Below are 72,089 nucleotides of genomic sequence, written 5' to 3'. Positions count from 1 at the left end.
AAAATCATGCGAACTGATGGGATGGATGAAACCCCTGTGACCCTGAGTGGTAGTCAAATCGAATACGTCCAGTCGTTCAAATACCTTGGCTCAATGGTAAACCCTGCTGGTGAATCTTAAGAAGAGATCTGGAGCCGCATATCGTCATCCTGGAGAGTCTTCTTTCAACTACGGATGGCTTTCTAGAAGTGGAGCGAAGCTTCAACAAGGACGAAGCTCTGAGTGTATGAAGCAATGTGGTCACTGAAAGCAGCCAAAGCCGTGGTCTTGAATACCTTCAACACAAATGCTTGCGTTATATCCTGAGTTTCCGCCTCTGAGATAGAATCTCGATCGACGAAGTCAGGAGAAGATGTAGGGATGGCCCATTTATCTCTGATATTGTTAAGCATAGGAGACTGAGGTGGTTTGGCCACACAATAAGCAGACCAGATGATCGAATAAGCAAAAAAGCCTCAAATGTCTACCATTACCGACGTGGAAGAAGAGAACAGGAGGCCCAAAAAAGACGTGGCTCGCGACAGTGAAATCTGATTTGGAGCCAATCAGAGGGTTCAGAAAATACGGCTACCGGTAGGTTCGTCAGTGGCTGGAGATTGTTGAGCCTACCACCCTAGAGCGAAACCTCTGGAAGAAGACATGTCGTCTGCTGGTTGCCACGATGATCTTGGATACGGCTTGGACGCGCAATGAGTACATCCCCCTCCCTCCGATAAAGACCCCAAGTATGAACCTTCAACTAATATACCTTAGCATATAGCAAAAATTAGACTTCCAAAACCTCTCTTGTTGAATAGAATGGAATTGAATTGATTTTTAACACATTGCAAATACAATGACAAACAGAAAAACAGAAAAAAAAATACTAAAAAAAGAGAAGAAAAAATACAGAAAATAGAGAAGGGAGAAAAACGGGAAAGTACAATAGAAAAAAGAGCGGAAAATGACAAATAAAGCAAAATCAGAATTTATAAAATAACACAAGCTAAATCATGACAAAAAAGAGCACCATGGGTGTCTATTGATTTGCTTATAATATACTTCAATGCATCTGCCGATGGTGCTATTACGATCTATAATATCGGCTACAGAATTGGCTACAGAATTTCTTGCTTAAGGTGGGTGGTAGAGGAGATATTTAGTATACCGGTAATAAATTCGCCAGAGTTGTTTTGTTTGAGTTGCCGAGAAGGTACGCCAAACAGGTACAGGCAAAGAAAATTTGGAAGTGCGCATGCGTCTTACGGTTTAGATAGTGGCCAGGCGATTAAAACCAAGTTTATTAGATAGTATTTTCCCGCAGGTGCTGGACGTCTAGTGCTGAAAACAACCAATGAAGAATTTTCTAGTTACTTTAAGAGTCACGGATTTTGAGGCCTAGATATTTCAGTTCCAGTTTAGGAGCAAATAACACCCAATCAAGACTAACTTTAAATCCTTCGTGAACTGGACCCCAGATGAATAATACGACGTTTAATTTTTTAGTAGAAAACTTGAGATTTACCTTCTAATAGTCTTTATTCAAAATAGAAAATTTTTCCTCAAACGCCAGTACCGCTGGGCTGACGTTGAAAACATCATCTGTAAGTGCAATAAGAAATACATCAATACATTGTAAAATAAAGTTGTTACACACGAATGGGGATGTAAGGACATCTTACCATACACCATGATGGACAGGTATAACTATTTCTGTAATATTTCCGTCTGGCAATTTGGTTATGACGGTTAAATACGATTAAACACGCACAAAGCACGAGTAACGCATGTACTGACCCCACATTTTAAAATTTCGTTGAGAATATGCGTGGGAATTATCGAATCAAAAGTACCTGGCATTCTGACTCCCTAGAGCAAGTGAATCTCCCGACTTATGAGCATCAACCAAAACTGATGACAGTTTAGTCAGTGCATAAGCGCACCCTATTGCTTTTGAAACCCACATTTGTGCGGCGGCATATAACATTTATCAACTAGTTCAGGCATTATCAATTACTCAAAAATTTTGAACATGTTTTAGCTACCGTTATTGGTTGAAACGGTGAACATTCGTCTAAGTGTTTAGTCTTCCTAGGGTTAGGAGTAAGGCGGTTAGTTGAAAACGAAGAAGGAACTATTTTCTTTGGGAATACTACTGGGAATAGTAGAGAAAGGTGGGGAAAACGTAATGGGGTTTCAAATAGGAGGTTTTTTGTGCAACTTTTATCTGCACCTCTCATGAGAGGCTGCTTGATTTTGCAGATTGTATCAAAGAGCACTGATAACTTATAAGAATGAGAACTGGCGCTAGTTTCGATAAAGACTCTCAATACCCTCTAGCGTTTGCTGACTCCTGGCTTTTTTTTCAGTGTAATATTAAGAATAAATAATGTAATTAGTGTAATTGCTAAAATCAAATATTAATGAATGTATGATCTCAGTTTCTAACAGAAAACGAAGCTTGAAAAAATGCCGCTGTGTAGCTGATTTCGTAACAGTTGAAGGAATACTTCGGAAAGTGAGTAAACTCTTCAATTTTCTGATCAAAATAAGTTCCTATCGGCATTATTTGGTAGTATCAAGGACATCTCTGCTTGGAAAATGCAGCTTGAAAGCACCTTATTTCCCACGTTTTTCAGCTTTGATACAACTGGCTACTAGACATTGTAAATTCTCTGTAGTTGGAGACTCGGAGATCCCTTTAACTGTTTCAATAAACGACGGAGTTTTTATTTTTACAACAGAACCCAGATTTTGGTTGGTAATTGCTAGTACTAATTTATCTGCAGTAGCCTTCTGCACAAAAGCCACCTGCCACCCATTTACTCCTTGTCAAACGTCACCCTTAGAAGCGTCAAGCGATTCACCAAATACAGATTCTATTAGCTCTTTTTGTTCGGATGGAGTTTTCAATGGTGGATGATTAGTAATTACTGCAGAGTAAGGTATAGTTGTCGGAGAGTTTGGTAGGGCGTGGAGAGTAAAGAAACGTCAACTTAATTAATTTATTGAATGGAGCCTTCAAAGCAACGACACATATCATGTACTTTAGTTGTCACGCAACTTCTTATCTCTTTTCATCATACTGGGGCCATAGGCCTTTTCATCATAGGTCTTAGCATGGGGCCATGGGCCTTAGCATGTTCAAAAACAACGAATGTTGGTAGTCGAAGGTTTTCTTTTGCCGATTTGGCTAAGAATTCCACAATCTCAAAACATTATTAGCGCTCAGTATCTAATATCTGGAGAAAAACTCTAATTCACGTTTAGTAATCAAGTTTTATTTTATTCCCGCTAGAACTGCTCTTGAAACAAAACTTAATACCCCACTGCCAGCCAATGTTTGCCGTGTCCATCTTTTATATTCATCTCGTCATGATTATAGATCCAGAAATCAGTCCAAAGGACGAGCCAATTTCATAACTAAGCGTTAATTTTTTCACCGACAAATACGATTATCTGTTTTCAATTGTCTCTTGTGAAAATAACATCTTTTGAATTCCATAGCTTTCTGTGGAGAACTTTCTAGAACTAGTGCCATTTTTCTTTCTAGGGCTTCCTGGTATCATCGTTTCCATTGTTGCTGCAGTAAATTTGGATCATTATCGTGACCCTCGAAGTGAATCTTGTCGTTTGTCCCCCTCCCATGTCGGCGTTTATTATGGCACCTTTATTGTCCCTGCGCTACTGATAATAGTTACCAACTGTGTTGTATTTTTGTTGGTAGTTCGAGTTATTTTCATACAAGGTAAACGCCAAGCGGCGGCAAACAGATTTGGAGCCACTGAAAAAGAAAGGTCCTTCAATGGAATAAGTATTGCCCAGGTAAAGTCATTTTATTTCTTCTTTAAAGCTTTTGAAACATGAGAATTTCATTATAAATTATGTCTGGTACTATATGAATTTTAAATAAATTCTACAGTCTTTCGGTATTGCTTTAAAATGTCCAAACTCTTGCATCAGACCCACAGTGAGGGTTTTGGCCTCTCTCGCGCCCTGTGCAAAATCTTGATTAGGGCCTCCTCTTCTGTCTCAAAATTCTTTGACCAAATTAAAAAAAAAAATTCCTTTTATTTAAGTCTAATTTTTCTTACTTCAGCCTCTACAAAATTACTGATGATTGCGTCCCAGATGATTCCATCTAGTTCTTTGTGTTCTATGCTTATTAACCCTAAATCATTTAATTGCCCCTTAGGTATAGTTTATTTGACCTTTCTTACTGATTGAAATAAATGTTGTAAGTTTGGGCATGGGGAAATAGGGATGCGCCTTTCTTCAAGATTATGTTTGGTATCAAACAGGGATGAGTCCTATCCCTATTCTAGTTTTTTATCTTTATGGACTATATTCTAATGCAATCTCCTGACTCTGGAGTGAAGCTTTGTTGCCGACAGATTTTTGACATTAACCTCGCACGTTGTTTTTCTCGAATAAGTGAAACAGCCACTGCAGCTGCTATTCGAAGCCATAGATGGGAAGGCCGTAAAAGTGGGGTTTATAGTGAAAGTCAGTAAGAATTCTGACTCTCTGGTGACACTGAAACGCAAAGATAAAGCGATTGAACAGGTCAATGAACTTAAGTTCCTTGGTAGTTGGATTGATTATAATGTTGAAATAATCAACGAAATCAAGGGGCAGATTGGAGAAGCTATGTCGGCTTTTAATAAGTTGAAACCAACATGGCATATTAGAAAATATGAGCTCTATTTGCTTCGATCTCCGCCTTATGAATAGCAACGTGATGTCCATTCTCCCCTTTGCATGTGAGTGCTGGAAAATAAATTTCCAACTGGAGAAACGCGTCTTAACCCTTTAAAATATGTGCCTTAGAAGAACACTGAACATATCGTGGCAAGAAGAGGTTGCGAACATAGGAGTGTGGCCAGAAAACCGGTCAAATATTAGTTACTGTCCTTTTGAAACGTAGGAGATGGACGCACCTTGGCCACGTCCTTCGTATACCAGAGGATCTATTCCCATGTACATTTTATGAGTGATCTTGTTAATTTAATTAAAAGATATTAAATTTGCCATATTAAAAGATATATATTTTCCAAACATACATGCGAGCCTAGTTAATTGCAAAATTAATGCTCTATGATTCCTGTTATTGTTATACAGGTCTATGATACCAAATTTGTTCAGGTCAACTCTTTTTCCCTGATATTTAAGGTGTTTTTGCTTCCTAAAATCTATCATTCCATGATTCGATTCTTTTGTTTTAAAACTTTCAAGAATAGAAATGAATACACCATCTACATCTTCAAATAGGACAGAAATGGAATCATTGAAGAATAAGAAGGTTGATATACAATGAATATTATTTCCTGAATGAAAAAGAAATCATTAAAAAAAAAAGACTTAGTGCTTTTTTATAACGATATTTTTTATAATGAAGAAAGCTTTGAAAGAAAGCTTTCAAGCTAAATTCTATTTTGTCTGTTGTTTTAACCCGTGCACATGTAAATTGAATCAACTGTGACGCAACAAAAACTGAAAAGTTATAATGCATTGAAAATATTTAATGGCTATATATTTGAACATTGGGGGAGGGGGTAAAGTATAGCAAGGCTGTCTTCAAAAGTGACAGAAGGAGTACCAGTCCCCCCTCCCACCCCCTTTTCCAAAATATGTCAGATCGAAATTTCAAGATAGCCATTTCGTTCAAACTTGACCAAAGGTCAAATAATTTTGCTTTCGGGATTAACACCTCCCCCGTCCCCCGGCGCAAGGGCTGTAAGCTATTCAAGTTGCCCATTATTAACATTTTAATAGAAGGAGTGGTCGTATAAACTTTGTTTTTTGGGGGGGGGGGGGCTCATTGGATTGGAAATCAAAAGTTATGATACCCTTTTTAAAGGTCAAAAAGGATCGGAGGGCAATTAGCCTCCCCCCTCCGCAAATGCCATTTTTTCCCAAATGTGTCCAATTTAAGTTTTGAAAAAGCCTCCGTTGTTGATATCCCCTTAGCATCTGGGGCAAGGGCTATAAGCTATGCAAGTTGTCAATTGTTGACACATAAGGATCTTTAATGGAAAAGAGGGCAGGCTTAATCATGGGTCCTTTAAAAAGGCTAAGGGTATTTAAGTGAAAATTCAAGGAAATTTTGAGAGGAATGCTGAACACTGACCAAGTACTGATCTTGCTGGTTGTGGAAAAGGAACGCCAGAAATATCTAAAAAACGACTGAGGGTATCAAGGTGAAACGTTCAAGGTATGTTGAGGAGATGTCTAAGCGGGAATGGAGGGCAACCACCGCCACCCTCTCCTTTCTCTTTTTAGGCTCCTCCTCTGCTCAACGCTGATCACAGTAGTCATTTTGTTCAAACTGATCAAAAGGTCTCTGAGCTATACTTCAAGGGATGCTATGCCCCCCATAGCCCCGGGGTAAGGATTGTAAATTACGCAATTTGCCAATTATTTGCATGTAGGATTTATCATTAGGAAAAGGAGAAATATTTGAGTGTGTGTAAATCCGAAAAGACTAACAGCATTAAGACGAAATTTTGAAGGATGTTGAGGGATATGTTGTACTAAATCAAAATGCAATATGCGCACTGAGTTTAAAAAAAGAAAGAAAATTTCTGCAATATCTTAAGAACAGCAGAGGGTATTGAGTTGAAACTCTCAGGACATGCTGAGGAGGATGTTGACAAGCGATTGAAGGGCTACAGCAGAGGGTATTAAGTTGAAACTCTCAGGACATGTTGAGGAGGATGTTGAAAAGCGATTGAAGGGCTGCCAGCACCCTCCCAGGCCCTTCAGAGCTGTCATCCCTCCAAAAAGATTTTATCAAAATTTTAAATTGACATCTTGTTGAAAATAGTCTAAAGCTCAAATACTATACCTATTGGAATGACATAAACCCCCGTAGATGCGGAGAGAGATTCCGAGCACAATAAAGCTGAACAGCCAGTTTATCAAAAAGGAGGATCCGTAATATTTTAAGAACGACTGATGGTATTAATTTGAAACTTTCAGGACCTGTTGAGGGACACATTGAAGAGTTACTGGGGGGAGCGGCCAGCCCCCTTGCCCTTTTTAGGTGCTCCCTTCTCTTATCACTAATCATAATTTTAAAATAAAGATTTTGGTCAAAGCAGTCAAAAGATCTAGAAGCTGTGCCTCTGAGACGCAATGCCCCCCCAACAACCCTGGGGCAAGGATTGTAAGTTATGTAATTTGCCTATTTTTTACTCGCAGGATTTATCATTAAGGAAAGGGGGGATAATTGGTTCTAGGGTGTTCAAAAATTCTAAAGGTATTAAGGTGAATTTTTGGGGAATACTGAAAGCGAGTTAAACTAAATCAAAAGATACTATGTACATCCAGTTGACCAAAAAAGTGTATTTGTCTTATCTCAAGAACGACCGAGAGTATTAAGTCTAAACTTTCAGGGCATGTTAAGGAAGATGCTTAATTGTGGTAAGAGGGCAACCAATCCCCCTCCTATTCTCTTTTTAGCTGCTCTCCCTCCAAAGATATTTAATTCGAATATTTCAACAGCCATCTTGTTCAAAATTGTTGAAAGTCAAATAACTATACTTTCGGGGGTGACGCAATTCCCCACAACCCCTGGGCAAGTGTTGTAAATTCTATAAGTTGCCCATTGCTTATATACAAGGTTGGTTATCGGAAAGAGGTGGCTTGTTTGATCCTGAATGTCCATAAAAGCCAATGATACTAAGCTAAAATTTTAAGAAAGTGTGAGAGGAATGTCAAACAAAATTAACACAAACTATCGGTCAACTTGTTGGCCAACGAGACTGATTGTCTACAATCAGTCAGAAAGCTGCTACAACTACTTGTGACTACTTTCAGGGAATCCAGGGGGTGATTGTTGAACTTTTAAATTTTAATCGTGAAAAACATCACTTGGATGTTTTGAAACTTTGATGTTGAAAAAAATATTTTTATGTTGAAAGGGGGATATTGAAAAACTTAAAATTTTGTTTATCAAAAACGAAACGAAATTAGTTTAGAAAACTTTCATTGAGCTAAACCAGCACTAACAATCAATAACAGCCCTATTTGTAAAAAGAAGCTATAAGATATTTCAAATACAACAAATACAATGAATAAATTCCAAAGACAGATAACTGTCGTCTACTTGCTATTACTTTGTCATAGAACCTTGCTTTAAGGTGGAACACTGAGTAAACCTGGTGCTATGACTACCGTAAATATTGAGATCTAAAACTGGAAGAAATAACACTTCTTAGATCCATCTGGAAATAGATGACTTGGACGCAGCAATATGAGGCTTACAGTATGTAAGAAAAAATGCGTTGTCTCGATTTTGATATGTTTGGTAAATGACGACTTATACTTATTGACGACATGACTGCCTGTCCATGGATTATTCTTTATGGTTGATTGTGTGTGGCTATGCTGTTTGACCTATGTGATTGTATGGATGAGTAGGGTTAAGGCCTCATTCAAGTGCTGGTCTATATTAATCACTAATTTAGGAAAACAGTCTTCCTTTTCTCCTTCTGTCTCCTTTTTTTTTTTTTTTTTTTTTTTTTTTTTTTTTTTTTTTTTTTTTTTGTGTTTGTGCTGTAGCATTGGTGATTTCTCTTTTCATGATATTATTCTAATATAAGTAGCAAGATGCGTCACCGGGAAAAAGGGGAGGCCGAAATTTAACCACTGAATTGTGGTTGCACGGTTTCGTTGTTTTTAACAGCACATAGATTTGAGAAACAAAAATTTCGTCGCCATTATGTATCATATTACTAAGTGACAAACTGGATTAAATCTGAACTGTTTCACAAGCTGATAAAATCAATGAAGCTGCTAGTTTTTGTGTTAGTGTCTCAGTTGAAGATTTTCGATATAAAATATATGTTAATCTAAAGAAATCAAATAAGCGTTTTGCGTCCCAAATACTAGTAAGCTTGGGAAGACTATGCCTTCTATGAAAGACACCTCTCTTGAGCTTCTTATGATTTGACTAATGCCTAACTGAAGGCTTGATTAAATTGCCGATCAAGCACTGCTTGCCGTATTAATGGACTAACACCTGAGTAAAGAAGCTCCGTAAGAAAGGACAAGGTCTCCGGCGGAGTTGAATCCAAGGGCTGAATCACGTTTCTTCGACAACAGTCCATCATTTTTTAATAAACCTTTTACTGGCACCTAGTTAAATCCCGCTATCCATCCAAGATAATACGGACTATGGAAGGAGAATATCCTTGGCGGTAAAAACCTTGCCAGAGACGGTGCAAGCCACTAGGCATAATGTCTTGGACAATGAATGGTACGGTTTCTGTGGGAGAGACAAAATGAAAATATCACCAGGTAGAAGTACCGGACTTCCTACTAATAGCCTTAATAGTAAGGGATATTAGAGTTATGTCTGGATTGATCAAAATACCAGTTGTCAGATCCGTTTCTACCTTCTTAAGGCTCTTCAGAAGTAAACTAAATGGGGAAATGTATAGAAGAAATGAGGCGTCCAGCTTGTTGCAACTCTATCTATGAAAAACATTCTGGATCTGGTTTCCAAGAAACAAATGGTTCAATCTGAAAGTTTTGACTAGTTGGAAACAAATCAATGGTTATCAACTGAGATACCAAAGAGTTCATAATTTTAAATAGTCAACCATCTTTTGCATTATCAAATTTTTGTGTTACTTCATCAGGGATTTAACCACTTCAGGCATACGTTCTGCAGATATCCACCCTTTGCCCTGCAAAACTAGCTGCCAGACCTTATTTTCGAAATAATTACAAAAGTCAGAATTTGATCCTCTCTTTGTATTTATGTAAGCTGCTGCGGTTGTATTGACTGAACACATCCAGGCATGCATGCCTTTGCTATCCTGAGCAAAGCTTTTTAATCCCAGATAAACAGTTTTGTCTCTAAAACGTTGATGTCAAATCTCTTTTCTTCTGAGAACCATTTACCTGTGGCCGGTTTCATGGAGTATTCATCCACAAATGCCTCAGCTAGTTTTGATGCATTATTACACAAATATTTGTCAACTGATCTAGGCTCAATTGCTTTAGAAGAATGATTGGCAATATCCAGCCACAATTGCAGTTCCGAACTTACATCGGATATTAACGTTAGCTTTGTCGCAAAATTGCCCTACGCGTTTTTTATTGCTTGAGCACTCAATGACTCCGCTTTCCGGTAAAATAAAGAATCTAATTTTTGCGATAGTTTGGACGGGGGGCCTCGTTCTTCCAGTGGCGATAATGGTAGGCCAGCTCCCCTTCACGGTTTTTGATCCTCCAAAAGATTTTTCCAAATCCATCACGGATTTGGATCCAAAAAGAAACTCTGTCACTTTGATTTCAGGAGCACATAAAGCTGGAATCACTTCGAGCATCATCGCATGACGTCTTTTTAGAATGAGATCATGATTAATGGAGCCAATTATGTGAGTGAGTATGTGGAGCCAAGTATGTGAGTAAGTGTGTGACTGTATCTTAGGCTCTTGACAGCTTTTTCTTTGATATCATGGTTTTCAAGCTCAGGAATCACATTTGCTACCTCTAAAACATAAAAGGTTGAGTGAAGAATAGTCCGCTACACTTGAAGTGCATTAGCATCCCTCTGTTTAGCCCGTGATGAGAGAGTAGCCCAAGTTTTATTGTTAACCTTGGGAACAATAATGTTATCGGTATTCGGAGGCCTAGTGTGGCCCTCAAAAAAATCATTCAGCTTCCCGATTTCCAGAGGCTCAGAGAAACCTCTGTTTGTAACTTTGGCAAGTTTTTTATGGGTCTGGGGACCTTCCTTGGCATCAGAGCCTTTTTCAGAAACCTTTTTAAAAAGAGCGTCATTTGACGTGCTTTCTTTTATTCTTTTTGCCTTTGTGCTTTTCCGGTTTAGCCTTCTACTTCCTGTCATTTCTTTGGTCATGGATTTCTCATGCGGCATTCAGTTCCATTTCTGGTGGTTCTAGAACCTATTTGTGGGCTCCTAGAGCTAGATCTTACGTTCCTAGAACTAATTTCAGGACTCTGAGAGCCATATCAAGCACGAGTTTGAAACTCTGGGCTCCTAGAGCAATGGTTTCTACTTCAATCACTATCCACTGCTGGGAAGGTTGAAACAAAAAAAAACCTAGAGTTTCAGCCAATTTTTAATCATAGTCGATTCTTAACTAAGAAGCATTGAAAACACATCCGAAATTTCCCTTTCCGGCAGGAAAATACGCATTGATCATGAATAACAGAAAACCTAAAAATTCTATTTGATAACTTGAAATAAGAACGGGCTTTCCCAGTTGAATCACAAATCTCAATTCTGATAGTAATTTCACTGTTTCATGAATGTTCTTTTGACATTCTGAAAATACTATTCCCAGAAAGGTTGAAACATTCAAGTAAACAAGACAAATATTCTTTTCGTCGAAGTAGGGAGAAAACGGGTTTCATGAGTTTTGTAAGAACCCTTGGGGCTCCTGACAACCAATTTGGCATACACGGGTAAACCTAGCAATAGTTCGCTTCAAACAAAGCCACATTTGATCATCACGACAAACAAGATATGAATAATAAAAATCGACAAGGTCAACAGAGGTCATGTAATAATTTTTGTCATTAAGAGAACCGCAGACTAACACTTTTCCATTTTAAAATGGCAGCATTTAACGTTTTTGTTTAACTCTTTAAGATTCGGAATAAATCGAGAAGAACCATTTTTCCTTTGGGACAGTAAAAGGGGAGAAATACAAAGTATTTCGTTTGTTCTGAACTCTGAACTTCAACAATAACACATTTATGCAATAAAATATCAACTCATTTTCTTATATTCTGTAGTTCTTCAAAAGTAAAACTAATAATAAATAAATAAAAAAATAAATAGATAACAAATAAAGAAACATTAAAAACAAATTAAGTGGTGAAAAGATTTGTCATACAGTGCCTTCGTTTGAGCTTGTTCTTGTGGCATGTGTTTATGTTGACTGCAGCAGTGGGGGTAGGGGCAGACTTGATGGAAACTTTTTAGACTTTTTTTTTATTAGGATTCGGTCAAAAATGTGCCTCCTCTCATCGTAAAGTCTAGTAATGACTTACATAGCAATTTCGATTTACGGTCTATTATTCTTTATTACGCTCTATTTTAAATGACCGTGATTTTCACCGTGGCAAAAGCGTCTCAATTAGAAGTCATGTATCAGGCTTGATGCGAACCGTCGCCTTAATATTAGCTCTTTCTGCAAGTGTGTTTGAACTTAACCGCCTTGCATAGCAAATTGAATCCAGCTCGAATCAAATAATGGCGCGAGCTGGAATATAACAAAAGAATTTGGTTTCAAAATCTGCCTTTTTTAACGGTTCTAGCGATTTTTAACGGTTCTGCCGAGTAGGGAAAGAAAAACACCTTTTGCAAGAAAAAATTGTTAGTATCTTGAATTAACATACAGGAAAACAACAATTTAGCAATGTAGGCTACAAGTCTCATTTTGAAAAAATTCCCTCCTTGGGAATTACCCTAACCGATTCGTCTACTTCCTTGCAAGTTCATTACATCTTTGTATTGATATTGGTGACAGGTTCATCACTTGGGTACCAAGCTCTGAACTATTATTTAATTTTGATGGAACACTTCAAAAAGTCTAAAATATTTTTCGACGATATTTGATATATTTGTATCTATTTCTGCATCTGTTATTGTTATTTTTTGTGCCATTCTAATTACTGCACTTATTATACTCTTTTTCCAAAAAGTAAGTTAAACTTTATGTGAATTTACATTTAAAATTATGCAATTGTTTTTATTTGTTAGATTTAATTATATGCTGGTGGTCAACAAGCTGTATCCAGAGCTGGTTCACCGGGTTAGATCCCCTTCTTACCACTGAAATCTTTCTCTGGTTCGTAAAAAAATGGCAAAACTGCATATAAAGCAATTTTTGATGTGTATTTAAAGTACTTTTTTTGTAATACCCCCCTAAAAAACAGCCCCCCTCGAACAGAAATCCTGAATAAGCCCTAGGTAGTCAATCTATTTGCCTGAAAGTAGGAGCTGCATTTCCTTTACATAAACGTCAATAATTCTTGTAAACTTCTGTTTAGTTTGTAATTTACCAACAACTAGCATTCTCTGCATCGAAAGGAATGTCTTTACCTGAGTAAAGGCATTCTAATAATTGTCACTATTGTCATCATGGAAAGTGTCAATCATTGTTCATCTTAAAGTGTCGTCATCTGAAAGTGTCATCCTTGACACTAGAAAGTGTCAATCGTTTGGTGCCTTTAAAATAACTGTAACAACGTTTTTGAACTCTAGATTATTCGATTTTCATTTTGTCTCTGTTCTTTTTTTTTAATGCCCCCGTAACGCCTCATCTCTCATTCTCCTTTATTTAGACTAAGCCGGAATAAGGGTGTTCCGGGGTGATACCTCCCTTCTTATTGCAGAAATATATTTCTGATATTTATTTTAAAGCTTCATTTAACTAAACTGTGCTTTATATTTCATAAAATTATACAAAACGATGTGTAAGTAAGCGTCGCCTATTATGAATGAGAGACGATTTGTCCTTTTTTAGGTGATGGGGGCTTTTTCTTTTGCCTCCTTTTTTCCTTTTTCTTTTGGTTTTCTTTTTCTCCCTGCTATTTTCTCCCTCTTGTAATTCTTTTATTACGCTGGTCTGTGATGCATCTTTACTAGCCCATCACATTATTCTTTAAACATATCTTGAAAATGAAGCCAAATAGCCCCCCCCCCTCTCATTCAAATCTGATCATTTCTCTCGTTTTCCTTTGTGAAAATGCAAGCCAGTAAAATGAACGACCCAAATCCTTTAACCAAGCGTTTTACGTTGCTTTACACAAGCCAGTAAAGGAACACATCAACACGTAAAATTCCACGTGATTATTTCGCCTTGTTTGACATAAAGGAGCACATCAACACGTAAAATTCCACGTGATTATTTCGCCCTGTTTGACATAAAGGAACACATCAACGCGTAAAATTCCACGTGATTATTTCGCCCTGTTTGACATAAAGGAACACATCAACACGTAAAATTCCACGTGATTATTTCGCCCTGTTTGACATAAAGGAACACATCAACACGTAAAATTCCACGTGATTATTTCGCCCTGTTTGACATAAAGGAACACATCAACACGTAAAATCCCACGTGATTATTTCGCCCTGTTTGACATAAAGGAACACATCAACGCGTAAAATTCCACGTGATTATTTCGCCCTGTTTGACATAAAGGAACACATCAACGCGTAAAATTCCACGTGATTATTTCGCCCTGTTTGACATAAAGGAACACATCAACACGTAAAATCCCACGTGATTATTTCGCCCTGTTTGACATAAAGGAACACATCAACGCGTAAAATTCCACGTGATTATTTCGCCCTATTTGACATTTTCAGCTAATAAAAAGGACGACGAGCTTTTGTGGCAGTGCTTCTCCTGTTTTTCTGTGATTTGTTTATCTAAAAATGACCGGAAATGTTTTTTTCTGTGTAGGATGGGGCTATAGCAATGGCAATTAGCAGTACTTAAATACCCACGATATTTTTCATACTAGTTTCTTATGAGAAATTCCTGACAAATATTCCCTTTGTGATTAGTATTTATCTTTTGCTGAATACTTTTATAGCATATAATGTTTAGGTGTATAAGGTATGGTGACAATGTACCGTCACCATGTTTTAATTAGATATTTTATGGTCATATATTTTGATAGTATATAATGATATATGTCAATATATTTTAATAATAATGCATCTATTATTATAATATTTAGGGATATAAGGTATGGGGACTCATGCAAGGCGACAAGTTTATACAATCAGCTGTAGAACGACGTAGGAATTGTAATATATATTCAATCTACCCAATAGAATTGAAAAGGGATAATTTGAAAAGGCTCAAATTATTGTTCCCATGCACTCACGTAATAGACATGTTAATTGGGTTATTTTGCAGTATTTTCGGGTAAATAATTCCAAATGTGTTATAGCAGCAATTACTTTGCATGTCTTGTGACTTTTCTTTAAAACTATCTGATGGGATAGTCCATGCATATACAGAGTGGTCCTCTTGTGGCGTAATTTTTTCAAAATCCCGGGGAGGGGAGTTGGAGCCAATTTTCCCAAATCAAGCAAAAATGGCAATGAAAAATAAACCATATAATACCATAAAGGCAAAGATATACTGAAGAAAACTGACCTGTTTCTGTTGATGCTTGACTTATGCAGGCTAATCTTAGTTTTGGCAAGATTTTTTGCAGTAACTAAGTTTTAGCTGGGGGGCAAACTGGGATCTGGGGGGACTGATGTCTGGAGTGGGGTAGTTTCCTATTGTTATTTTTTATCCCTCCACTCCTCTTATATTGCCTCGCCTAAAGCTTTTTTTTAATTGGGCTTCTCTAGCAATGCGTGCTAAGGGACTCGTTTGTATGTTCTGTTAATAGTACAATGTACTGTTAGTGTACTGTATTGTTAATAAACAATAGCACTGTGGATTCTCTAATATAGGGTGTCACTTTTTTGCATAGAATGATCTGAGGTGCAGGATTTGAAGTACCATCAGTTCTTCGTTAAGTAAAAGTTCTAAATAATTACCACCTGTCCGGATGGTTACCACATAGAACCAGGAATTGTGAGAATACATTTTAGGTATGTATTAGTAATTATAGCCATGCAGTAATTTACTGTAGAGGGTGGGCTCTTTAAAGACATGGAACATTGATTGCATGAAAAATCCAAGGAACCTTGGCGAAATATAAAAGAAATTGAGGTTTGGGGGAAGCGGCTAGTATAAATAACCTTCTTCTGCGTTAGTGCGCAAAAAAAAGTTAATTAAATAACCCACACCTACGCATACTTCCTACTCAAGGTGGTGTTAAGGGCTGGTATGTCAAGCCTACAAGTAACGAATTTAAAATTCCAAACACAATATTATTTATATATTTCTTTAAATATGTTCAATTATCTGGTTACCAACCATTATGGCAGTTGGAGTAACGATTTGATCTATTTATGTAAGATTTTTCTCCCACTAATAGTAGCGATAGGGGCGGATCCAAAGTGAATGTGATTTAGCTCCTCCTATTATTATTTTTTGTCTCTTTAGCCCCTATAATCGTCATAACCTTCGACCTTCGTGAGGGACATATGCCCCGAAATCTGCTCCCTGGACGTGCGTCTGAGTGTTGGTGGCTAAGAGGGTCGAGTCCTACCATAGGAACATAAGTAAGCACAAGACTAGCAATATTTTAACACGTTCTTTTATTGTTCCAGATCCGTGGTGGAATAACCGTGATGGCTCTGGTTGGTGCCACGTGGATTGCTGGACCTTTGGCAGTTGGTATCTTAAGACTTCCGATGCAGTATTTATTCTGCCTTACTAATTCCCTCCAGGGCTTCGTGATTTTCTTAGTGCGAGTTGTCCTCTTTCCTGATGCCCGTGGTGCATGGGTAGCCCTATTCAAGTTTGGACACATAAGCAAAAATAGACGTGACATTTCACATGGTTCTAATTCAAATTCACACTCTCAGCTGCGCAACACAAGGTCAACGTCTACAAATTTACTCCACAGCACTTCATCAAATGCTAGTAGTATTGTGAGACTACGTGCTGCTGATAGGGATGAGTTTTCGGGACTAACTCGAGATTCTTCAAGGAAGAAAGAAAAATTACTATCAATTAAAGCTTCAAAGGCCAACGACAAAAAAGGGCATGAAAAGTACTGCCCATGCGTAAACCCAACTATGAAAGTTTACCAGAGCAAAGGTAGTTCTTTCAAAGTTGCAAACTGTATATGTCATCTCCCTTCTTATGAAAGATCTCCAAAAATAACAAAAGGCCCAGAGTGTCATCAAAAAAGCCCAGACGTTATAATGACAGATACAAACAGTAAAGAATATGAAGAAATACCTAGGTTTGAGGCATCCAAGACTTTCCCCAGACCAAGAAATGACCTATGCCCTAATATTGATAGTGGAGAAAGCGCGGACGAAATGAGTCATGCTTTAACCCAAGGTTCGCTTATAGATGGTGTAGATATCAAATCCGACCTTGAGTCATCTGATGAATGTGCTGATACTTCTTGGATGTTTGTTAAAGCAGAGGCTGCTTTGCCAAGAATTCAGGAAAGTCCTCATAGTCTAGAACATATCAATGAACTAAGCGGCAGCTGGATGGATGAGCAGCATATTCCAAAGAGTTACTCTAATCAGTGTATTAATGATAATAGTTCTAGTCCTATGTTACGTGATTTTAGTAGTGAAAGACAGCTTCCCCGTGTCGTTGATATGGAGTTAAAACGCAACATTAATCAAAATGTGATTTATAAATTAACAGATCTCAATAACGGCAGGAGGCACGCGCCCTGCATTCGATTATCTGGGCAAAATGTAAAAATTGTTGAAGCTGTAACCCCCAAGATTCCTCTTTTAAGTCAAATTGCTACAGAGAGCCGTTAAAATGGCTCTATTTACTATATTTGTCTGTATATTCATATTTAATGGATATTTTGTTTAATTAAAAAGATAATATTTTGAAAATAGACTACTCAGTGGAGCTGGAGCTTCACCTGCCCCTGAATTTTTCTGTTTCCCCGAAATTTTCCGAAAGAAAATTTCGCTTTCCAAAATCTCAAAAAAAATATGTTCGTAATAATTTATTATTAATGTTAATTTCTGGGGAGATCTCGACGAACCCAATTTAATTTTGGTGAAATTTCGGTAAATCCCAAAAACTCTGCGATGAGATTGTATAAGAACTGAGCAGAGTATAGAAACAACTGCCACTTCAAAAAATGACGAAGACCACACTGCCGTTCCATCAAACAAAACAAGAAAAGATGAAGACGAAATTTGTGAATGAATAACTTTTTTGTCAGTTTTGGCTGAACCTATGCGGGGTGAGCAGACCAAGACTCTTTCAGAATTTATTTTATTATTTATTTATTATTTTTTATTTATTTATTATTATTTATTTATTTAATAAAGTTATTTATTATTATCTATTTATTTTATAAAGTTATTTATTTTATTCGTTTTGAGAGTTTAATTTATCGACGAGCTTCTTTGAGCAAGTTTGTTTTATTTTTATTTGTTTTAATTAATTTGTTATCTCGTTGATGACGGCTGTTACATATACAGTCGAAATAACCGCTTAATTTGTATTCACTGTCTTCACAAATTTCCTCAAAATCTTCTCTTGTTCTGAACTGTCTTTGCAGTGGCAGTGGTGGCATAATGCCACTGAGGCACTGAGCATATGAATATATTTCGAAAATAAGGACTGCAAAATGGAGTAGCGAGAGCCCTCTATACACCGAGAGCCCTCTAACTATAGAGCTCTCTATAGTTAATTACAATTCCCCAGCTACTAAGAGCGCAAAAATAAAACTACTTAGTTATTCCCTTTTATGTTGTGACATCATAATCGCTTGAAATAATCCAGTGTTAATCTTGTAATTTAGTCGCATGTAAGACAAAATTTAATGTGTTTTTACTATATTGTTGCTGTTGCGTTATAATGAAAAATTTATATTTAAAGCATGATTATTGTATTGAGTTATTTCCAATTGCGTTGTTTTGTTTTTGACTTAACGGCAATTGAATATGAAAATAAACTTTTTTTAATGTAAATTGATCTATCAGAAAATTCATTCCCATTTAAAAGAAAAATCTTTACAATGGAAGAACTGTGTCGATAAATGCACTGACGATGGGCGGGCTATGTGCGAGAAGAATAGTGGTGTGGTTATGAGAGTTCTTTGACAAAGTCCATGTGCTTTGTCGACACACTGTAGCCTGCATAGAGAAGAAATTGTTTCCAAAACATTGCCCAATGATTTCAAAGCATTACTTGATACAACTGTGAAATTTTTAAATCAAAATGGAGTGATTCACATTGAGGCTGACAAATAATTGGAATCAAGATCAGTTTTGCATCACTCACGGATTAATTTGAGTAAATCTTTCCATTTAATTCACCAATTCACACAGTTTTTTTTTTATAAAAAATAAAACACAATGTGACGACGAGTTGCATTGAAGCAGCGAAAATATATATATATATATATATATATATATATATATATATATATATATATATATATATATATATATATATATATATATATATATATATATAAAAATATATAAATATAATATATATACATATATATATAAAATATAGAATATATATATACAAATATAATAATAATATATACAAAATACAATAATATATATACAAAAATATTATATATATATATATATATATATATATATATATATATATATATATATATATATATATATATATATATATATATATATATACATGGAAAAAATAAAAGTAAATGATAAGGAAAAAACAGAAAAAAACTTTTCTCGAACCATTAAGATTACTAAACTCCTGAAAAAAACTGTTTAATACGATTCTTAAGTTGTGGCAAACTTTCTGTGAGATGAACAAAATCTGGAAACTAATGTTAAAACGATGAGTCTATGGGTCTGGTAACATGGTTTGTGTTTGTTGTGTTCCGTGGCATTAAGATAGCTGAAATCCTAGTCGAATGACATGATAGCATTTTTTAGAATTTCAGCATCATCGTCAATAAATAAAAAAAGTTTTATTCCTTATAATTAGTAATGTTCAGGAAGATTTTTACACTAAAATTGGTTCTTTTCTTATGATACTAATAAGAATTCAAATTAAGTTTGAAGTGATGATGGTAAAGAATAGAAGGGCCTAATATGGATTATTCCGCATAGCAACAATTAAAATTAGAATAAAACTGCGTGTCAAAAATACTTTCATTCAGTAGAAACATAGGATTCCCAAAATTGCATTAATTCGTTGCGAGACTCAGAAAATCTCCTTAAACTATTGAATAAGAAAACAACTTACTGTAAAATGTAAAGGATGGCTCAGACGGCGTTCATAAAGTTCGTAAAGTTGTTCGCAAAGTTCGTAAAGTTGCTTCGTTAACCTTCCGTAAACATTTACGTGAGTAAGTTAAAATTTAGTTAACTAATTACGTAAAGTACGTAAAGTTGACCGATAGGGAAAGAGTTCCAGAGCAAAACTTTTAAACAGATTTGGAAATGTGGAATCAGGAAACTGAAGATATGCTGATTTCTCTAGTCCAAGAACAATTCAAACCTTTTTAATTAGGCCACTCAAATATAAACTGTTTTCCTACCTTTTCAATTAATTGTAAATTTTTTAACGCTATTAACTAAAAATAGCAACGATTTTTTTGGTTTGAAACTTTGCTGCTGATAGTTCAAGATAGTCTATATTCCAGTCCAGGGTATATATTTGCACATTAAGTGGGGAGGATGAAATTCATGGCAAATTTGCATACAATTATAGGCCATATAATAGCTAGGATGAAAGTGAAAATGTCATTTGATGCTTTTTTTATGCTCTTGCATAATTCATATAAAATACCTTTGGGGCCCCTTTGAAGGCTGAAGATGCAAATAGCCCCTGAAGCAATTATTGAATTATGAAAGAGCATGAAAAAGGCATCAAATGACATTTTCACTTTCACCCTGAGGAAATGTTAAATATGAAATATGAAATGCTTCAGAAATTTGATTTATTTGCTGCTGAAAACGCACGTAAAGTACAAGGCTCATATGAGCGGTGAAAACTCTACGGAAGCACACTTTGCGAACGACTTTATGAACGCCGTCTGAGCCGTCCTTAGCAGTGACAATGCTGGCAGAACAAAATATTTTTTAGTACTGGCTACAACTGGCAACGTTTCGATGCGGTATCGACTTTTAACCAGATGGCAGGTCATAGTAGAAAGGTTTATTTTTTATAATACCCGCTTACCCCTAATTAGCTGAAATGTAGACAAATAGTTCTCAAAGGAATTAGAATATAGCTTAAAAAATGTATCATGCCAAAAATGAAAACAAAGCTAATAAAATATCCCAACGTCTTTTGGTAACATTAACAAGATTTAACTTAATTTTTTTTCACGACCACATTACCTTACTATGAAAAAAAATCAGAGTTTTAATAGGGATAAGTCTTTTTATTAGACACTGAAAAAAAACCACGATGAAGTGTTGTAATTGACATAACCTACATTTATTCACAAAAAATAACTTCTAGGTCACAGAATGCTACTGGTCCATCGGCTTTGAAGGTTCATTAACTGGGTTCATTCAAAGTCTTGAGTTCCTTAATCTCGCTTAAATTTAAGCAGAATTTTCAATAGAGTTGGAAAAATTTTCTTGTTTCTCTAATTGTAAACGAAATGTTCCTGAACTTATAATTCATTAATTTTCAATAAATTTGCGTTAAATTCTTAATGAAGTTAAAAAATTTTAAAACTATAAATTCACAAAAACATTTTGTTTATAGTTAGAGGAAGAAGAAGACTGTGCCAACTTTATTAAGAATTAAACGTTTGACCAGGCTAGACCAGGTTTCATGAATGAAGGATGGCAGATTGCCAAAAATTATCAATTTTGGAAGGCCATCTGGACCCAAACGATAAGTAGGTAGCCCTCCGAATGTGGTGGGAAGAAATTACAATGAAGGATTCAAAACGAATACAAACTTCATGGGAGGGTGAAGAGCGAAGTTTCGACTAGATCTGGTTAAAGGAAGAGTATGACTTATGTTGACCTCAAGTGACGTGGTATTGCTGGAGATATTGTATTTCATCGGTAATTTTTGGTAGTATTAGTAGTGGTAGAGCTTCCTCTGAACACTAATTCTGCTTGCGAACTAAAATTAGACTTTATTTTTCTTGTATAAAGATCTGCTGGTGAACAAAGCAGATTTTTTGCGATTGCAGGTGATCTTAAAAGAAGCAGCAAATAAGCATCTGAGAGAAATGTCAGATATATCGACTTATTTAATGCTGGATTGCTCCTGAGGGGATCTGTCAGACATGGATTGTCCATTTATTAGGCCATATGATGAAATTTACAAATTTTTTATGTTAAATCTTCAAGGATTTTTTTTCTTCCAATACTGCTAATATTATAAGCTAAGCATCGAAATAACTGATCAATGTTATATGTGTAATGTGCATCCACTACAACAGAAACAAGGTAGACACAAGGTGGAAAACTCCAAACAGTGTGACCAGCTAACACATATCAAGAGCTTAACAGCAAGTGCAGAGCCAATAACAGCAAATGCATAACTGAAGATTCTCAATCTTATATTTTTATTAATACCTAGGGACAAAAAGACTATCTCAAGATATCCAGAGTTTTAGCCAAATAGCATACCAGTACTTCACTGCAGCAAGTTTTTAATGCGCCAAAAAGCCAGTAACCCAAAGCTGAAGAAAAAGAACAAGTGTGAGTTTTTTTTCATGTTAATGGAAACCAAAAAGCACTAAGTTTATGCTTACTGAGAGTGGGTTATCAACAATAAGTGACAGATGAAGATTTCTCTTGATGAATTATCTTACAAAAATTGAAGCTAATAGCTCTCATACCCTGCATGACTGTTTAAGAAATCCATCCATGTATAGAGGCATTGCAAATAAATATGCCAACACCCAGAAGAAATTCTCAGTGCTAGTAAAGTCTATTGCGCCCACTTTCCTTCGCCCCCCATGGAGCTGGTCAATCCCCAGAATAAATACTAATTTCTCAAAGCGGACTAAAAACTCACCCCCATTGCTTTTATACACAAAAAAAAATGCTGAGCTTAATACAATTCCATATAAAAACTATTTCCAAATTTTAGTTGATGGGTCCAAAATGAATGAGAAGGTGGTAAGTGGGGCTCTTCTCCCAACCCTTAACATTGCAATGGGTGAGAGAAAGTATGATGATGTGTCTATAATGTCTGCAGAGTTAAAAACCATAATCATTGCATTAGAGCACCTCATGAATAATCGACCTGTGATTGCTAATTTACAAAAATATTGCAGTTTATTCTGACTCTTTGTCAAGTCTAAAGCTGCTCTCTTCAGCTTTTCAGTATAAGATGGATATATTGTCTTAGCATTATTGATAATCTTGCTTCAAGAGGAATAAGAACTTAACTCCAGTATGTTCTAAGCCACTCAGGTACGACTGGTAACCATCAGGCGGATGAAATTGCAAAAAAATACTTTAAATATTGACCGGCCAAGTGGGAGGTCAATCCCCATTAGAAACACATACCGCTGCAGATTATCAGATAGTCTTAGTTTCTGTTTGGTTCTTCCAAACCAAACCTTGTGTTTGGTTTCCATTAAGTCTAACGGATGAGCATAGGATAGAAAAGGTTCAGAGAAGGGCCACTAGATTGGTCCCATACCTTAAATAATTTCTTAGACCACACTGCTTTTCCATTTACGAAACAAATAATTGAAGAAAAAACGGGTTTAATTTTTTTAAATAAAGCAGTGACAACAAAATAAAATAAAAACTACACTTTAACTAACAAAAATAAAAATACTCCGAATATTTCGGCCCCACCTCCGGGAGCCTTTCTGAACGGGAAAAATAAAACAAAAAGGGAGAAAATTACAACAATTTAAGACTACTTTTAAGACATTTTAAAAATGCCACGACAACTAAACCAAACTAAAAATATAAACAATCAAATATAAAAGAAACAAGAACTCACATTTTTAAAACAAACACTCCCGCACTTGACTGTAACTTTAGAAAAAAACTGCAATAATTGTTTCTATTGGCACTTTCCTCTGCCACAATCGCTGTATAAATGGGGATCTATCAAAAATGAAAAATATAAATACTTGTAACAATACGAAAAAGAGGTCACCCAACCCCCAAATCGAATCAAAATCTTACAGGTTAATGAAACACAATTATGAATTATAAATTGAATGGATTTTTTCATTTGCTATTTTAGCTGCCGTCCGTTGACTTCTTACAGCATTGACCATGCTTTGACCTCCGTTCGCAAGGTTATTACTTGTTTCAGGACAATTATGCAAACCAATACTCATTGAAGTTTTTGACTGGTCTTTAATTAAACTATTATAAATTGAATTTATTTTAAATTCCCCCTCATCTCTATTGATACTAATACCCCCATAGATAATCTTTTTTATTTCTATAATTTCTCTGAAACTTTGTAAAAGTCCTACAGACTTATCAATAATTTTTGTCTGATCAAATAAAATACTATGATGAGGAAAATTATACACGTGACCAGCTATAGCGGATTCAAAAGTATCAGGTTTTTTATTTTGTCTTAGCGAGCAATCTATCGCATATTTGTGTTGCTGTAGCCTATTTTTTAAATTCTGCTGTGTTCTACCTACATAAAATTTACCACAAGAGCATGGAATTTTGTATACCCCCTGTTGTATATTTCTTGGAACTTTATCTTTTCCGTTATTTAGCCATGAGCTTATATTTTGTCCTGATTTAAAAGCTGTTTTTATATTATGTTTTTTTAATTCTTTCCTTAATTTCTGTGACAACCTTGGGATATAAGGCAAAGTTATGTAATTTGGTTTTTGATTTGATTCATTTTCTTCTAATTTTACAGGTTCCAGTAACTTTTTTTTTTTTTTGAACCTGTAAAATTAGAAGAAAATGAATCAAATCAAAAACCAAATTACATAACTTTGCCTTATATCCCAAGGTTGTCACAGAAATTAAGGAAAGAATTAAAAAAACATAATATAAAAACAGCTTTTAAATCAGGACAAAATATAAGCTCATGGCTAAATAACGGAAAAGATAAAGTTCCAAGAAATATACAACAGGGGGTATACAAAATTCCATGCTCTTGTGGTAAATTTTATGTAGGTAGAACACAGCAGAATTTAAAAAATAGGCTACAGCAACACAAATATGCGATAGATTGCTCGCTAAGACAAAATAAAAAACCTGATACTTTTGAATCCGCTATAGCTGGTCACGTGTATAATTTTCCTCATCATAGTATTTTATTTGATCAGACAAAAATTATTGATAAGTCTGTAGGACTTTTACAAAGTTTCAGAGAAATTATAGAAATAAAAAAGATTATCTATGGGGGTATTAGTATCAATAGAGATGAGGGGGAATTTAAAATAAATTCAATTTATAATAGTTTAATTAAAGACCAGTCAAAAACTTCAATGAGTATTGGTTTGCATAATTGTCCTGAAACAAGTAATAACCTTGCGAACGGAGGTCAAAGCATGGTCAATGCTGTAAGAAGTCAACGGACGGCAGCTAAAATAGCAAATGAAAAAATCCATTCAATTTATAATTCATAATTGTGTTTCATTAACCTGTAAGATTTTGATTGGATTTGGGGGTTGGGTGACCTCTTTTTCGTATTGTTACAAGTATTTATATTTTTCATTTTTGATAGATCCCCATTTATACAGCGATTGTGGCAGAGGAAAGTGCCAATAGAAACAATTATTGCAGTTTTTTTCTAAAGTTACAGTCAAGTGCGGGAGTGTTTGTTTTAAAAATGTGAGTTCTTGTTTCTTTTATATTTGATTGTTTATATTTTTAGTTTGGTTTAGTTGTCGTGGCATTTTTAAAATGTCTTAAAAGTAGTCTTAAATTGTTGTAATTTTCTCCCTTTTTGTTTTTTTTTCCCGTTGAGAAAGGCTCCCGGAGGTGGGGCCGAAATATTCGGTGTATTTTTATTTTTTGTTAGTTAAAGTGTAGTTTTTATTTTATTTTGTTGTCACTGCTTTATTTAAAAAAATTAAACCCGTTTTTTCTTCAATTATTTGGTCCCATACCTTCAGCGCCTTTCTTGTCCGCAGAGACTTTCTAGGCTTCAACTCCCGTCGTTGAAGTTTCGTAGACGTCGCAATGACCTTGTAAATGTGTTTCGTATAATTAAAGGAGCGGATGATGCTGATCCAAATTTATTTTTTAAATTTAGCCATTATCACTCTACTCGTCAGCATGATTATAAATTATATCCCCCAAAAACACTGAAAAAAATTGGTCAATTATCTTTTGTTAGTAGAGTTGCCGGACCATGGAATGGTTTGCCTTTGGAGGTTGTCGAGGCAGAGAGTGTTCGAAATTTTAAGAGTGCATTAGTAAATACGCCTTTCTATTTAGACGCTTTTGTTGTGTAGTGTCGTTTTATTTAGAAGTTTTTGCTGTTTAATTTGTCGTTGCCAATTTACTTTACTTTAGATTAGTATTATGATTTTGTGTTTTTGCGACAAGCATTAATGCTTACCGCTATTCGTAATAATAAATAAATAAATAAATAAATAGTCATTTTTAAATAAAAATAATCCAATTATATCGCGTTTCCCCAATAAGCACCTTTCTGGAATTTATCATAGAATTCGGTCTGGCGCAAATGGGCTTGATTTTCATGATTGTTCATATCAGTTCCCTAATTCAAGTGGCTCCATTCCCTCCCCCCCCCTTTGCAGGTATTGTAATTTAAAAAATAAAACAATTGACCATAGCCTATTTGAATATAATGTGCTGACATCCGCACAGTATATCTTATATTGTAAACATTTAAAGTGCTTCAAACACCACAAAATTTCTTTATCAGCTAAGAGTCTATCTAACTATGCTTGCACACTGAGATCAAAAATCAGTGTTTATCTTCTTATATTTCAATTTCTAGAATCAAAAGATCTACTGAAAGAAAACTGAGCAGATTTTAGATGAATAAGAAGCAACCAAATCAGTAACACTGTTCACATCATGCCTCTCACTCAATTTGACTATCTGTCTAGGCTTTTTCTACAATTAGCTATCACTTGATGCCCACAACTATTCGATTTTAATTCAAAATTTGGTCCAATAAGAGAGGCACACTTATTCCCGCCGTTTACCCGTTCCATTTAACCAAACACTTGGAAACCCATAGGCTTTATTACTTTCTTAGCTCTATGAATATCTATCTTAGTTCTACTGCCTTAGGAATGACACATGGATGGATAATAGATAGACATATCTATTAACAAATTAACTAACATCATTTTATACAATCGTAATAAGGGGGGGGGGGGTTCTCACTCAATTGGACTACCTGTCTTGGCTTTTTCTACAATTAGCCATTTTATTCTTCTTATGTTTATTTTTATCAAGCCATGACTTGATGTCCACGACTATTCAAATTTAATTCAAAAGGAAAAGGGCTGAATAGTCTTCACTGAAAAACCGTCGTTTGCTGAAAAAGAAGAAGAAACTAGTATAGATGCTAGATGACAGGACTATCTATTCTTGATTAGACGTGTGAATCTATTGAGATTGTCTTTTATTCTCTTGAAGAAGTAGCATATACTCTTCTTTATTCCTCTCTCAATGGAATGGAACTTCGATATGGAAGTTGAAAAATCTTAGAAATTGGTTGATAAACTAAGATTAAAATGTAAGTGTCCACTGTGTTTAAAGTTCATCAAAGACTAATTATGGCATAGCCTACCAGAAGAGATTAGAGCTTATAAATAGAAGAGGTTATCCACTTTAGAAGGATATTTTGGCTAGCCTATCACCCCCCCCCCTTATATCAGCTTAAGATGAATAACTACTTTGTATGATCTTCAAAATAAAAATTAAGGGTAATGATTGGGATAAAAGAATCTATAGTTTAAAGGCTTCTTACTATCTCAGTAATCTATCTCAAAAACTAGGCATCAATTCCCCCTCATTGCCATCATTACCATCTCCCACTTATGCTACATCTCTCACGTCACTCCACAATGCCAAACTGGAGTCAAGCTGTTGAGGGTCTCCCCAGCTAGGCATGCTGGGTTCTTCCATTATAGGCTAGGCTTAATTGAAATTTGATAGTTGGAAATATATTGGATAGTACATCAGGAGAGTGACAAATATATTGGAAACAAACAAACAAAAAATACGAGTAGGCCTATGTGCATGCTCATCCTCTACTCCAAATAATCATCTTTATATTCTCATATGAAGTGCCTACTTACATAGGAAAATATAGTTATTCTAAAAAACATCTCTTACCACTCTATGATAAGTGGTTAAATTATGTCTTACAACTCTATTCAAAGTTGTCCTTTTTCATTTGACCTTAGTTGGGCTATGTAAAATGCATGATTTTTGGCCTCTTATTATTCTTTATCCATAAAACATGATCTTATCTGAAGCTTTCAGTCATTATAGTACTAGTGAATAACATTGACTGAATTGTTCTTTTTACACACTATGTGATGACAAAGACCTAACTGTATGAGACACTAAGATGAACAAGAAATAGGTTTTGATCTTACTTTCAAGGGCTATAACATGAGAAAGGTAAATGTTGTTAGACCATGTTTTATGGATGAAGGGTAATAGATTACCAAAGACTGTGCTTTTGCCCATCTGCTTAGGGCCAAACAGGAAGCAGTTTGTCCCCCCCCCCAATGAGGTTGGATGATGTCATAAGGAAGGATTTAAGGAAATTTAGGAACCTAATAGGGGTGGTCAAGAAGTGAGGCTTTGAGTAGATTAGGGTGTGAAGCAGTGTGCATACAGTAACCAAGATTTTTAGTTAACTCAAATTACAGCTTGGATGAATCTAATGGTTTGTCTTTGTGGAGCTCCAGAATTTATGTTTGAAGTTGTTTTCATTGTTGTTTAGTGAACAGCTGCAGTTGGATGATCAGTTGCTTCTCAGTCAAGTTTATACTCCTCCAAGAACTACTGAGCATCCAGCTTTTGTTTAAAAATGTCAACAGATTCAGCCGTAACTGTGTCTTCAGAGAGTTTGTTCCAATAATTGACTATTCTTGAGGTAAATAAGTGAGTGTAGACTCAATTGTCAGGGTAGACTACTTGACAAGTTTTAGTTGGTGACCTCTGGCTCTTAAATTATGCATCAATGATTTATATAATATAAAATTGCAACACAGAATGTTTATAATATTGAAAGAATACCAAGATGTAGGTAGTGCTGATATGAACCAATCAGACTGTTTGTAGTATTTTCTGATTGGCTAAATAGGGCAACTCATTAATCTGTGCTGTAACTAAGGGGAACCAATTCTCTGAAAAATTTTGACTTAAGGCCCCTGCTTGGCATAAAGAGCATAGCAACTTTTCTCCTCCATGTGGACCAATCTGCTGCTATGAAGGGGGAGGGGAGGAGGCTTATCAACAGCAATGTCAGCTATGTTGAAAAACTTCAGTAGGCTGCCCGTCTACCTGATCTGAGGTCTTCCCTGAAGGCTTGATCAACCATGGGATCTGGAGTCAAAACTGTATATAATTCTAGTAGGGGCTATTAGTGTGCAAGGGGATGCCTAAACCATCCGAGAGTTTGTGGGGAGGTTTGAGTTGGGAATGGCACTTGATGAGTAAAGGCAAGAAGCCTTTTGCTACTCACTAAATTCTCTCATATGAGCCCCTTAATCTGCCAGAGTTGTTTTGTCTGTCAGGCATCTATTGTGCTCAAGATGGTGGATTTGAGGGGCTCATTTGGATGGTAAAGAATACCTATTAAATGAGGATCTTGTAGATATTAAATTGTTTTGTTAAGAGTTTGAAGAGAATTAGTCAGTCTGGACAAGTTGCAGTTGAAGATAGGAATAGAAAATACATAGAAAAAACAAATGGTTCCTTGATAAGCCTAGTGATAACAAGAGTGCTAATGAGAGATAGGCAGAGCATTTTGAGTATGTGCTAAATCATTATAAAATTATAGGAAATTACCTTAAAATTAAATTGCAGCTTGGAGCAATATAAGGATTTTTCCTTGTAGAAACTCCAGAGTTAATAACACATGACACATAGTTGAATACATACACTTGACAAGTGGTTTGATGTTGCTGATTCAAGTGCTTCCCAGCTATACTTCCATTCTTTTTTCGACCATTTGTTGTCAAGATGGTTCTTATAGCTATCTGTGGTTTGGGCAGCAATGGTATCTGGCAGTAATTTGTTCCAGAGGTTGGCAACATGGTTGGTAAGAAAATGGTTGCATTGCCGCTTTGAGGAGAAATGCCTGGATAACTTCAAGTTATGTCCCCTTGTACAAGAATCCTGAGACGCCAGAGGAAGAAGACCAGGAACTGCCTTTGAATTAATAAGTTTATGAACCAGAATGGCATCACCCCATCTTCTTCTATAAACCAGAGTTGGGAGTTTCAGCTTGCATAGCCTTGTAGGGTAAGGGAGCTCATGCAGTCTACTCACCATCGTAGTAGCTCTTCTCTGGACATCTTCAAGAATTTTAGCTTCTTTTTTGAAAAAAGGGGATGCAAGGACCATGCCTGTCTCAAGCCTCAGCTGAACAAGTCCTTTATACAAAAGGCTCAGAATTTTAGGAGAACGGGAGGAAATTGTTCTTTTTATGAGCCCTAGTGATGAGCTAGCTGATGCTGCTGCCTTCTTTGCATGAGTGCTAAATTTAAGATCATTGTCAACAATTACTCCTAGGTCACGTTCTTCCAACACTGGAGAAAGGAGCTGACCGTAAAGAGAGTAAGTTGTATTGATATTCTTGTGCCCAAAGTGTAAAACATGACATTTTGACACATTGAAAGTGAGTAGCCAAGATTTCACCCACACTCTAAGGAGATCAAGGTCATTTTGAAGTTGGGAAGTATCTTCAAGAGTGCTAGCTGGACCAATTACCTTGGAATCATCAGCATATAAGGTCATCCTGCTTTTAAGTGCTTGAGGAGCATCATTTATGAAAATATTGAACATGGTGGGGCCAAGAACACTACCCTGTGGGACCCCACTGATAACATTCTGAAAGGAGGATAGAATAGGATTGCCATCTGCATCAAACAGTCTTACATGCTGAACACGATTCCTCAAGAAATCCAGAATCCATTTAAGAATTTTTTCCTCCAAACCAATAGATTGTAGCTCAAGCTCAAGTCTCCTATCACAAACTTTGTTGAATGCTTTTGAAAAATCAAGGAGGATCATGTCAACAGGGATTCCCAACTCCAGTAGTTTTGTAATATAGTCATATGACTCAAGTAGATTAGTGTCAACTGATCTGTTGCATCGGAAACCATGTTGAGAGCTGTTAAGAAGATGATTCCAATCAAGATGCTCAATAACTGCTTTGTTGCCAACACGTTCAAGAAGCTTAACAACAACAGAGGTAACACTAATAGGCTGGTAATTTTCCACAGAATCTTTCCTTCCCTTTTTGTGAATGGGGGTAATATATGCCACTTTCCACTCAGCAGGAAACTTTGAGCTATCAAGAGATAGTCTAATGAGCTTTGAGAGTGGGTATATTATTTCTGTTCTGCACTCATGCAAGAGACAGGGTTGGAGGCCATCTGGCCCTGCAGATTTATTTACATCCAACAAAGCTAGCTGTTTCATAACAGACTCCTCAGTCAGCTCAAGAGGGGGCATTGGTTGAGTAACAATATATCAGGGGGTAGCCGGGAGCTTACTAGCAGTTTCTGATGTAAAAGCTGATGCAAATTGGTTATTTAGGATCTTGGCTTTAATAGCTGGGTCTGAAACTGTCTGACCATGATGAGTCAAATTAGGGACAGAGTGCTATTTCAACATTTAACAGAAGCATACTGCCAAAACAGCTTGGGATTATGGTTGAAATATAATCAATATTAATTCAGTGACATGGCACTTATCACAAATAAAGTAATTGTCTAATTAAAAACAGAATAAGACAAAAATGGTATTATTTTGTTAAGCGTTTTTTTCTACATCCATTAGTATATAACACATTGGGAAAGAAACACTCTGTCTATAGGAAATGTTGGATAAATTTAAACTAGGTCACAGCACATCAATAGAGTTTGTATCACCATCATCAACATGATGGTACAGGAAATGAGTTATATTTTAATTTTTAACTCATTTGGATAATTCAGAAGTTCAGGAAAATGTATCTAATCAGGAAAAGTTAAAAATAGAATAACAAGAGTTGAAAATCATAATGCTTCATGTACTCATTATCTTATAAATGACTTTTAAAGTGTGCAAAGCTGGTGATAAGGTGTTGAAAATTGAAAATACTTTTATATATATATATATATATATATATATATATATATATATATATATATATATATATATATATATATATATATATATATATATATATATATATATATATATATATATATATATATATATATATATATATATATATATATATATATATATATATATATATATATATATATATATATATATATATAGATTAGTATAATGAAAAATTATGATGTAGTTGAAAATTACAAATTATGTTAGTGTTGAAAATTATGTTAGTAATTACGTTAGTAAGAAAATTATGTCAGTGTTGAAAATTACAAATTATTTTTTTTATATATATAAAGGGCATGTACCTTGTGAGTTTGGGAAAGTAGCTTTAATTGAACTGTTTTTAAAGACCAGTGATAAGAATTAGTGTAGTAATTATAGATGTATTACCTTGATTTTGTAGAAAATTAATAATTGAAAATCATAAGAATTATCAGACCTTTTTAGTTCCAAACTTTGGAATTGCAATTAAGTGTCAGATTCAGCTAATATAAAAGTTTCAGTGAAGATCCCATCTATGCATGGTATACATGGAAGATTCCATGGTATGGTATCTTATTATATGGTATATATCTTTGCAAATGGAATATCAGGTTAGTACCAAATATTATATGCTGAATATTAAATTGATAAGTGGTAATGGGGAGGAATAAGCCCTTTAGACTATGTTGCTTAATTCATATATAAATGGTGAAGGAAAGGCTAGGTACTGAGAAAATTTACAGAGTGAACACCATCACTCACCTTGGGAGGATCATTATTCTGGATTGTAGATACAGTGCAGGTATAAAAAAAAATATAATTGAAGGAATTTTGAAAGTTTTAAAGAATAGTTGTATAACTAAGATAAAGGGATTTGATACTGCAGCAAGCATTGAACTTTAAATCGTCTGTAGCAAGAAAATAGTATAAGTACCATTGGGCTGTGGAAACTTTTACAATTGCAAATTTAACAGTCTGTTTTACCTTCTGTGTGACATTTCTTGCCCTTATACTCTAACCATTTTCTTTGTTTTGGAGGCAAGAGGAGTCTGTTTAACAATTTTTTCCTGAGTACTCCCCCTCTCTGTGAATGTCTAGCTGTCAAAAATACCCTCCTGTTTCCAAAAATAGTCGTATGCCTTCTTTTCTGACATTTGCAAGTTGTTTGGTGTTCTGGAAGGTCTTTTGTATTTATCATGCAACAAACTGGGTTTTGTTTGTATACCAACAAGAAGCAGTACAAACATACAACCACAGCTTGATTTTGCTGAGTGGGAGAACACCCAAACACCAAAAGACTGGGCAACAGATTTCATTTAAGTTTCTAGGAATTTTGCTCAAGTGTCAGGTGATAATATTTCATGAAGAGACCATAAAAATCTGGTTGACCATTGTTTCAAGTGCTTGAAATTGAATAATGGACTTGGTTGAATTGTACCTTTGGATGATATATTTGAAATTTAAAAAGACAGAAAAATGTTCATTTGATTTTTCTTTTATTCAGAAATGTAAATTACTTTATAAACATTCTTGGGGAAGCAGGGCAGAATGTTCTCTCCTGTTTTTAGGGCAGAACCCGCTCTATTTAATTTGAGAACTGTATATAGAAGTTTGCTAAGTATTTTGGTTTGGTGGATTGCAGCTCAACTCTATTAAAATAAACTCTATTGAGTGACTATTTATATGTAAGAACGCTGGTACCACTATTATATCTGGGACCAACACTGGCACCACTATTTGTTCTCCAACACTACATTAGTAATGCTGGCTGTTTTGTTCGAGGATGGTAACGTGATCAAAGAATTGTAAAGGCCAGACTATGGACCAAGGGTGGCACTGCCTGTGATACCACTTATATCTTTAGCTATCTCTTTGGTGGATAAACAGACCCGCCTGTTGATATATTAATGACGGGATTTCTTGTGAACTCTATTCCTACCTTGCCTGGGCTTGGGAAAATAATCTTACATGATTGGAGAAAATAACTCATTTTGAATCCCAAAGGTCAACTCCAGTAAATATGTATCTACAAACTCTGAAAATAGACTAAAAACAAAATCACTAATAATTTAGTACAAAGAACTTAGTATAGGGGTGGATCCTAGATTGGCCCTGGCCAATTCTATAAATGAAAGCTTCAAAATCAAACACTTTCTGAATACCATTAACTATGAATGGCAAAGTCCAGACAGACAGAAATAGATCTTATCCCAAAAGTTCACTTATTTCAAGATTACTCAGCTCAGCAACAAGACTTTTAACTTGTAATTGAAAATTATATTATAGGCAAATCTAAGCAAAGGTAATTATAAAAAGGAAAACAGATCATTTACCTTAAAAAAGAAAGAAAAGGGACAGGGAGCCCCAACAGTGACGCATCCAGGATTTTGATAAAGAAGGGGGGGGGGTAAGTAAGATTGTGTTAGCTTTTTGCTTAAAAGGTTTGCATAAATTTGCATGACAAATGTGCCAACCTTCTGTGTAGCATTCCTTTTATATATTTAAAGGTAGGTAGCCTATCATAAAGTCACAAGCTTATAACCAGTATATTTCTATGCATCAGTGAAAGCATGATTGGGTGGTTCAGAGCATGGTTACCTTTTTGAGTACAGGTGCTGAACCCATGAAAATGGTTGAACTCATAGTTTTTTATGGTCTTATGAACTTAAGTTTTAATTTGTGGAAAATTATCTTTATGCTGATTATGCCCCGTAAAAAAATTATTTATAATGAGTTTAAATATTAAAGTTGCCGAATGATAGATATCTCATGAATTAAAATTGGGAGTGTTTTTTGTAGTTTTAATTAGCCTAGCAAAGAATGCAGAAGTACTTGATATTGTCATTTTTAGTTACGTACAGTTTTTCCATTTTGGTAACAATACAATGTAAATAATGCTGTTACATAAGTCCAGATTGAGTTATATTGAGGGTTAGAGTTGCATTGATTCAACTGAATATGGTTTAAGTTGCATAGATTGAATTGAATAAGGTTTGAATTGAATGGGATTAAGTTTTACTGTCACCATTTTTTCCTTTTAAAGCAAAAACTGGTTGAATTACCTTGAAAAAGAAAGAAATGAAACAAATATAATGGAAACCAAAATACACACGTTTTGTGTTCTTACCAAATCCCCCCCCCTCCCACCTCCTCTGTGTGGGTTGTAACCATGAGCACTCATGTATGCATATGCAAATATGTTATTTTCTTTTTTTAGAAACACTAGACTGGCCATAGTAACATTGAAGAATGAATAACCCCACTGGCAAAAATAAGAATTCTGCCAAAGTGTATCCTGGGACTGAAGCACTGGGACCCCAAACTTTAATGAATTTACCAGTTCCTATGCCACCAGTTGCTGACTTGGCAAGTTTCTTTGAGTGTCCAGTTTGTTTTGAGTTTGTTCTACCTCCTATTCTTCAGTGTCATTCTGGTCACTTGGTCTGCTCAAACTGTCGGCCGAAACTGACATGCTGTCCAACATGCAGAGGACCTCTTGGTTAGTTTCTTGTTTTTATGTATTGAGTGATACTAATTACAAATGTTATAAAAGGGGTCATCAGAGGTCAGTATCCTTTAGAGGAAAAAGAGGTGGAGCTAGGTACATAAAAAATCTTCCCAGAGGATCATTGAGGGTCTGGATTCATTTAAAACAAATTAATTATTGTTCATACAAAAACAGCAAAAAAATATCTGGTATATAGATTAACCAGTAGAGAAAAGAAAAGTCAAAGGTACACAAATATTTGACCTTTATACAGGGTTGGATTGTTGATGTTTAAGCCATAGGATAGATCTCTGGAATGAGATGCCTTTGAACATGTATAATATTCTCAAGAATCCTTCCTTTCTTCTAACCCCTTCCAATTTCAACAACCATATAAATCTAATTATACATTCTATTTTGTTTTTTATTGCTATTTGAATGGTTGTTTTTTCAAACTGTAAGTAAGGAGCAACCTGGCTCAATAGTAACCAAAACTCTGAAAAACAGAATTTTGATACCAATAGGTACATCAAATGAATCGGATTTATTCTGATTTCAAAATTGTGAAGGTTCATCAAGTTTTGTCTTACTCGTCCGAAGTTACAAGCCTGAGAATATTTGCCTTATTTTCGAAAAAGGGGAAAACACCCCCTAAAAGTCAGAGGATCTTAAATGAAAACCACACCATCAGATTCAGCCTATGAGAGAACCCTACTGTAGAGAACCCTCCTATCTGCAAAAATGTGGAATTTTGTATTTTTTGCCAGAAGAAAGATCACAGAGGTGTGTTCTTTTATTTTTTTTTCTTCCCAGGGGTAATTGATATCTCGAGAGGGCTCATTCGAACGGAAATAAGAATTTCTAGTGCCCTTTTTAGGTGATCGAAAATATTGGAGGGCAATGAGCTCTCACGCTCATTTTTTCCCGAAGTCACCTGCTCAAAATTTTGAGATAGCCATTTTGTTCAGTATAGTTGAAAAATCCAATAACTATGTCTTTAGGTTTAAAATGACCCCCCCCCCCACAGTCCCCAGAGGAAGGGCTGCAAGTTGTGAACTTTGCCCCCTGTTTATATATAGTATTTGTTATTGGGAAGTATACAGCCATTTTTTTGGGGGGGGGGTGTGTGCTTAGGATGGATTTCTATGGGGATAACCTTCCTTTGGGAGGAAAATTTCTGAGGAGTGAATATTCCAGAGGAAAGGTTACACTGGAGGTTACACTTACAGAATTAATATACGAAATTCCTTTTAATTGTTTTACATTCTCTTTGCTAGATTTTCTATGTGGAGATGTTCTAGGGGAATTACCCAGAGGCTTTTTTCGCATTTTTTGCTTTCTGGGAAATAGTTTCCATGGAAGGAAGCATTTCTGGAATGATTGAGAAATCGATCAGAGATCAAAGTCTTATTCAAATGAAAGAATTCTAAAGATAATTTTTCGAGGTTAATCGTTTGCAAGCAATTTTACAGGGAGGTAGGATTCTCAGGGAGGTAGGATTCTCAGTGAGGATGGAACATTCTGGAGGGAATTTGACGGGGGTTGTAATTTACGTTGGATGAAATTTCCCTGGAGGAGTTTTCTGTGAGAGGAAGGGGTATATTTTATAGAGGGTGTTCCAGATTTACCGGTATTATTTGGAAAATGAACAGAAATTATGCCATATATGAAGGTTTGCCCCCTCCTCAATACCTTACTTTTTACGCTAAAGTTCGACTTGTTATTAATATTGAAACATAGGGGTAATTTAATTAGAATAGAAAGCTTTTTTAAAAGTGCTAAAAGCTTTAGCGTAAAGAGCAAGGTAGTGAGGGGTGGGGGCAACCCTTCACATCCGGAATTAATCTGCTAAAACTAATATAGAATTTTTTTTTTTCATATACAATGAGCCAAATTCGAACCTGCTTTAGTTGAAAAACGTTCAGAAATTAAATAAAAACAAGTTTTTTTTTTAACTGAAAGTAAGGAGCGACATTAAAACTTAAAACGAACAGAAATTATTCTGTATATGAAAGGGGCTGTCGCTCTTTATGCTAATTTTTTTTTATTGTTTTGAAAAATAGAGTTGTGAGAAAGAGTCAAACTTTAGCGTAAAGAGCGAGGTGTTGAGGAGGAGACAGCTTCTTTCATTTACGGAATATTTTCTGAATTTTAAGCTTTAAAATTGCTCCTTACTTTCAGTTAAAAAAAACTTGTTTTTTTTTATTCAATGTTTATGACAGGCTTGTTTAACACCATAGTTGACACAAGACCATGGGCTTCAATTTACGAAAATGTAGAATGAGGGGAGGGGGAAAATGCATTCCTGAAAGCCTAGGAGGGGGCAATTTTGTTGTTTTTTGATTGTTTTAAGGAAAATACCAAAATAGGTATTTTTCAAAAGCATTGCCAAAAAAAATTCATTTTTTAAAGTTCTTAAAACTATCTAAGTCAGAATTAAGCAAAAATATTAGCCTAGACTCAAATTATTATCCTTGTACCTCATCTAACGAGTACCTCTATGTTTCATGGCTTCACTTTTAAACACACAAGATTATAAACGTTCAGCATCCTTTAGAGGGAGAAGAGGTGGATCTAGGTACTTTAAAGCATCTTCCCAGGGGACCATTGAGGCTCTGGGTTCATATCTGTTAGTTTCAATTATCTTCCTCAATTACTTTCAAAGATAGAAAAATGCCTCTCATTAAGTATTCTACGAAAATAAGAGTTTATTATTGGGCAGAAATCAGAAAGAAAGAAAAATTGAAAAAAAAATGAAAAAAACGACAAATTTGCTCTTCACCCCTAGATTTTGAAAAATATAAATGGGCAAATGTTTAGTTTCGTTCCAAGTGCTCTAAAGTGCGTATTACTGTATATAGCAAAATTCTGATGATCGCATATTGTTTTTTTTTTGTCTTTATTAGAGAAGCACATCCATTTTTTAGCTTTCTAAAATCCCCCTCCGACAGAACTAAAAATGCGTAAAGTGGGCTTGCTTACAGGTAACATTACCTATACAGCGAAGCGAATTAGTCCATGAGCCCCACGGGCAGTGGGGTGAGGTCTGTATTCTATATTTACTCAACAAAGAGTGATAAGACTAAAAAAAAAACGCAAAACGCAGGGCTCGTGGAATAATACGCTTCGCTCTAAAGGTAACGTTACCTGTAAGCAAGCCCACTTTACGCATTTTTAGTTTGCCCCATCGAGGAGGAGGGTCAACCAGCAATGGAGGCGCTTCTCTAATAATGAAAAAGAAACAATATGTTTTGTTTCTTGTCCGCCCACTTTTAATCTTTAAAAGTGAGTTATTTTCTCCAATCATGTAGTTTTATTGTTTATTTTTACAGTTTAGTTTGGTTAATAAAACTTCGAAAACATCATTTGGTAATATCTGAAACAATCTCTTTTGTTTGCTGAAGCCAAGTTGTTTATGGTAAACGGATAAATGATTCACCAATGGAGTCTCAATACATTTGAAAAGAATGAATTGAAAAGGAAAAAATATTTTAACGAAAATTTATTGAAGTTTAGAATGGCTCTGTGACGTTTTGTAGAAGAAGAATAAAAAATCCTGCTCCTCACTTCACTAGAAAATCACCAAAATTACCAACAAATTTCGCAAGAAGTTATCTGCAATCCATAGTTGTATTACCTTTTTGATAATCGATTTCGGGCCAAATTTTTTTTTATGGAGATGGACAAATGGTTCGCCAATGGAGTCTCAATACATTTGAAAAGAAAGAATTGAAAAGGAAAAAAATTAATGTAAATTTACTGAAGTTTAAAATGGCTAGGTGACGTTTTGCATAAGAAGAATAAAAAATCCTGCTTCCCACTTCCATAGAAAATCACCAAAATTACCAACTAATTCCGCAAAAAATTATCTGCAATCTATAGTTGGATTACCTTTTTGATAATCGAACTCAAGCCAAATCTTTTTATGGTAGATGGATAAATGATTCGCCAATGGAATATCAATACATTGGAAAAGAATGAACTGAAAAGGAAGAATGTTTAATAAAAATTTATGGATCCCTAGTTAGATTATCTTTTTGATAATCCAACTGGGGCCAAATGAAAAACAGATTCGGGTCCTTGATAATTTTTTTTTCACCTGATACCCAGAGAAACTGTGAGTTGCATATGGCCAAGTTGGGTTATCCTAACACTTTAATATTTTAATTAATTAATTAATTAAAGCTTAATTAATTAATCTTTCAAGATAATCTTATACCCTTGAGATTTATAAATTTTACTTTTTAAATTAATCTATATCGAGGAATATATTTTTCCGTAGAGATAAAAATTCTACACCTCGAATGTTTAATTGAGTTGGTGGAATCATACGCTACTCCCCTGCCTAGCTTGTGATTTTGGGATTATGCAAATGGATTCTGGATTTTTTTTTTATTATTGTTAGGTGGTATTTTTTGTCTCCCCTGTTCCTTCCTGGTCATGGAGCCTCACGGGGAAAAATATGTTGTAGATGATTTGTATTGTAAATTTATTGACATATAAGAACACAGATTACTAGTACAATGAGTAACTGATTCACTTGTGTATCTATACAATCACAAAAAGAGACTTAATTCACCGAGAAACTGAGTTTAGGTATAAAAAATGTTATGATCTAAAACTTTCTTTTCTTTCTACTGGCTTAGAACTTCCCACAGGAGAACCAGTCAGAAGAATCTAACATCCAGTTCTTTCTATTGGCTAAAAATTCCACATTTTTATAAAGACGAGATTAAGTGTCTCTGCAGAAATAAGGAATTTTATGATTGGCTTACAAAAATACGCCACAGATCTAAACAAATCAAGCTAACCGTAATTAATGCCATAGAATTATAGTTAGATAGCCAGTCTTGGCCCATCGAGGAGGAGGGTCAACCAGAAATGGAGTCGCTTCTCTAATAATGAAAAAGAAACAATATGCTATCATCAGAATCTTGCTATATGCAGTAATACGCACTTTAGAGCACTTGGAACGAAACTAAACATTTACCTATAATCGAATTAATTCCTTACACCTCACCCTTCCTGTGTTTATAAAAGAGGATAAAAGATTATTATGCAAGGGAAATGTTTTGTTTGGGCTGTTTTTTTTTTTTTTTATCAAAGATCGTCCTTTTCCGCCATCTATCTAGGTTCAAACGAAAAGTAGGTTGTCCCTAAATGGGGTGGAAGGAGGTCGTAAGAAAGGACTTAAAAGAAAATGGAATTTCCTAGAAGGGGTAAAGAAGGAAGATTTGAATAGATGGGGATAGAGGAGGAGTCTGGACAGCTGTGTTAATCTCAGGTGGGTTGGTGTTGCAGTGAGTTGTTAGTAGTAGTAATCATAAAAACAATAACTAATTTGTCTCGGAGGATGTAGTAAAAGAACGTTCATTATTACCCTTCACTGTGATTTCACAGAATCTCATTTAGCCCTTTCAGCCATAGGGTTCAGTGAACTGGATGCTAACAAAGTTAATAGGTAACAAAGTTGCATATTTTGGCAACTTTGTCAAAATGATTGATTCATTTATAGAGCGTGAATTTGAGTGGTAGCTAAGGTTGAGGTCCGATTAGTTTGTTCAAGCAGCCATTTTGCCGAAAAAATCAGTAGGCAAAGCGAATGCCATATTTTATATTATGTTTTATGCTGCAAGTTATTGCTTATACAAACATTTTTATAGAAAACATATGGAAATTGGCAATGGAAAGAATGGCAAGCACTGTGTTTTATATGGCTTAAGATTTGTGTTGTACGTTAAACCATTGCTTAAAAAACGTTTTTAGGAAATTGGCAACGGAAAGAATGGCAAGCACCGTGTTTTATATGGTGTAAGATTTGTTTTGTACGTCAAATCATTGTTTAAAAACATTTTTATAGGAATCATACAGAACTTAGCATCGGAAAGATTAGCAAGCACCTCACTGTTCAAATATTTGACGTTGCTTTTTACACGACAAACCATTGCTTAGGCAAACATTTTTATAGGGAACATACGGAACTTGGCAATGGAAAGAGTGGCAAGCACCGTGTTTTTCCCATGCAAGTATGCTAATTCAGGGTGTACAGCCAGTATGCTTCATACTGACAAAACAGAACATGAAGAAGTATGCGAGTTTCGACCTTATTCCTGTCCATGTCCTGGTGCTTCTTGTAAATGGCAAGGCTCTTTAGAAATGGTTATGCCTCATCTGTTACAACAACATAGATCAATCACAACTCTGCAAGGTAAGGGATAAATCAAGGATTTCATAGGCTTAGTGTATAAAAGCGCACACATAATATGTATGTAACAATATGTAGACAATATGTTCTGTATGTAAACTGTAACAATATGTTACAATAGTATCTTAAAGGATCTGTTGAAAATATGTGTTAAACTTTTTATTGCCATCTTTTGTCTTTTTACTTTAAATTTGTTTAATTTCATATTTTTTCGTAGACTGGAACAAGAATGAAAATTGGTCCCAGTTCCTGTTTTACTGTTTTGTTTACTGTTTAATAAAGTAGAATTGAGAGAAAGAGTCAAACTTTAGCGTATAGAGCGGGACGTTGAGAAGGGAACAGTCCCTTTCATACACGGAGTATTTTCTGTTCGTTTTAAGTTTTAATGTCGCTCCTTACTTTAAGTTTAAAAAAACTAGTTTTTTTTTATATTTAATCTTGAGAAGGCATGGGAGTTTTCACTTATCAGCCCTACTCATGTTAATTTTTGCTCGTTTTGAGTTTGACTCGGCTATTTATTGTAATTTCTGTTCATTTTGAGTTCCATTTATTTACTGACAGTCATTTGTGGTAGTTTTCCGCTTGGAAGATTATTTGACTGTATTTCTGCTCATTTTTGGCTTAATGGAGCTCTTCACTTTTCTTTGATAAACTTTTTTTGTGGAAAACGTTTTTACAATTGATTTCTTTCTCTTTTTTTACTTAGTCTTTTCATGGAAAAAATAACTTTATATCTCTTCAATTTTTTTTCTATTCGTTTGGCTTTCCTATTTGAATGTTGAAGAAACTTATTTAACAATTTTTAATTCTCACACAAATGGTATTGTTTAATTTAAGTTTATACCTCCTCAAGTTGACCTGAAAAATGAAACTTAATATCCTTCACAAAAAATTCTATCTGTGCTATTTAACAACTTGGATTCGCTTACACTCTTTTGATTTATTTTAATTGTAAGAGCACAAGTAAATAGTAGTAGGCCCGAAATTTTCAACCTAATACCCCCAGTCGTTCTCAAAATAATGCTGAGGTTTCTTATCTAAGGTTTCTTTTTGGCAGCCCTGCGCACAGTGCCTTTTAATTTAGTTTTAAAGCATAATTTGCCAATTACAGAATTTTGGGAGGTATACACACCCAAAATCCCTAGAGACGTAGTTCAAATCTATTCTTGGTATACGCTCTTTTGACAACGAGCATGCAAATGCTGTCTTTTGATTTGGCTCAAACTTAACGTTAATTGTGGTGGTAGCTGCAGTAGTAGTAATAATGTACAAATATTACCTTTTTGGTCAATTGATCACCTCTTTCATCATTTTCTGAAAGTTAAAAATTAATATGCTCAGTCATTTCTGAGTCATACCCTTTTGACGTCCTGTATACACATAACGTTTCTCGATGTAGTTCAACACTCCCCTAAAACTTCTCTGAAAGGTTCACCTGAATGTCCTTTGTCTTTTTGAATAGCAAAGGTCAAACAAGCATACCTTTTTCAATCACATTTACTATATATAAACAATGAACACATTGCCTAACTTACCGACCTTGTTCTGGGAGGTGTGAGGGTGTGGACGTCCCCAAAGGTATATTTCCAGGATCTTTCAACAATGCTGATAAATTAGGCGTCTCAAAATTTTGATTGGGTGTCTTTTTTGGAAAATGATGGTCGTGGGAGGAGGGGCGGACCGGTTGTCGTCAATTCACTTTTGAGTCATGAAAAGAACGTTATAGCTTCCAATTTCCATCAAATGAGCCCTATCCAATGTTAATACAATCACGCATTCCATACAGAAACCATATATGCCCTCAGGGTATAACTTAAAACCTTTTCCTTTAGGTTCTGAAGGTCTATTTCAAACCTGAAGGCCTTTTTATATAATCTTTGAAGTATTTTGAACAGAATGGCTATCCCTAAATTTCTATCGTATGTATTTGGGGAAAAGAAGACGTGAGGGGGGGCTGGCTGCCCTTCAGGCACTTTTGACTATTAAAAGGGCAATAGAACTTAAAATTTCCAGTCGAACGAGCACCTTTCGAAGTTTATACGACAACTCCTTCTATACGAAGTACCCTAGAAAAAAAAAACCTTGGTGCCAACATTTTTCTTTACTTAGGCAATTTTTAATTTTGACACAAACAGTATTGTTTAATTTAATTTTATAGCTTTTGAAGTTGACCTGAAAAACTAAACTTGGTATCATTCCCTAAAGATTCCATCTATGCTTTTTGACAACCTGGATACCCCCCGAGCCTAACTTACAACCCTTGCACCGAGGGCTGGGGGAGGGGGTCGTCATCCTCAAAGATATAATTTTCGGGCCTTCCAATTCCGTTGAACAAAATAGCTCTCTCAAAGTTTTTATTTGATGTGTTCTGGGAAATGGTGGGCATTGGAGGGGGTTTAGTTGCCCTCTGATCACTTTTGACTCTTAAAAAGGGCACTGGCTCTTTTAATTTCCATTCAAATGAGCTGGTTTCGAAGTTTCTTCGACAACAAATGACCATCTCAAAATTTATATCAGATGCATTTTGGGAAAATACGAGATGTCTGGGGGGGCATCCACCCTCTGATCGCTTTGAATCTTAAAAAGGGCATTAGAACTTCTGATTACCAATCCAATGAGCCCCCGCCAAAGTTTATACGATCACCCTTTCTATATATACTTTATATTCCTCCAGGGTGTAAAATACACCCCTTGCCCTGAGGGCTGTGGGGGGGTTGTCATCTTCAAAGATATAATTTCCGGGCTTTGCAATAAGTTGAACAAAATGGCTATCTCGAAATGTTGATTGGATGTGTTTGGGGAAGTGTAGGGCGTGGGAGGGGGGTTAGTTACCCGTAATCACTTTTGACTATTAGAAAGGGCACTAGCCTTTTCAATTTCCAATCGAATGAACTCCTTTTGAAGTTTCAAAGGCTCCAAAAGGCCATCTCAAAATTCTATCAGGTGCCGTTCGGGAAAATATGAGATGCGGGGAGTATCCACCCTCCGATCATTCTGAATCCTAAAAAGGGCACTAGAACTTCTGATTACCAATCCAATGATCCCCTTCCAAAGTTTATACGATCATCCTTTCTATATATACCTTATAAGCCCCCAAAGCATAACTTACAACCCTTGCCCTGAGGGCTGTAGGTGGGTTGTCATCCTCAAAGACATAATTTCCGGACCTTTCAACTGCGTTGAACAAAATGGCTATATCAAAATTCTGATTGGATGAGATTTGGGGAAATAATGGGGGTGGGAGGTTAAGTTGCCCTCCAATCAATTTCGAATATTAAACAGCGCACTAGTCCTTTCAATTTCCAATCGAATGAGCTTTGACGTGAAACTTTCTTTGACGTGAATTTGTAACTTCAACGTTGAGATCTATTTTAAACATTCTCCCCGCTTAAACACAGAACAAAGCATAGAAAAACATGTATATTTTTTCCGCCTACCGATTAGTGGACTAAAATAAAACTAAATAGTTAATATTTTTGTTTAATATTCCCCAATTTCTTTATAGACTTGTTAGGTGATTGTTTTGACCGCTTAGTATTGACTACTTAAATGTTTTCCGATTCTGCTCTTCTAATTTTTCTTGCAGCTGACAAAAAATTTATGAGATGCTATGGACTAGGTGATGAAACAACCCTGTCTTGGATATCATTTTGTGCTTGTTTTAAAAAAATGACAAGTTTCTAGATCTTTAATCAGAGGGGAGAGTAAATTTGAGAAAGATTTTTTTTTTTGCCAGAAAACTGTTAAATTTTTTCAAAATGTTGTTCTTTTTGCCTAGGCCGCATCCAGGAGGGGTAGTTTTTTTTAACCCCCTCCCCCTGAAATGTTTGTCCGACTCGTAACAAAAATCGTAACAAAAATGAATAGAAATGCATTTTTGTGCGCTTTGTAAAGTTTTCTTTTGTACACCCTCCCCCTGAAAAGAATCCTGGATATGGCTCTACCTATGTGTAACTGCACTTTATGCCCTGTTTGCTGGCAAGTGGTCCTCAGACCGGTCCAGCATTGTCCACTTTATCTTTATTCCATTTTTTTCAGGTGAAGACATAGTTTTTCTAGCAACTGACATAAATTTGCCTGGTGCTGTTGATTGGGTTATGATGCAATCCTGTTTTGGGCATCATTTCATGCTTGTGCTGGAAAAACAGGAGAAATTTGATGGACATCAGCAGTTTTTCGCAATCGTTCAACTTATAGGAACAAAAAAACAAGCCGAAGGATTTGCCTACAGGTATCACAGCCTTTTTAACTTTTTAAGCCTTTTTAAAGCCTTTTTAACTTTTTAACCTTTTAAGCCTTTTTACAGCCTTCTTAACAGGTATTCTTTCGCTATTATCTAATTTTTTTAAATGTCTGAAGATATAAGTGATTTAGTCCGAGGGAAGAATTGTCCTGTTATGAAAGAGGTATATTGTACATGGCAGTTATAAAATTAAAACACAGTTTATATGCAGGGACGGTGAGTTTTGAGTACGGGCCCTTGCAAATTTAAAGATCTTGGAAAAACTCACTTTAAGGTCTTTTGAAATCATGAAATTCTGTTGATCAAAGGTAGATAAATGAAGCTTCCAAGAGTGAAATCAGAACCTAATTAATCCCCTTAGAAGGTCTTTTGTTCCTTTCTCTACTCTTTCAGGATTCTTATTCTACTCTTTGTAGGATTTGCCTACAGATATTACAGCCTTTTATAAAGGAGAAAAAAGATTACTTCCTAAACTTCCGTGTGTAAAAAAAATCCTTTAATTCCATTTTTGTGACGCACGTCAAGTTCAAGTTCCTTTTATTACCAATATGCATACATTTATAAACAAAAAAATATCCCAAAGGGCTCAATGGCCCGTTATTTGGGAAAAAAAAACCAACAAAACAAAACATAAATAACTATTAATTACATTCACACTTAAAATATATTTAGAGTCTACTCACCCATCCTCACCCGAGTACAACCGTCAGATGGCGTATGTCCATTGACTTTGTGTCGATTATTTTTCTGACGTATTTTTGCAAGCCCATCACATTTCTGGAGAGATGATACCTTTTCAAAATGTAATTTTTTCAAAGCCTGACAGGCTCTTTTGTTAGAAATGGAAAGCCTTCGAAAAGAATGAAAAGTTTTTGAAACTTTGACTTAGTTCCTTCTATGCTGGCTGGCCCATAAGGCAACAGCGGTGTCTTGCCACAACCTCTGAAGATCTTACGGCCACAAACCGGTCAAAGTTGTTCCCACCAGTTTATCATCCTTCTCAAGGCATCAACCAAGGGTCGCTTTCCCCTGTTCACGTCTTATACCAGGGGGACCTAGCACCAAAAATCATGAGGGAGTCTACCATTGCCAGTACAGACTGTGTGGCCCAAATACCGCCATCTACTTCTCTGAATTTTCTAAACATTAAATGTTGTTTATTTTTGTCTTTTATGTAGGTGTTGTTTGTAATTCTGTCAGACCAGTGAAACGCTTTTAAGTTAGAAAAAATTACTTTTTTAATAATCTTGTTCTTTGTTTAACTGCAATTAAAGTAGTTGAACAAGTACTTATACTCATGTGTGAATAGATTCTTACCGTTTAGAAATTTTAGAAAATTAATGCATAAAATGCTCTTTTTGTTATTTAAGCTCTTTTTAAAGAAATCAGGATGTTCCTCCATTTTTTTGGGGTGGGAATGTATTTAAAAGAGAGGATAATCAATTTTCTTATATTTCCTTGAAGCACCGCCCACTTTTGAACGTGTAACCGATGACAGCAAGGGATCGTTCTGACGTCATTAAAATCGAACATTTAGACGGATAATTAAACTCCTAGGAATATCTCCAGAGATATGTCCCGAAGAGACCAAGAACATTTCGCTCTATGTCTTTTTTAAACATCACACATTTTGCCTTGGAAAAACTTCTCTTTATTATAGTCGTTGCTTTTGCTTTCACTATGGTCAGTTTTGTTAGGGCAGCCCATAAATGTCTCCTGAATCTGATTAAAATTTCACCAATGTATAAGCATAGTGGAAAAAGACTGGCTATCTAACTATAATTCTATGGCATTAATTACGGTTTAGCTTGATTTGTTTAGATCTGTGGCGTATTTTTGTATGCCAATCATAAAATACCTTATTTCTGCAGAGACACTTAATCTCGTCTTTATGAAAATGTGGAATTTTTAGCCAATAGAAAGAACTGGATGTTATTCTTCTGACTGGTTCTCCTGTGGGAAGTTCTAAGCCAGTAGAAAGAAAAGAAAGTTTTAAATCACAACACTTTTTTATACCTAAACTCTGTTTCTCGGTGAATTAAGCCTCTTTTTGTGATTGTATAGATACACAAGTGAATCAGTTACTCATTGTACTAGTAATCTGAGTTCTTATATGTCAATAAATTTACAATACAAGTCATCTACAACATAATTTCCTCCGTGAGGCTCCATGACCAGGAAGGAACAGGGGAGACAAAAAATACCACCTAACAATAATTAAAAAAAAAAAAATCCAGAATCCATTTGCATAATCCCCAAAATCACAAGCTAGGCAGGGGAGTAGCGTATGATTCCACCAACTCAATTAAACATTCGAGGTGTAGGATTTTTTATCTCTACGGAAAAATATGTTTCTCGATGTAGATTAATTTAAAAAGTAAAATTTATAAATCTCAAGGGTATAAGATTATCTTGAAAGATTAATTAATTAAGGTTTAATTAATTAATTAAAAAATATTAAAGAGTGTTAGGATAAGCCAACTTGGCCATAAGCAACTCACACTTTCTCTGGGTATCAGGTGAAAAAAAATTATGAAGGACCCGAATCTGTTTTTCATTCGGCCCCAGTTGGATTATCAAAAAGATAATCCAACTAGGGATCCATAAATTTTTATTAAACATTCTTCCTTTTCAGTTCATTCTTTTCTAATGTATTGATATTCCATTGGCGAATCATTTATTCATTTACCATAAAAAAATTTGGCTTGAGTTGGATTATCAAAAAGATAATCTAACTAGCCTACAGATTGCAGATAATTTCTTGTGGAATTTGCTGGTAATTTTGGTGATTTTCTTGGGAAGTGGGAAGCAGGATTTTTGATTCTTATTCTGCAAAACGTTACCTAGCCATTCTAAACTTAAATAAATTTACATTAATTTTTTTTCCTTTTCAATTCATTCTTTTCATATGTATTGAGACTCCATTGGCGATTCATTTGTCTATTTCCATAAAAAAAAATTCGGCCCGAGTTGGATTATCAAAAAGGTAATCCAACTATGGATTGCAGATAATTTCTTGCGGAATTTGTTGGTAATTTTGGTGATTTTCTAGGGAAGTGGGAAGCAGGATTTTTTATTCTTCTTATGCAAAACATCACCTAGCCATTCTAAACTTCAATAAACTTTCATGAAAACACATTTTTTGCTTTAATTCATTCTTTTCAAATGTATTGAGACTCCATTGGCGACTCATTTATCAATTTACCATAAAAAAAAAATTGGCCCGATTTGGATTGCAGATAATTTCTTGCGGAATTTGTTGGTAATTTTGGTGATTTTCCTGGGAAGTGGGCAGCAGGATTTTTGATTCTTATTCTGCAAAACGTCACCTAGCCATTTTAAACTTCAGTAAATTTACATTAATTTTTTTTTCCTTTTCAATTCATTCTTTTCAAATGTATTGAGACTCCATTGGCGAATCATTTATCCATCTCCATAAAAAAATTTGGCCCGAGTTGGATTATCAAAAAGGTAATCCAACTATGGATTGCAGATAATTTCTCGCGAAATTTGTTGGTAATTTTGGTGATTTTCTAGGGAAGTGAGAAGCAGGATTTTTTATTCTTCTTCTGCAAAACGTCACAGAGCCATTCTAAACTTCAATAAATTTTCTTTAAAATATTTTTTCCTTTTCAATTCATTCTTTTCAAATGTATTGAGACTCCATTGGCGAGTCATTTATCAATTTACCATAAAAAAAAAATTGGCCCGAGTTGGATTGCAGATAATTTCTTGCGGAATTTGTTGGTAATTTTGGTGATTTTCCTGGGAAGTGGGCAGCAGGATTTTTGATTCTTATTCTGCAAAACGTCACCTAGCCATTTTAAACTTCAGTAAATTTACATTAATTTTTTTTTCCTTTTCAATTCATTCTTTTCAAATGTATTGAGACTCCATTGGCGAATCATTTATCCATCTCCATAAAAAAATTGGCCCGAGTTGGATTATCAAAAAGGTAATCCAACTATGGATTGCAGATAATTTCTTGCGAAATTTGTTGGTAATTTAGTGATTTTCTAGGGAAGTGAGAAGCAGGATTTTTTATTCTTCTTCTGCAAAACGTCACAGAGCCATTCTAAACTTCAATAAATTTTCTTTAAAATATTTTTTCCTTTTCAATTCATTCTTTTCAAATGTATTGAGACTCCATTGGCGAATCATTTATCCGTTTACCATAAACAACTTGGCTTCAGCAAACAAAAGAGATTGTTTCAGAGATTACCAATTGATGTTTTCGAAGTTTTATTAACCAAACTAAACTGTAAAAATAAACAATAAAACTAAATTAATACTCACAAACCTATTTAATCTAGTTGTTAAGATTGACCTATTATATATCTTTATTTCTGCTTGTTTTAGGTTTTAATGTAGCTCTTTACTTCTCTGATTTTTTTACGGTTATTTTTGGATAGATTAAAAATTGATGACATCTTTCATCATATAGAAATGGCTTGCTGAATTGCACCAGTTTTTCTAAGTATTTTTTTTTTTTTTAATTCTGTGTTCTTTGGGCTTGAACAAATAAAATTGGCTCCTACATAGAGAAAATGAAGCGAATCTGATTTAAACTTGAATCAGTTACCTCCATGTAAAGTAAATTAGTAAACAAATTAAATCTGTATCTTTGTTCTCGCAATGTAGATCGTATATTGTAATCCTTGTCATTGCCATATTTTCTTTAAAGTAAATTCCTTGTTTTTTGTTCTTGTGCCACAAACCTCATACCGTAATCCTTGCCAGTAGCACAAATATTTTGTATAAGTAAACTCTGGTTCTCTTTTCTTAGACTGTAAACCATGTACTGTAATCCTTGTCAATAAACATAGACTCTATTTTTTCTGTTCTTGTACTGTGAAACTTGTTCCACGATCCTTGCCATTAATTCAATTCAATTCAATTTATTCAAATAAAACTAAAATGTGACACCAATAATAACAAAGATCCTGGAAGCGAACTTGTTGAGGACCATGACCACAAAAAATTGAAAGTGAAGCAGAGAGAGAAAAAAAAGAGATAAAACATTCTCTTTAAGAATTTCTCAAAGAGAATGAGAAAACACATGTGACGTGTCACACGTCACATGTACGTGACGTAAGTTACGTCACGTAATGTGACGGTAACTTCACATTACCGTGTGAAGTTACTTGTCATTACATTCACATGATAATGACAAGTAACAATAGTTGTAACAAATGTTGTTACTATTAACATTTTTTGCAACTAAACTCTATGTACTTGCACCGTAAACCATATACCGTAATCCTTGTCATTACCATTGAAATTTTAAAAATAAACTCTTTTTCTCTGATCTTGCTCTGTAGACCATAAAAAGTAATCCTTGTTACCGTAATCCTTGCCATTGCCATAAATATTTTTTGCAAGTGAACTTACTGTTTTTTTTTTCTTTTTTTTTTGAACCATAAACCAACCGTAATCCTTACCATTACCAAAGTCATTTTCACTCAGGAAAATAAATCAGTAAACAGGTAAAGTCTATTTATCAAACAGATAGTTTGATAAACAAAAAAAAAGAATAATTAAGGAACTAAGATTTGAAAGTTTTTTCAGCTAGTCGAAAAAAGCGACAAGACAAATTATCCTCGTTTCTTGGTTTCTTCCCAAAACTATTCAACTTCACAGGGAAGAAAAAACGAATTTTCATATTACTAATTCATGGATGACTTACAGTTTAGTTTTAATGTCTTATAAGGACATTTTTTTTTTCTTCCATTTCTCTAAAAGTAATGAAAATGGATACCTAGATGAATTTTTGAAACAATTAGTTTAGTTTGGTGAAGTAATCTTTTGAATTAGTGAATCAATAAATGATTCGCCTACTGATTTTCTATACATTGGTATTTTTCAGGAAGAAAGTATTAAAGGAAATTTATTACATATTAGATTTGATGAAACTAGATTCTCTAAAATATGATAATATAAAAAAATAGAATGCTCGGAGTTTTAAAAATAAAATTATGAGTTGCAAGGAAAAAAGAAAAAGCTATTTAAAATGTGTTTTGTTTTTGATAGAGCGCAAATGATAGCCAAGCCTATAAGGGGAGTTTGAGAAAATCGTAGTCCTGCCATTAATTAAGTGGCCAGTCACCCGATTGAGGGCCTTTTACTCCCATATCACAGAGATTGAAAGCCTTGTGCTATTTCGGTTCGAAAAAGGTTTGTGAGGCCTGGGTTTGGTGTTTAAGGGGCTACAGACTGACGTTTTTCTTGTTTTATAAATCCAGTTCAAACGCTCTGCGACATGTATGTCTATCTGCTAAAAAATGGGCCATGGTATGTGGGACTAGAGGTGACAGAGGAGCCAGATGCCTACATTGAGTTCTCAGTCATAAATATCACTAATTTTTGCACTATTCTAGTTCAAAAAAGGTCCAATATGCTGACCGAGGCAGTCCGCAGCTTGGACTTAGCCCTTTTTAAACTGAGCCAGGACTTCAAACACTTTTGCATCGCCTCACCGAAATTTTGCAGCTCGGGCGTAGATCGGTTAGAAATGGGCAAGATATCCCAAATATTTTTGAAGTCACATTTGTGTTTCCACCTTGAAGTCATATTGCCATGGGATTACCAGAGTTAGCACATTATTCTCTTTTCCACTTTGTTTCCTATCAAATGATACCCCACTTCATAGTAGTCCGACTGCTACTCTTGGTATTACGAATGAGTACTACCAATACTAATGCCGTTATTACCAGTCTCAAAGTTGTTGGGCCATTTAATGGAATTAAGCCCTCTTGACTAAAAATGTGTTAGCTTTGAGGCCTTCTTGTCTTAGGCTATACACTCTAAGTTTCAAGCCAATCAAACGGTTCGTGGTAACGAACTGTAGTAAGGAGCGACCCGGCTCAATAGTAATCAAAACTCTAAAAAATGGAGTTTTGAATTTTGATACCAATAGTTACATCAAAAGAATCGCATTTTAATGCTGATTTTAAATATATAAGTTTCATTAAGTTTAGTCATTCCCATCAAAAGTTACGAGCCTGAGAAAATTTGTCCTATTTTAGAAAATAGGAGGAAACACCCCTTAAAAGTCATAGAATCTTAACGTAAATCACACCATCAGATTCAGCGCATTCGAGAACCCTATTGTACAAGTTCCATATTTTTTGCCAGAAGACAAATCACGGATGCGTGTTCATTTGTTTGTTCTTTTTTTTTCGTTTTTTGTTTGTTTTTTTTTCCAGGGATGATCGTATCAACCCAGTGGTAATAGAATTTTGCGAGAGGGCTCATTTGAACGGAAATGAAAAGTTCTAGTACCCTTTTTAAGTGACAAAAAAAATTGGAGGGCACCTAGGCCCCCTCCCACGCTCATTTTTTCCCAAAGTTGTTGGATCAAAATTCTGAGACAGCCATTTTATTCAGCATAGTAGAAAAACCTTATAACTATGTCTTTGGGGACGACTTACTCCCCCAAAGTCCCCGTGGGAGGGGCTGCAAGTTACAAACTTTAACCAGTGTTTGCATATAGTAATGGTTACTGGGAAGTGCACAGACGTTTTCAGGGGGATTTTTTTGTTTGGAAGGAGGGGTTGAGAAGAGGGGGTTATGTGGGGGAAAACTTTCCATGGAGGAATTTGTCATGGGGGAAGAAGATTTCCATGAAGGGGGCGCAGCATTTTCTAGCATTATTTACAAAAACAATGAAAAAATAAGTATGAAAAAGTTTTCTCAACTGAAAGTAAGGAGTAGCATTAAAACTTAAAACAAACAGAAAATATTACGCATATAAGGGGTTCACCTCCTCCTAATACCTCACTCTTTACGCTAAAGTATTTTTAGTAATTTCAACTATTTATTCTACGGCCTTTTTGATTCAGGGGACAAAATTTAAGCTTTAGAGTAAAGAGCGAGGTATTGACGAGTGGGCGAACCCTCTCATATACGTAATAAAAACATACGAATATAGAGGTTTGTTACGTAAGCTAATTCGTAAGTTACGTATATCTTTTACTAATGAAAACGTTCGTAAAAAACTAAAAGTTCTAGTGCCCTTTTTAAGTACCCAAAAATTGGGGTGGGGGTGGGGGCAACTGGGCCTCCTCTCCCTCCTTTTTTCTCATAATCATTCGATCAAAACTATGGGAAAGCCATTTAGCCAAATAAATAAATATGCAAGTTTCGCTTTAATTATTCATCTGCGGAGAGCCGAAATCAAAATATGGATTAACTAAAATACGTTCAAAAATTGAATGAAAAAACAGTTTTTTTTTACTGAAAGTAAGGAGCGACATTAAAACTTAAAACGAACAGAAATTACCCCGTATACGAATGGGGCTGTTCCCTCTTCAACGCCCTGCTCTTTTCGCTAAAGTTTTTACTATTTTAAATAGTAGAGTTGACAGAAAGAGTCAAATTTTAGCGCAAAGAGCGAGGCGTTGAAGAGGGAACAGCCCCTTTCATATACGGGGTAATTTCTGCCCGTTTTAAGTTTTAATGTCGCTCCTTACTTTCAGTTAAAAAAACTTGTTTTTTTTTTTTATTTAATCGAACAAAAAATTATATTTGCGTTCAAGTTTCGTTGGCCCAGGGCATGCTCTCTATAAATTTCGAACTGATCAGACTTTAAAAATGTATTTCCAACACTTAAGAGCTTTTGGCTAAAATTGCTTATGCTATGAGGCCCCGTCCCCTTGGCCCAGGGTACATGCCCTCCAAGCTGATTAAAATAATGAATTTCGATCATTGAAATTAATTCCAGCACTCCTTTTGATCTGGTTTGGAAAACCCATTGTAGTTCAATGCTTATCGAAAAATATTCTGAATCTGGTTAATCCTTTGGTATTTGCTAATCAAAAATATTCAAGTACAGTAAATCCTTCTCGTCTGAGCTGATGGGGCATAACATTTTTCAAGCCTGGTAGTTCCTTTCGGTCTCATAGTTGAATTCGTTGCAAGAATCTTATTTTACCGAGTTGGAACATGCCTTCCTTCTCTACCAAAATGTACTTCCGAAGAGTAGGCCAATTGCATGTAGGGTCCTAGAGCTTGTATGGATCAAATCTACCTGGAGGTGTGTTTTTTTGATTTTTGGATAATTCTTAGTTAAGTTTTGATCGGATGCTGTTTGGAAGTTTTTAGGTCCCCAGGGACTGAAAAAAGGCACAGGAGGGAGTAGTTGCTTCCTTACTCTTACTTTTTGGTGGGAACCAGGCGAAGAACTATCTTGCCCAGGACCAACAGACATCCGACAACCACTTTGATCTGTCGGCTGCAGCTTCCCGTGCAATCTTTATCCATTCCCTATCCCACCTCCCACCATATCTACGGAAGTATCCAACGGTTCTTGGTCCCCTTTGAATTTTTGGCAAAGAGTTTTTCTTTCCTGCTGACTGTCGTCTCTAGAAAGGTACTGGCTTGTAGATATCGTACGACATACTGACATATCGTACCTTTGGGGTGACGCAAGGTGTCGCCAAATAGCTTAAGGCGATGTGTTTTGGTGATGAGAGATAGCTCATCAAACTGGTCGCAACTGCTTCTTAATTTGCTATTGGGAATTCTAGACACCTGTTGGTTCGGGGTATATAATGACTATAGAGGTAATTGAATGTGTCCAACGCTCTTGCCTCTTCTTTCTTGAGTGACTATTTCTCGCAATCGTGTAGCGTTTCGTGCAAAGCTTTAGCGGATGCTTTGTGGACTCAGACTTCGATTTTGTTGAAATTTCACGTCCCGCCCATAGGGGCTTTTTACACTGGTGAAGCTGCCCTCGCCTTTGATATGCGAGCCAGAAATATATTTTCCAGTACCACCAACTGGTATTACAATAAACACACTTGAGTTCCTCGACATTCCCGTCGAAGGGGAGTAATGCATTTTCGGCCTATGGATATACCCCTAAAATTTTCGATTTTCCATTGAATGGGACTCCTTGTTTCTTTTGTTCTTCTTCTCGTTTTGGCTATTATGGAGCCTCACCACCGTATTCAAATTTCAGGTCCTTCGGCAGTTTGTTGCAGCTGAGATAGATTGTCCTGTATTGCCTAGCAGATATCTATCCCACTACGGCAAGATAGGGCAGACCCTTTCTAGATTTCTACCATTATTTCTTCTATACAAATGGTCAAGAAATACGAAATTACACTCTGACGACGCATTGCTCTTCGCTTAATCAACGATAATGCATTGGCTCTGCTTTAGATTAAATAAAAAAAACTAGTTTTTTTAACAGAAAGTAAGGAGCGACATTAAAACTTAAAACGAACAGAAATTACTTCGTATATGAAAGAGGCTGCGTTTGACTCTTTCTCTCAACTCTTCTTTTTAAAACAGTAAAAAACTTTAGCGTAAAGAGCGGGGCGTTGATGAGGAAGCAGCCTCTTTCATATACGAAGTAATTTCTGTTCGTTTTAAGTTTTAATGTCGCTCCTTACTTTCTGTTAAAAAAACTAGTTTTTTTTATTTAATTTCTGAACGTTTTTGAATTAATGCATGTTTGATTTTGGCTCTCCGCACATAAATTATTGAAATGAAATTAGTATATTAATTTTTTTTTTGGCTAAAACGTCTGTACACTTCCCAATAACCATTACTATATGTAAACACTGGTCAAAGTTTGTAACTTGCAGCCCCTCCCCCAGGAATTGTGGGGGAGTAAGTCATTCCCAAAGACATAGTTATTATGGTTTTCGACTATGCGGAACAAAATGGCTATGTTAAAATTTTAATCTGTTGACTTTTGGAAAAAAATTAGCGTGGGAGGGGGCCTATTTGCCCTCCAATTTTTTTATCACTTAAAAAGGGCACTAGAACTTTTCATTTCCGTAAGAATGAGCCCTCTTGCAACACTCTAAGACCACCTGGTCGATACGATGACCCCTGGGGAACAGAAAAAAACAACAACAAACAAACAAATAAACATGCACCCGTGATTTGTCTTCTGGCAAAAAATTCCACATTTTTTTAGATAGGAGCTTGAAATTTTTGCTATAGAGTTCTCTGATATGCCGAATGCGATAGTGTGATTTTCGTTAAGTCAATTCTATGACTTTTAGGGGATGTTTCCCCCTTTTTTCCAAAATAGGGCAAATTTTCTCAGGCTCGTAACTTTTGATGACAAAGACTAAATTAATTGGAACTTATATATTTAGAATCAGCGTGAAAATTCGATTCTTTTGATGTATCTTTTAGCATCAAAATTCCGTTTTTTAGAGTTCCGTTTACTATTGAGCCGGGTCGCCCCTTACTACAGTTCTTTACCACGAACTGTTTGAAAAGAAAATAATTCGGTATTTCGGGGCTTCTGACATTATTACTCCTTTGCGGAAGTTAGGCTCAAAATTGAAGAAGGATTATATTTTTTCTCTGGGCCCCTTCCACCTCTTAGTTCGTTTATTTTCCCGTTAGTTTTCACCTGTTTTCGCTTTATAGTTGTGTTATCTCTTAGCCGTTCTTTCGTTAGCTGAGTTATGGTTGTGGTATATATGTTTTATCGCTCGTATAGTTATGTTATTTTCAAATTATACTCCATAATAGAGAGGTTCCGAACACCCAGTATTGTATATTAAGCTCTGAATTTGACGTTTTTTTCTAACGTGACCAGATTCGTCCTGCGCCCTTTTCATTGAATTTTTTCCCCCATGGCATATTTCTCCAAGGAAAGATCCTCCCACATAGCCCCCTCCCTCAACCCTACCCCCAAAACCAAAAAAATCCCCCTGAAAACGTCTGTACACTTCCCAATAACCATTATTATATGTAAAAACTGGTTGAAGTTTGTAACTTGCAGCCCCTCCCCCAGGAACTGTGGGGGAGTAAGTCACCCCCAAATACATAGTTATTATGATTTTCGACTATGCTGAATAAAATGGCTATCTCAAAATTTTGAACCGTTGACTTTTGGATAAAAATAAGCCTGGGATGGAACTTAGATGCCCTCCAATTTTCTTGATCACTTTAAAAAAGCACCAGAACTTTTAATTTCCGTTAGATTGAACCCTCTCGTGAAATTCTAGAACCACTGGTCGTTACGATCACCCCTGGGAAAAAAAAAAAACAAAAAAAAAAAAAAACAAATAAACACGCACCCGTGATTTGTCTTCTGGCAAAAAATGCAAAATACCACATTTTTGTAGATAGGAGCTTGAAACTTCTACAGTAGGGTTCTCTGATACGCTGAATCTGATGGTGTCATTTTCGTTAAGATCCTACGACTTTTAGGGGGTGTTTCCCCCTATTTTCCTAAATAAGGCAAATTTTCCCAGGCTCGTAACTTTTAATGGGTAAGACTAAACTTGATGAAACTTATATATTTAAAATCAGCATTAAAATGCGATTCTTTTTATGTAGCTATTGATATCAAAATTCAATTTTTTAGAGTTTTGGTTACTATTGAGCCGGATCGCTCCTTACTACAGTTCGTTACCACGAACTGTTTGATACACTTTTATTTTGCCGGTTTAGAGTCTACAGTTCTTCAATTTTCTACCCTTCCATATTGGAGTATTGCTGACGTCTAATATAAAAATTAAATGAAATAAACAAAAAATTATGAGTTTAATGAGATTTAAAAAATATGCTTTTTTAGGCAATAAAAACAAAGGATTTTAATATTGTATGCTTCCAATCATTTTAGGGGAAGAGCTATGGAGAGCGAGTGAGAGGGGTGGGGGGCGTTTTAACCAGGTATACATGAAGGAATTTATTTTGTAGGGTTAGATTTGGAAATAAAACGCTAACAAGAGGTGACTCAGTGAATGAAGAATAGGATATTATACTAAAAAAATCTAAAGGTTTCGGAGAGGGAGGGGCAGACAGTATGACGTTATAGCTGCTGCTCAACATTTGACTTGTTATTTAGCTTTATTTTTGAATATTAATGTCTTTAGGATTTTTTTTTCTTTAAATACAAAAAAAAATGTTAGCAATTCTAAATTTTTCACAAGCAATTCTAAGTTTTTCTTGTTATTATCTTAGAATTCAGTCAAAAGTCCAAAAAGAGAAAGGTTACAAGATAAGCAACCGAAGACTTGTAGCCAAATATCGATATTATAATATATATAACCAATATAATAGCCAAATATCAAAGGCTTCTAGCCTAAAATATTGGGAGAACATTATTCAACATTTTGCTGCTGCTTGTGAATTTTTTTTTGCGAACGGGATTGAATCTCGGAACTTATTAACAGGAGCCACCGCCTCATCCACTGCACCGTCACAAGGTATTGAATAGAATTATTTTTCTAGTAATGCGTCTGCATACTTTCGATTTGATCGAACAAGTTTAATCGCTGACGTACACTACATTTGAGTACTGTAGCCAAATAGCCAAATTAATATACCATTAATGCCATGCATTAATGACATTAATACCATTAACTTGTATTAATGGCATTAATGCCAATTAATGCCATGGTATTAATGCAATTAATGGCATTAATGCCAAAAAATGGCATTAATGGTATATTAATGGCGTTAATGCCATTAATACCATATGAAGCCATTTAGCCAAAAAAAGAATTAATATACAAATTTCATTTTAATAATTTATGTGCGGAGAGCCAAAACCAAACATGCATTAATTCAAAAACGTTCAGAAATTAAATAAAAAAAACTAATTTTTTTAGCTGAAAGTAAGGAGCGACATTAAAACTTAAAACGAACAGAAATTACTCCGTATATGAAATGGGTTGTCCCCTCCGCAATCCCTCGCTCTTTACGCTAAAGTTTGACTCTTTGCCACAATTCTACTTTTTAAAACAATTAAAAACTTTAGCGTAAAGAGCGAGGGATTGCGGAGGGGACAATCCATTTCATATACGGAGTAATTTCTGTTCGTTTTAAGCTTTAATGTCGCTCCTTACTTTCAGTTAAAAAAACTAGTTTTGTTTTTATTTAATCAATACAAAGGAACAAATTGAAAAAAGGGAATTTGTTGACAAACAATTGAAAAACAAGTTGAAAAAAGGCGAATTGTTTTTTGCTGGGAAACCTGTACATGTTTTACACAGTCATAATACGATGATATAACTGGATACCACTATATGTGCTATTTTTAACATTTTATTATGATAATAGTTTGTTCCCTATAAAAAGGAACAAGTTGAAAAAAGGTTTTTTTTTTCTTGGAAAACCTGTAGATATTTTACACAGTCATAATACGATGATATAACTGGATACTACTATATGTGCTATTTTTAACATTTTCTTATTTAATTAGTACTATGATAATAGTTTTTTCCCTATAGAAAGGACCAAATGGAAAAAAAGGTTGTTTTTTTTTGTTGGGAAACCTGTAGATATTTTGCACAATCATAATGCGGTGATATAACTGGATACCACTATATGTGCTGTTTTTAACATTTTATTATTTAACTATTATGATAATAGTTTTTGCCCTGTAAAAAGAAACAGATTGAAAAAAAAAATCTTGGGAAACCTGTAGATATTTTCTTTTTTTTCTAATGCTAATTCTTCTTCTTTTTCTTGTTTGGATTAACAAGGAGGTGCTTTCGCATAATCTCATTACCTGAGTCAAATATATAACCTGCAATATTTTGCTACAGCCCCTCACCAGAACATTCCTCGCCTCTTACATACATGCATGAGTTCATATGCAAAAAAATGTTCGTTTATTGGTATTTATACAAAAAAGTTCAAACTGTAGCCCCCCCCCTTCCTATTCCCTTCCCACGCTGCCATCCAAATTCCTGGTTTTCCCGGATCATAATATGGTTTTCCCTCTCTCTTAGTTTTGTTGTATGTTTGTTCAGGTGGATTTCCACTAGCCCCCTTCCTTGCTCGGTTGTACCCTAATTGTTTAAATAAGGATACTTCTCTCTAACAAAATCCTTATGAATTTCAAACAGTTCGTGGTAACGAACTATAAGTGAGGAGCGATGCGGCTCAATAGGAACTGAAACTCAAAAAATTAAATTTTGATATCAATAGATAAATAAAAAGAATTTGGTTATAATGCCAATTCCAAATATGTAACATTCGTTCATTCTGCCCCCTACTCAATCCCTTATTCTTTACACTAAAGTTTTATTACTTTAAAAAACAGAGTTGTGACAAAGATTTAAACGTTAGCTTAAAGAGTAAGGTGGAGGAGGAGCGTGCGTAGCTGTGTCGGCCTCAGGTGGCATGGTGCTGCCGTGAGTTATTATTATTAGTAGTAGTAGTAGTATTGAGGAGGGGGCAGCCCCTTCCTTATATGCAATAGTATCTGTGCGTTTTAAGTTTTAATGTTGCTCCTTACTTTCAGTTGAAAAAAAAAATATGTTAATTTTTTTTATTTAATCTTGCTATGAGGTACCCTACAATATCTGTATCATTGTTTCCCCTTAGAACTGGCTATAAAGAAAAATCTGAGACATACCTGGAATTTTCAGTTTTAAATATTTGATCCCTATCTTTCATAAAGTTTTCTCAGGTGACATTTGAAACAACGTATAAGCTTCCATATAGGTTTGTTGCCGGTGGAAACAAAAAAGTCACTGGATTTTAATGATTTTTCGGTTGACTTAGTGATTTTCTTCAATAATCTAGTGATTTATGTGCTGATTTAGTACGTTTGTTAAAGCAATATAAAAAAATCACTAGAAATGGTGATAAATCCTTAGGGGTGGCAACCCTGCTTCCATGTATTCAACTAAACAAAAACTGGTCGACAAACACTCATAAAATACATGGTCACGAGTATTGAAAATTGGACAATAATTGATTCCAACTTTGAGAATTAATTGTCTCTCTTCATGACAGTAATGCCAATAGTGACTGACAGAAACACCACCACTAGCCGTAGTAATCTCCTTTGATTATAATGATTATTTGGGTGGACAAGGTAACCTGTAGGGTATATTTAATAAGCTGCCTAGCTGCATTATTCTCGAGCTTTGTTTAACTAATTTACATCTTAGACAGCATCTGTACATATTGCAAATTTATGAATTGTTTTATGGTGAAAAGGCTAGTGAGCAGTGGCTGCCAATTTACGACAATGTAGGGGAGAGGGCAAAAGAGTATTTTTAAAATATATAAGGGGCTAATTTTTTGCTCCTTCACGCCCCAATGCATTCTTCACATATTATAAAAGTAGTTTTGACAGAACTTTCGTGCAAATGGATGCCACATAAGTCTTGTAGCCTAGACCTACCACAGACTGCCACATCTCAGACCTGCCAATTGACGACAATGTAGGGGAGAGGACAAAAGAGTGTTTTTCGAGATCTATAAGGGGCTTGTTTTTTGCTCCTTCACGCCCTAATGGATTCTTCACATATTATAAAAGTAGTTTTGACAAAACTTTCGTGCAAATGGAGGCCACATAAGTCTTGTAGCCTAGACCTACCACAGACTGGCACATCTAAGACCTAATTTGGCCTTTTGTTGTTACCAAAACTGAAAGAACAGTCGAAAGGCGCCCGTTAACAATAGCATCAATGAAGCAAAATAAAAAGTGAAAACACAACTCATAAAGGGATCTCTCTAATTCTTCGGGTCTAAAATGATGGAAGCAATGCCGGAAGAAGTATATTGACCTTGACGAAGGCTATATTGAAAAACAAATGTATTGTAATAGAAAAATTGATAAAGAATTGCGAAAATTTGCATATTTTTCAAGTGTCGCTCGAATCTAGTAAAATAAAAGAGTTTCCTAAAGGTATTCTTCTGACCGACCTTAGGGAGAATCTCTTGAACACGTCCCCTTCCTTTTATGTCCAAATATGTCAACTTGTAAAGTGATCTCCACCCAGGGTGGATAAACGGCGATTGGGCCTAATCAGACCTTGCGTTTGAAAGTGCCTCATGTTATCATCAATATGAACAAAAAAGATTTTGAAATTTAAAACAATTTGTTTTTGACGATAAGGAATAAATTATGAGTTACTTAAATAACTATAATATATTTTTTAGTTTTGCATGACTGGATAAGATGTTTTAATGTGTTCATTGGTATATAACGTGTATTTTATAATAGAGAAAACTGACACTTGTAAAAGCTCATGTGAAATTTATTGAATTTAATCGGGGTATTGCTATAGAGGTATTGCACTACGGACGTGAACTACTTTATGTACATAAACTATTATGCATGTATATTTTACTTAAACATTTAATATATATATTTAGAGGGCCCCGCAAAAATAAATCCAATCAGGCCCCGCACCTATTCAGTCTGGTCCTGCCTCCACGTACCACGTAATTACATAGCTTAGCCAAAATACATGTAAATGCAATACCTCAGACATTAGATACTAGCTTCCTTGTTTTATGTTGATGGTTCGAAGCCTGAAATCCGATATCTAAGATTTATATTTCCAACTCTTTTGTTTTAAGGTGTGAAAAATGAGGGCATCAATATGTCAATATGATGCTTATCTCTGTTTCTACTGGTTCCACTTGTAATTCAATACCTCCATTTTTTCTTTTCTTTTTCGTCCAAGAAACATGCTACCAATTGGCTTCTGCTTTGCATAGATTGACTAATTTGATACTTCAAAACCTCTACATGTATGGGCGCCAAGTTTTTTATTTTTGAAAGGGCTTTGAATCTGTCCAGATCTATTTGTTGTGCATCCCCAGGGGTTATTGACTGTAGAAACCACTTGCACCAGGTGGCGTGTGCTAAGTGTGGTGAAGGTGCGCTAAGCGTGGAGGAACTGTGCTAAGAGTTGTGGGGACAGTGCTACACATTTGGGAACTGTACGACACACGTGGCGCTCTGATTACGTACACCAGGTGGCACATGCCAAGTGGGCTGAAGGTGTGTCGAACATGGTGGAACTGTGCTAAGAATTGCGGTGTTGTGCCACGCATGACGGCATACGTGGTGCTCTGATCGTGTACACCTGATGACAGAAATTTGGAGACCCTTAGCTCATATGTGCCACCAAGAAATAACCAAAGAATGGTAAATTTGTCGCCTAGAATCCTGGGTCGAATTACTGTCCTGAAAACGAAGATATTTAAGTCTGATCAGCGAGGCAAGGTCATCGCATCTTGTAGATAGTTGATTGCTTCTTCGCAACAGTCAATAGTTGCAGAATTGGCACATTTTACAGCAAATAGTGACAAGATAATATGTTGTTTTTTCAAAGATTTTTACACAAAACTGAGCTGGGGTTCTACGCGTCAATGATGAATGTTGTCCGTAGAATTCATAGTGGGTTAGTTTGAACTGGCTCGAAAATGTGACAAAATTGACAAGCTATTTTGAACTCTTCAAGCGTTCAATAAGTTTAGTGAAAAAATTCCAACGGTTAGCAAAGTTTATAACCGCCAACGAAGTCTTGATTCCTAAGTTCAATTAAAAAAAAAAAACAATTTTTTTGAACTGAAAGTAAGGTGCGACATTAAAACTTAAAACGAACAGAAATTACTCCGTATATGAAAGGGGCTTTTCCTCCTCAACGACTCGCTCTTTACGCTAAAGTTTGACCCTTTCTCTTAACTGTTCTTTTTAAAACAGTAAAAACCCTGGCGTAAAGAGCGGAGCGTTGATGAGGTTGATGAATTTTTGAACGTTTTTGAATCAATGCATGTTTTGATTTTGGTTCTCCGCAGAGGAATAATTGAAACGAAATTTGCATATTTATTTTTTTTTTTTTTGCTAAATGGCTTTCTCATAGTTTTGATCGAATGATTTTGAGAAAAAAAGGAGCGGGGGAGGGAGCCTAGTTGCCCTCCGATTTTTCGGTTACTTAAAAAGGCAAATAGAACTTCTAATTTTTTACGACTGTTTTTATTAGCAAAAGATATACGTAACTTACAAATTAGCTTACGTAACGAACTTTTGTATTCTCATGTTTTTATTATTACATATATGAGGGGTTCACCCCCGCGTCAGTACCTCTGAATCACAAAAGCCGTAGAATAAATACTTGAAATTACTAAAAATACTTTAGCGTAAAGAACGAGGTATTAGGAGGAGGAGAGCCCCTCATATGCGTAATAATTTCTGTTCGTTTTAAGTTTTAATGCTGCTCCTTCCAGTTGGAAAAACTTTTTCATATTTATTTTTTCATTGTGTTTTTTTAAATAATGCTAGAAAATCCTTCGCTCCCTTCATGGAAATTTTCTTACCCCTAGACAAATTCCTCCATGGAAAGTTCCTCCAACGTGTCCCCCTCTTCTCAGCCCCTCCCCCAACCGAAAAATCCCCCTGAAAACGTCTGTACACTTCCTAATAAACCATTACTATATGTAAGCACTGGTCAAAGTTTGTAACTTGCAGTCCCTCCCACGGGGACTGTGGGGGAGTAAGTCATCCCCAAAGACATAGTTATAAGGTTTTTCGACTACGCTGAATAAAATGGCTATCTCAGAATTTTTATCCGTTGACTTTGGAAAAATAATTAGCGTGGGAGGGGGTCTAGGTGCCCTCCAATTTATTTGGTCACTTAAAAAGTGTACTAGAACTTTTCATTTCCTTTAGAATGAGCCCTCTCCTTTAGAATCGACCCCGGGGAAAAAAAAAAAAACAAATAAACACGCATCCATGATCTGCCTTCTGGCAAAAAATACAAAATTCTACATTTTTGTAGGTAACAGCTTGAGAGTTCTACAATACTCTGATACGCTGAATCTGATGGTGTGATTTTCGTTAAGATTGTATGACTTTTAGGGGTTGTTTTCCCCTATTTTCTAAAATAAGGCAAATTTTCTCAGGCTCGTAACTTTCGATGGGTAAGATTAAACTTGATGAAACTTACATATTTAAAATCAGCATTAAAATGCAATTCTTTTGATGTACCTATTGGTATAAAAAATTCATTTTTTAGAGTTTTGGTTGCTATTGAGCCGGGTCGCTCCTTACTACGGTTCGTTACCACGAACTGTTTGATAGAGGCAGATCGGTATTTTTTTTCTTCTTTTTTTTGCTCACAGTAATAGCACTCAAAGGAATTTGGGCATTGGAGGGGGAGGGGCCTTGGCCCTCCTCGATGGCTAGCAGTTTTCTTGTTGCTTTGAAATAACCTATTTCTGACAGATTACCGATAAAGTGTTGTTTTTTTCTTCTTTCTGTACCCGCCGAAACTTCTATTTGTCTGTGGATACGTTTTCTGTAGGAACTTCGCGTTTACCGGATGAAAACTGTTACTAGAATAAAACAGGACGCCAAAGTTGTAAAGCAACTTTCAACTTTTACGTTCAATTTCAAATCAAAGCAAACTTCAAAGCTGCTTTGACTTTACCGTGATGTACAGAAATCTGTGAAGAGCTGGATGAATTGTTATGGACAACAAAATTACATCTTTATTACTTCTTTAATTTAAAAAGGTTCAATATCCCTGGGATTGCCATTCCTAGGGGTTGATGATTATCGTTAGTTGAAGTTTTTTTCAACTTCAAATCAAAGCAAACTTTAAAGCTGCTTTGACTTTACCGTGATGTACAGAAATCTGTGAAGAGCTGGATGAATTGTTTTGGACAACAAAATTACATCTTTATTACTTCTTTAATTTAAAAAGGTTCAATATCCCTGGGATTGCCATTCCTAGGGGTTGATGATTATCGTTAGTTGAAGTTTTTTTCAACTTGAAATCAAAGCAAACTTTAAAGCTGCTTTGACTTTACCGTGTTGCACAGAAATCTGTGAAGAGCTGGATGAATTGTTTTGGACAACAAAATTACATCTTTATTACTTCTTTAATTTAAAAAGGTTCAATATCCCTGGGATTGCCATTCCTAGGGGTTGATGATTATCGTTAGTTGAAGTTTTTGGATACCCTAATTTTACCCATTACACTAATCAAGTTAATTATTCTTATTACTATACTGGGGAAAGGACAAGTGTCGCCAAACGCTAGATGGCGTTGATAGTTTTTTTTTTGTTGACACTAGCGCCAGTTCCCATCCCTATAAGCTACCCATACTCTTTGATCTAGTGGGTTTTTTCCGTAGCAAGCTCGGGAAACCAGGCTGGTGGAAAATATGCTTTTTCTTTTTCTTCAGGTTGGAGCTGAGTGGACACCGTCGACGCTTAACCTGGGAAGCTACACCTCGATCCATTCATGAAGGAGTTTGCACGGCAATAATGAACTCTGATTGCCTAGTTTTCGACACTTCAATTGCACAACTGTTTGCTGATAATGGCAATTTAGGCATCAATGTTACTATTTCAACGTGCTAAATTTGAAAAAAAAAGAATACATGTATGTATATTTATTGCAAAAGTATATAAGTGAAATTATTAGCTCTGGAAGATTGATAGTTCAAGTGAGGAACATAAATTAGTCTTACCTGGCATTGGATAGACTATCTGTTTATTTCTTTGGAAGAATTGGAAAATATCTTGTAAATAGGGTGTTTTATATATTAGTTTTTATTTGTTAGAATTATGACAAGCTAATTTTCTATTTATGTTAAGCGGTAATAACTCCCTTTGAATCTATTAAAATGATAGTAGTGTAAAGTTTACAAAAGATGCTTTAGCTTCTATACAATTTTAGCAAATGTAGCAGCGGGGTAAGTACCGGGGTAAGGTGTCCAAGAGTGAACAAGTAAATCGTGTTAGGTATAACATCTCTAGGCATGAGAATTTAAATGTAAGGCCGCTAATCACTTTTAGAAGCAAAATATTTAATAGGAGACGTTGATGCAAAATACGTCAACGGTAAAATTAAAAACAAGTCCTGTAATTTTAAAAATAAAAGCTATGTGTGGAGAAGGGAAGGATAGACCTTAAAATAAACTCAAGTGTGATATTATTTTATCTTTCGTGAGGGTAGTAAGGACTTCTTTTCTGTTATGAAAACGAGACCTTGGGACCTGGTTATTCCTCATCTCGTGTTTCAGTATCATTTTAATGATCAGGGACGTACACAGGGGACGGGTTGGAAGTTTTCTTGCCCCCCCCCCCAAAAAAAAATCCTAAATTTACAAGTGCTTCTAATTCAAATTTTCAAATAAAAATGTTTTCTACTGTTGCCCCTCCCCCGAAAATATGCCTGCATATTTGAATTCTTATGATAACTTGAAATTATAGTTAAAATTCATAATACAATTAGCCCTATGTGTATTTCCAGCACTAGGTCACAGACTTAGCGCTGTTTTTATTTTAAATAAATTGAGGAATCGTATTTTGATTGTCTGAATTTATCTAAAGTTGGAATATTCGAGATCTATGAATCAACGGCCACTGGCGGTAAAGCAACTTTTTTGATTTAAGCGAAACGTCAAAAGCGCAGCCCGGATCAGTTAGAGTAGACTCAGCACACATCGATTTTGGCTCTTTTACCTATAGGCGATATTAAGTAACTTATTATCTGAACTAAATATAAGTAATGGTTGGAATTTTTAAATAATAATTAATCTTTGACGAGCAGGTATCTAAATACTTTTTTTGTCCTTTTCTTTCCACCGAATTGGACTTTTTGCCTAAGCCTTTATTCAAATTCCTTAAAATTTATGTAAGATTTTTCTAAATCTGGCGTTTGTGCAACTAATTGTCAAGCTATTTACTGCAAGGATAGATGGGGTCCGGGGAACCATTTCCCCAAAAATTGGATTGACTATGGTCAGAGCCGGGCGAAAGTTGGGGGCAAATTTGGCTGGGGGTTGATCACTTGGTTGAACTTTTCACTTTGATTCAGGTTTTTTGTTCATATTTGAGTTGGGAGGGGGGGGGCGCAATTTTTTTTTTGCTGGTACAACCAACCATAGGAACGGCTTTGACTATGCTTTATTTGGCTACCCTGAATAACAGTAAACTCAAAAGTAGAATTATATTTGTCTATTATGTTGGTTTGAACCTTTCTTTGTAGTTCCGATTCAATTTTTGTCGAGCATAAACTTTCGTTTTTTTTTAAGAAGCGGAGATGTTTGTAAACGCAAAGGGGTGCTTGAATATATGGCAATTAATATGTGTTTACAATAGAAAAAGCTTAAAACGCGTATCGAAAATTTGTTTGTATACATGTTTTTTATGTTTTTGCGAGTCGGACAAAAAATTTAGGAGGGAAGGGGTGGAGCTACCAATTTCTCGAAAAGCCACAAAAAAGCTATTAACTCTTCTAAATTTACATTTTTTCCCAATAATAATAAGTGCCATTTATAATTTTCCCTTACTGCCTGTTAGTAAAAATACTAAATAATTTTTACCGTATTGATTATAAAAAAAAAGCTTACTAGTTATCATATGTGAAATTCAATCCTGAATAATCATTTTTACGCTCAATTTTCGATTTATTTTTTAGCAGAAATATTCAATTCATTTTTCAATCAAACAATTTTAAGGTTTTCCCTTAAAACTCGTTCCCAGGCGCTAATCCATTTAATCCATGCGTTATTGTTTTCCTTTATTTTTTTTTTATAAATATACTGCTTGGAATGCTATGGGAATCATTGATTTCCTGAAACATCTATTGATTTTCAATTTCAATTTCCGTTCAGGTCTTCTCATTTGGGTTCAATTCGGTTCTTCGACTTCTTCTCCATTCTCCCCCTTCTGCTAAATTCTATTTCCCTTTCTGTTTCCCACATTTGTTAAAATATACACCACCAAAGAATATATTCTACTGACCCAATTCTTTTTAATTGTGTACAATCCAAAAGTTGCTACATTTTCCCCAAAATAGAGCATGGATGAATTGAGTAGCATTGAGTAAAAATCGTAATTACTCGTATTTTTGAGCAAATTAATGCTATTGGCGTTTTCTCACGTCACAACTCTGTCCTTATTCCAAAACAGGGTTGTCGTTTTGAATAGAAGCTTCAGTCTAAGAGTACCTTCCTGATGGAAATTTTAGCTTCAAACCGGTTCATTTCAAGTTTAATAGAAATTAACTGTAAACATGCAACGGCTTATTAGCTAATACCTTCATTTATTTTGATTATTAATATGTGAGTAATTTAATGAGTATGAATAAAATATGAAACTAATGAGTGTTAATGCCTCAATACTTAATTATAACAAATTTAGTTATTTGCCTCAATATTTTTCCAATTTGGTGATTATTATGCTGAAGTTAATATACTAAAGATGCTAGTTAACTGATATCACAAGGATTTAATAAATATTTATTTTTTGACCGCTCCATCAGTGACTTCTCTCTTACCTGGAATGAAAAACTTGTTTATTTAATTTATGATTTATTTAAATATTGGTATAAAAATATAAATTTATTATTTATTTAAATTTTTTAACTTTGGTCGAATGCTGGGTTATCCTTTGAGTAACTTTCGACAATTTTTAAATATAAAAATAAAGTTAAGTTCCTGAAGGTACTTTCAGATTCCTTACTGAATTTCTTTTTTAACTGGTGAATTTCTCTCTCTAAATTTAGAAAATATGATGTTTTTTTTCCGAATGCTGCTGAGAGGTAATCAATTGAAATCGAGATTCTTGGTGTGCTACATTAGTTAGATTTTTTTTTCTGTCTCTTTTTGTTTTGCTAATGCAATAGTCCTATGCTCTTTTTGTCAAATCTAGTTTTAAATTGTATTTACTATTGTAATTTAGTTCCTTTGTGATTGAAATGCAATTAAGCTATGGTAATTATGATGCTAAACCTCAGGCGTGTACATAGTAATTGATTTCTTGTTGGGGGGAGGTGAATTTTTTAAAGGCCACAATACGTTTATTATATAAAGATAAGGGGGAAAATCGTTGGATTACGATGCATCTCCATACCTGTCCGCTAAAAAAAAAAAAAAAAAAAAGATAAATCTAAACCCTTGTCCAAGTCCTCGTCTTGGTATTATCTACACTTGTAGGAAAAATTCTAAAATTTCAATCGACCAATCGATAGGGTCATACCGAGGGTCGTATCCAGGATTATGTTAGTTGTTTTTTTTTTGGGGGGGGGGGGGGTACAAAAAACTCAAAACGCATAGAAATTTGTTTATATCCTTTTTTTGCGTTTTTACGAATCAGAAAAACATTTGGGGGGGAGTATCAGCAAGTTCTGCTCCGTTTAATCAAAAAAACAAAATGCGTTCTTTCTGATGATGCAAGTTTCATTAAAACTGAATGTCTCTATCTCTGGGAAAAACGGGATAATTGGAATGTTTTCTAAGATTTCCAGGTAAGTAGGAATCGGTTTTCAGTTTTCTATCGTTTATTCTGATCTCTGATCCATGCTGTACAAGTTGTTGCAAGAACGCCCAATCAATTCTAAATTCTGTTTGGCCACACACACTCAATCAATTCTGTTTAGCCACACGCACTAAACAAAATTATATAGACGAAATAGCGTAATTTAGTTATGCACTGCATTGTCTTAAGGTTTTAATGCAGTCGAACTGCTAAAGTTTTGTTTTTATATTGAATGATGCAAATATATCAGACATGTGAAGTAGGGACTGCAATTAGTGGCCTGTGCAGTAGGGGCTTTATCTGTGCATGTATTTGGCGCTTGTCTAATGAAAAGGAGCTCATGCTTCTATGTGTCTGGCTCGGTTATACCTTTAGGTGTATGGGGCCCTAAATAAGTTCAGTTGTGGTTGCTGAACTTGGGTGAAAATTATGTATTATTTCTTGTTTACAATACACTTTCGGTAAACAGATATAGAGGACTTGAATATGGAGTAAATGATGGGCTACCACTTTCCTCTTGGCATTTTCAAATACTTTATAAAAAAGAATCTTACAGTATGAAAATTATTGGCTAATTTAAATTATAATCTAAACTATGTGTCTGGTATATCAAGAGTCTATACCATGTAGATGGTATAGATTTATAGAGTCTATACCATGTAGATTTAAATTATAATCTAAACTATGTGTCTGGTATATCAAGAGTCTATACCATGTAGATGGTATAGATTTATAGAGTCTATACCATGTAGATTTAAATTATAATCTAAACTATGTGTCTGGTATATCAAGAGTCTATAAATGTAGGTGTATGGGGCCCTAAATAAGTTCAGTTGTGGTGACAATGTAGGGATGCTATTAATGTGTGTTTCTCTTTTCCTTTGTCCTTTTTTTTCGAATGTGTGTGAATATAATGGCGGAACAAGTCGTATTAAAATAAAATCTTGTCGTTTTCACTGCTTTTCTTTTGAATTTTTAATATAGATTTGCTTTAGAAAATTCATGTAATATCTTTAGGTATTGTCCCTAGAATTAATTATTTGTTTTTGTATTTTGAGGTAATTCAAGTGATTTGGACTCTCAAGAGGAATGTAATGGAAAAAATATTTTGCATATCAATATATTAGGAGGGACAGGGGACTCAAAGGTTGATTCATGGCAATTTAGACTCTCAAGATGAAAAAGAACAGCAACGGGGGAATTGTATCTAAAATTTTGGAATAAGACCCCGTTAGTTTTTGGGTGAGTGAGCTGATGAAAATTAAGCAAGTGAAAATTCAGAACCATCTTAGTAGCGCTGGGGTAAAT

General features: G+C 35.3%; 2 protein-coding genes across 2 annotated transcripts in view; both read left to right on the top strand.

Annotated features, from left to right (window-relative positions):
• The window catches only part of LOC136032626 (uncharacterized), an 87,347-nt gene extending 69,876 nt beyond the window's left edge, over window positions 1-17,471 (top strand). Inside the window, exons 13-14 of the mRNA XM_065712899.1 lie at window positions 3,533-3,804; window positions 16,217-17,471. Coding sequence (XP_065568971.1) covers window positions 3,533-3,804; window positions 16,217-17,401 — 1,457 coding nt within the window. The 3' untranslated portion in view covers window positions 17,402-17,471. The remainder of the gene's footprint in view (window positions 1-3,532; window positions 3,805-16,216) is intronic.
• A 9,619-nt stretch (window positions 17,472-27,090) lies between these two features.
• Window positions 27,091-70,411, top strand: LOC136033224 (E3 ubiquitin-protein ligase Siah1-like). Its single transcript, XM_065713936.1, has 5 exons — window positions 27,091-27,239; window positions 35,058-35,339; window positions 41,296-41,535; window positions 45,571-45,763; window positions 66,698-70,411. The coding sequence occupies exons 2-5, from the start codon at window positions 35,090-35,092 to the stop codon at window positions 66,873-66,875; spliced, it is 861 nt and encodes a 286-aa protein (XP_065570008.1). The 5' UTR covers window positions 27,091-27,239; window positions 35,058-35,089; the 3' UTR covers window positions 66,876-70,411.
• The last annotated feature ends 1,678 nt before the right edge of the window (window positions 70,412-72,089 follow it).

The sequence above is a fragment of the Artemia franciscana genome, chromosome 11 (genome assembly GCF_032884065.1).
Source record: "Artemia franciscana chromosome 11, ASM3288406v1, whole genome shotgun sequence".
In the NCBI taxonomy this organism is placed as follows: Eukaryota; Metazoa; Arthropoda; class Branchiopoda; order Anostraca; family Artemiidae; genus Artemia; species Artemia franciscana.
Note: the sequence above shows the minus strand (reverse complement) of the source record. Positions and strands in the feature narration are given on the sequence as shown.

Coding starts and splice junctions, on each gene's coding strand:
- LOC136033224 (XM_065713936.1), top strand. CDS start 35,090: ATGAATAACCCCACTGGCAAAAATAAGAATTCTGCCAAAGTGTATCCT. Junction 35,340..41,295: donor AACATGCAGAGGACCTCTTG/GTTAGTTTCTTG, acceptor ACATTTTTATAG/GGAACATACGGAACTTGGCA. Junction 45,764..66,697: donor GCCGAAGGATTTGCCTACAG/GTATCACAGCCT, acceptor CTTTTTCTTCAG/GTTGGAGCTGAGTGGACACC.